Source organism: Citrus sinensis, chromosome 5, assembly GCF_022201045.2.
Source record: "Citrus sinensis cultivar Valencia sweet orange chromosome 5, DVS_A1.0, whole genome shotgun sequence".
NCBI lineage: Eukaryota > Viridiplantae > Streptophyta > Magnoliopsida > Sapindales > Rutaceae > Citrus > Citrus sinensis.
Window position 1 is genome coordinate 13,306,176 of NC_068560.1, and position 72,089 is coordinate 13,378,264.

Genomic DNA, 72,089 nt, shown 5'->3' on the forward strand with positions numbered 1-72,089 from the left:
ATTATTTATATTCTAAAAATTATTTTGCACACTTAAGTTTTAAAAAATTTCATATCACTAAAATGCTCGTGACTGAATTTATTATTAAGGGAACCCTTATTCAATTGAATAAAAATATACTAATCTTAGCACCCATTCACAACATTCAGACTATAAACATTAATTTTATTCTCTCAATTTTATCAATTTAAGTCTTGAATCTTTATTTCACCATTAATTTTCTTACATGGTGAGAGATTAGTCATCAAGAATTTGGAGTTAGTGCTGAGCTTTGTGTTGAATATTTTAAAATATTGTGATTAGTAATTATTGGATAAGAAATAATGAGTAATTAATTCATAACTGATATTATAAATACATTTGTCACAAAATATTATAAAAAAGTCAACTCAACATTGAATCTAAATTTATTTATCAAAACTTAAAAACTTTAAATTTTAGATACCTCTTCTTATTTCTTTCTCACCTTATTGATTTTATAAAAGTTAAATTTATTATATTTTCTTGAGTAATTAGTGAATATAAATTATAAAAATTATTTTATTGATATTTTTTCTCGCACGTTTGTCAAATTTCAGAGCCACTATGCTCATGATGACAGATTATAGAGGAAAATTTTAATTTTTTTTTCATTCAAATAACCCTCAACATTGACATGGAAATGTAATGATGACATGAGAAAAAACAAAAGCCTCAATCCTTTCATATGAATATATTAATTTAGTCATTTCTTGAAAACATTTATTCATTTCTTCATATAATAATTTAACAATCATTTGAACTAAGTTCTTGGATGTAAAAGCTACTTTCATCAACATAGGAAAAAAATAATGTATAATAAGATTTAATTTGAGGAGCTTTACCATTTGAATGAATTTATTCATATGAATTGTCTTGGGTAGAATTATGTTGTGGCTGCTGGGGAGCTTTACCTACATATAATATAAAAAAAAAAAAAACTAAATAAACATTCAAGGAAGATAAGGGTTTTAATTAAAATTTAATTCTTGTCTGGAGGATAGGACTCTTCATTTTATAGAATTTTGATTTTAACCATTCATAATTTGTGATTTTTTCAGTCAAAGCTCTGTTGAACCAAAATTTTAATTCCGCGGCAAAGACTGTTCCAATTGCTCCTCTTTCACGATTTAATTTCATTTCATTCATGTATAGGCGATATAGTTCTTGGACAGCCTCCATTTTTTACTTTGATCTATAATGTCTTCATTATATAATTAGTAATTCTTTTGATCATTAATTGAGAGTAGACTTAGCTTAGACTAGACTGTAATATTAATTGGGTGTTATGATTATCCAATTAAAAAGCAAGAATAACGTTTCTCTTTTAAAGGTTTGAATGGAAATAGAAAAATCTCATCCCATTATACATCAACTAAATTTTATCTCACATTTTTACTCGAATTCCAATTATCGGAGTGTATTCAAAACCAATCAAACTGTCGTACAAGGCGTTGAATTAATTATCGAATAAATAAGAAGATTTAACGCGCGTGCGTGCGCACACACACATACATATAGAATAAATATTTGTTTAGTTTTCATATTTTAAGTTAAGCATTCGTTTAGTCTCTATATTTAAAAAAACATCTCAAGACACCTACAATGTTAATTATGTTAGATTCTAAATCTTTTTTTTTTCCTTTTATAATAATATCCTTATAATAATAACCTTACAACAACATTCTTACACCCAATTATACACACACCACACAAAGACACTACAGCCATTTCATAAGTTAATTTGCCGTCCACACTCAATAAAGAAGTTAATATGGTGACCTTCGTCATCCATCTCCTAAGTACTTGTCATCATCTAATTATCTTAATTAAGAATCATGCATATAGAATCTTTATCTGATAAGGGTTGTTGCACTTTATTAAAGTGTAGAAAAATTACTATACCATATGGTGTAAATTGTAATTCTAATTAAATTATTACACTGTATTTGAATAAAGTATGTAAACTCTCATTAAAATTTTTTACATAAATATATATCACCATTTTCTTTTTATCTCTTAATTTTATTGATTCTGCCAATCAAATTGAATATATACATCCATCCATCCACACACACACACATATATAATCATCATCAGGTGCAGCCGTGGAGGCATTCTCATTTTTTTTTAATGCGCTATTTAATTGTGCGGTTTAATAAAGTCAGTTTTTAATGCACTATAACACTATACGGTTTAACAAAATATATGTTTTAACTCTAATAAACCATATGATTTAACAACGTGTTTACATAAAAAAAAAAAAATGAGGACACTCACATTAGAAACACCCACACATAAATGGTCAATATAATTATGCTGTTAGCTACCATCAGCAAGATGGGAGAAGATTCCACTTCCATTACACACACAAACACGGTCAATATAATTCTGCTGTTAGCTACCAACAGCAAGATGGGAGGAGATTCCATTTGCATTACAAACCCAGCCGATAAGCCCGACGTGTCGTGTTATGTGTTTCATAAAAAAGTCTTAATTTAATTATTAACTTAATTTATACATAGGCTCCATATGAATGGATACGTCAATCCCCTCCCGTATAATTAATTAATTATGAGGTGATTATATATTGACAGATTATATTCTTTATCTTCAGCTTCAGGTAACGAATGGAACCAATTTGATTGAGTCACCCACTATCCCACACAAAATAAAAATTATTTATACATAAACTCATCACATAAAATCAAACGCCTGTATTCATTTAATTCATACGTATGCTCCACGGACTTGTCAATCTCGTATAATTAATTATGATGTGATTGACAGATTATATGCTTAATTTGTTTCCAACTTTAATCAACGATTCGAAGTCTGGAAGGTAGGGACTAAACTTGAATTTGGTTTTATCCACCATTTACTTAAAAAAAAAGAAAATAAAAATAAAAACGGCACTCACCGACAATGTAAATTATGGGAGAAAACGCGTGGGGTTAAAGCTGTAGGACAATAGGAGATGGTGCAAAAAAAAATACTAAATACACACTTTTGGCCTCCCTGGTTAGTGGTAGAACTAGACTGGGGTTGGGGATGTTAAAGAGAAATAACAATCTGAAAGAGACCATAAATAACACAAAATATAAATTTGAGTAGGTCAAGATACAAAATTTTATATAGACATATAGTCACAGGGCGAATTTTTGATTTTGTTTAATTTAGTTTTCTCATAAAATCAAATCAAACCCGAAGTTCACATCCCTATCAGGCAGTTCCACCTCTTCTCGGCCCCAAGAGCATTACCTAATCTTTCTAGAAAGTTTAGGGTGAAAGCAAAAGGTTTGAATTAGATTACTAATTAATTTTTCACGTCCATGTCTCTATATAGCAATATCATAGTTATTGATATATATGAGGTATATACATGTGACTCTATAAATTATTGAATCGCTAATAACATATATTGTGAATGGGAAAAATATTCAATGGATTTTTTCCCCTTTTAGAAATGTATATTCTCTGATAATTTTCTTCCACTTTATTAATTACTAGCCACCAAACAACTTTCTGATTAGAAACTTGTTGAAGTAAAATTTAGTGCAGCTTCGGTGTGCAGCTGTAGAGTTTCCTTTATCAATTTTAAAAGAAATCATCGAAGTCTCTATCCTTGCAATTTGCAATGGTCCAAGGTTTAAGGACCAAGCAATACACCGCGAAAAGTTACAAGAGACCTAGCCGTAGCCAATAGCTAGAAAAGAGTGATGGAATTATGAAATGGTATTGTGAAAGTCGCAATAATTATTTTGAAATATTAATTAGCTAGAAACTCTAACCATGTGAAATAAAATCTAATATTACTGCTTGGTATATTTGTCTAAGTTGGGTTTTTAAGATTATTACGTGTTAATAACAAATGATTTGTAGCAATACTGCTGGATAAACGAAGCTTAAATGTCATAGATGAAAAGATAGTCTTGGATGCCATTAGTGTACAGTATTTATTCATTTGAATTCTTACCAGTTGTATATTTTCACTCTTATAAAATTAGACGAGAAACACATGTGACAAGTATCCAATACTCGTGGCAATAGATCAAAAAAATAGCATACTATAAAGTCGAACAGCTCAGCAGTTCATGTTTTTCTTTTTCTTTGAATATATGTCATATATATTGTCAATTTCACCATTTTCATTTGATAGTAAATTCGTAATATAATTTGTTTATGCAACCTTTTCCTCTATAATCACTGTGACGGTTTGAATGACTTAATTTGTGTTACATCTTTTTTAATTTCTATATATGTATAGCCTGTTAATTGGATTCAACCTAGGTTTTAATAACAATTTGATCATAAGTAACTTTCACATGATCGGGGATCAATCAATTTGATAGGCTGTCAAGTCGTTAACAAAGAGTAGTGCGTGCAACAAGCTATAATTTGAGGACGACAGCTTCTTCCTCAGATAAATCCGCCAGAAAAGATGCTTTCGTGTATATTTGTCACAACTAATAAATTAAAGCAGTGGAATTATTGGCTATATATGGGGCTACGTACATTGTCAAGCAAGCATGTGAATGTGCGATCAAATATCTAAAGACTTTTTTTTTTTCTAATTTTTTTTATACGTGATATTAGAATACTTCCAAATGACAAGAGGGCAGATGGTGTTACAAAGGACGATTAGGCATTTAGTTAAACAATTATGGGATCTTACTGTCTTGACAAAAGTACTCACAAGGAAAGAAACATATCTAGTCAATATATTGACTAGGGTTACAACAATTACATTTGGGAAGGATCGGTAAGAACCAAAACACTATTTGTCCAAAACCAAAATATACGCATGATGCTATCTTAGAGTAGAGCACACTTCAACGGGAAAAGAATAAATCTTAATCATATCCGTATATGGAAATCGACAAAAATGCACATGCCACCGATTTTTAAAAGCTAACAATTCAAATGACATATCTTTTTAATATAACCATGCATTCTTTGTTAGAACAAATTATATTTATTCTTTCATATTAATATAATCATATATATTAATTAGGTGCGACCACACTAGGATTAATGCACTGAATGACTGAATCCCGTCAATATCCCAATATTAAAATAGGTGACTTCATGAAGTCTTTGTATTGTACTTCTCTTTTTTTTTTATTATTATTTTTTATCATATGTATACATTAATATCAACAGACAAAATCATTTATCAATATGCTTTTTCAGAGACTTAATTTGTAAGCATGATAATCATCTTATCTTCACATTTCAGTGAGTTGGGGTGCCGATTTTCAAGTTAGTTAATCATGCATGCACCTTGAAAGCATCCTTAGCCTTTACGATAATGCGAAAAAGGTGTGAAGACAGATAGAACTTAATAATCTCTTGTCTCTGTCTCTATCTCTATCTCCCGCATTTTCCAATTATTTTGTTGCCCTTTTTTTTTCCTTTCGTGGGTTGGCTGCAAAGATTGTCCAATTGTTCTTTTTTTTTTTAGTGAAAATTATCCACTAAATAAATAAAATTTTATCTTTTTGCAGAGATTGCTTGGCGGGAAATTTGATTCGTATGGAGTTAAAATTGCAGGCCGAAATGGCTCTATATACATATGTATTAAATAAATTTATACTTTTCGATGCGAATAAATTATGTACCCATCAAATGAACTATTTTAGTTGCAACTTGCCTGCCAGATTGGTTTTATTTACTAAGGCCACGCGCAGTATCTTCACGCGCCGCAATTGTAATAATGCCTCACGTTCATGATTTACCAGTTGTTCTCTTACAGCTGGATCCATAGTATGAACTCCAGTGCATTCTTTCTTCCAATAAATGTGGGCCCATTCAAGATCCTTTTGCTCCATGGGATGTGGGACCCGTATTTGAAATTGGAGCTTTTTTATTGGATAGTGAAATCGGTCCCTACGTTAAAAGTTCTTGTGTTAGCCCGCTCACTGACCAATCACGGGACACTTTATCATGCACTGAATCACAAGTAATCAAAATATGATCTGTGGCTCGTTCTTTCGCTTGTCCCCAGATTCTTTTCGTGTATGCTCGGCTCTCCGGCATCATACGGTTGGCTCCCCAGTCCTCCCTTATTGTCAATTTGTCATAGGGATGGCAATTAGATAAGCAAAAATTTGAAAGATTTGGGTTGGGAAAAATGCATATCCACATAAAAAATAATACGGATTTAAATGCTAAAATTTAAAATTCATGCAGATGTAAATTCAGAGTCGAATGTAAATACATTAAAAAAATTAAATATTTAGATCCGCATTATTTTTCAATTAAATTATTTAATAAATTAAAATTAATGAAAAAATATGTAAGTTAAATGAAAAAAGCATAACAGGATTAATTAAAATATATAATTTAAATTAAAATAAAAAACATATCGAGATCAGAATTATTTTATATGAATTTTTGGTGTTTTTATATAATTTTATTTATGGATTTATAGTGGTATTAGACTTAAATTTATGTTATTCTTAATGTTTAATTTATGTTGTGGTACTTTTATTTGTCAATTTATAGTGTTGTATATTATTTTAGGTATTGAGTTATTGATTGTGAATAATGGTTGGATTTTATTTGATATTATTTGGTAAATTGTTGAATTTTAAATTATTAAATTTTAATTTATTTAGAACCAAATATCTAGAATATCAACCCATAATATGGGTGAATATTACGCGCATTTGGATCCGTATATATATATTTTTTTTGTGGACTCCAAATGCGGAAATATCAATGCGGATCTTATTTGGATTCGGATCCGAATGCACCTACATCCAAAGCCGATTTAAATTTTGCCATAGCTAGTTATTGACAATCGACTATGCCTTCTTAGTTCTAATTAATGTTTTTCTTTATACAATTACCTTTCACCCCCACGTTGTATAAATTAACTGCTTGATCTTGTGTTTTCATTATAAGAGGCTAAGTACACTATCTGTTATTATTTCTTTTTTCAAAAAAATAGTGATGGATCATATTAAAAAAAAAATAGCGATGGATCAAGTTCAAATAAATTTTTAGTCCTATATTTCTTTTAAAGAACTCTAATTAATACCTTAATAAATCCACTTGAAAACTATTTAGTCAAGTCTCTAAAGACTACCTATACTATCGTTTAGGCATTTATATGATACAATTATTGTTTTGTCCATAATTTTATAAAATGAGAATTGTTATCCGTGTTCTTAACTATGGTAATCAAAGGATAAAGTATAAGAGTCAAAGCGATAAAAGAGATCAAAAATTTTGAATAAAATATATTATTGTTCAAAAGTTGAGAACTGTTAATGCTTTACGTCCTTGTTATACTAGTTAGAAAAATCTAATGATGCATAGTGCCTAAGGTATCCTTGAATTCCTCCCAATTATGTTGTCTAATAGAACACAAGAAAAGAAAAGAATGCAAAATATGGAAGCTAAAATTCAGTTTTCAAAAAAAAAAAGAAAAGAATAAATCAAGTTTCTTAATAATATTATGAAAAACCTTCAATTTTATTCTAGGTCTCATAATAATAGAAATTGTAACCATAGCACGAACCTCACAGGTAAGTTATGAAATTTGATTCATACATCTCAATTCATCATTGATAACTTAAGTTATATCATTTCAAAGTTTGCCTGACACACCATATTTTAAACCAATCGGTCTCATTTATGGACAATTCTTACTCAAAAAGAGGCTCACGCATCTTGATGATACTCAAACATATCAACAATATTTAAAAATATTGGCGATACGCCAGTCATTTAACATCTATAAAACATAAGTATTACAACATTATCATTGATGTGTTACTACTAGTTCGTAGCAAGTAGCCGCCATCAAATTATCATTGAAAGTTGTTTTGATATATAATGGCAAAGTAATAATATAGCTAAAAAGTTAGTATTTTTCGTTAATTTCTTTTCGTGTTAGGGACGTAATGAGTATTATGAAAACTCAAAGGAGCAAATTTTAGTAAAAGAGCAAAAGGCAATTTCCACGAAACTGAACTTGAAAAAAGGATGGGGCAACTAAGACCTTGAGAGGTGAGACTTATTCTCCTCGGCTTGGCTAGGCTAATGGCTATGTAAGAGCCAAAATATCAGCTGCGTATCAGTCACGTGAGTTACTACTGAACTGAAATGAAAGACTCAAAAAAAAAAAAAAAAAAAAGTATAACAAAGCCAAAGTCTCGAGTTAAAAGAAACAAACCTTACTTACTCTGCTTGCCCACTCACCCTTTACTGTCTCTCACGGGCGCGCGCGCACACACTGACTATTACTCAGAACATGTACAAGTAAGTGAGCAACTCTGCCTCTCTACGTAGAAAAAACTCAAACTCGCGGTCACGGACTAATTTCAATTGAAACATTTTAGCCTCCTTCTTTACTTACTTTCCAATCATCCATCACGGGATGCTACAAAACAACATGTGCTTTGGAAGACTCTGCTCTCTTTATAAACAACACATATTAACCACTTCCACTTACAATATTACTACTTCACATTGACATGGCTCCAGCTCAAAACAGAAACAGAGCACCGAAGGTCTCTGTTTTGTTCTTGTTTCTGACTTATTGTTCTTTACAACATTCATCATCATCAGCTCAATCATCACCAGTTTTTGCCTGTGATGTCGTGAGCAATCCGTCTTTGGCGAGTCTGGGGTTCTGTAACACATCGTTAGGGATTGATTTGAGAGTTGGAGACTTGGTGAAGAGACTCACGTTGCAAGAGAAAATCACTTTCTTGGTGGATAGTGCAGGGAGTGTGAGTAGGCTTGGGATACCAAAATATGAGTGGTGGTCCGAGGCTTTACATGGTGTCTCTTACGTCGGTCCAGGTACTCATTTTTCCAATGTCGTTCCTGGAGCTACAAGCTTCCCTCAGGTTATTCTCACCGCCGCTTCCTTCAATGCTTCTCTCTTCCAAGCCATCGGAAAGGTAAATATACATATATTTATCTGTAATTGATGAATCTTAATCATACATTGTTATAAATACACACGTGGTCTTAGATATTTAAAATACCTGCACAGCTCATATTAGTACTGGATCCAAATTCACTGTTTCATCTGATGACCAAACGAACATCTATCTCCTGTCCTGTCTGCACTGCGAGGAGCTATTAGCAGCATGTAAATAAGTTAATTATGATATCATATATGTACATGTATTTGCAGGTGGTCTCAACCGAAGCAAGAGCAATGTACAATGTGGGATTAGCGGGACTGACATTTTGGTCACCAAATATCAACATATTTAGGGACCCCAGGTGGGGTCGAGGCCAAGAGACTCCAGGTGAGGACCCTTTGCTTGCCAGTAAATATGCAACTGGCTATGTTAAAGGTCTGCAACAAACTGATGGTGGTAGCCCAAATCGGCTTAAGGTTGCTGCTTGCTGCAAGCATTATACAGCCTACGATTTGGATAATTGGAAAGGGACCGATCGCTACCACTTCAATGCTATGGTAATATATACATACTATTTGATTAAATTTAAGTGAAATTAACAAGATTCATGTTTGTTTTCTTTTGGTTTCTAAAGTCTGGCTTTGGTTTTGATGAGTTAGGTGACAAAGCAAGATTTGGATGATACATTCCAACCACCATTCAAGAGTTGTGTTATTGATGGGAATGTGGCTAGTGTCATGTGCTCTTACAATCAGGTTAACGGTAAGCCAACATGTGCCGACCCAGATCTCTTGGCAGGAGTTATCCGAGGGCAATGGAAATTGAATGGGTATTTTTTATTTACCGTTATTATTATTGTATAAAATATATATGATCACTTTGTATAACAATCAATTAAATTACATTTTACAAATAATGTTATTGTTTTGCTGTAGGTACATAGTTTCAGACTGTGATTCAGTTGATGTGTTGTACAATTCCCAACATTATACCAAGACACCTGAGGAAGCTGCAGCCAAATCTATTTTAGCAGGTTTGGATCTCAATTGCGGATCTTTTCTAGGCAAACACACAGAAGCAGCAGTAAAAGCAGGGCTTGTGAATGAGTCAGCCATTGACAATGCCATTTCTAACAACTTTGCTACGTTGATGAGACTTGGTTTCTTCGATGGTCATCCAAGCAAGCAACCATATGGACAACTTGGTCCAAAAGATGTGTGCACTCAAGCAAACCAGGATCTGGCCCTTGACGCTGCAAGGCAAGGGATTGTTCTGCTGAAGAACACAGCAGGTTCATTGCCTCTGTCTCCGACTGCCATTAAAAACTTGGCAGTAATTGGTCCCAATGCCAATGTCACAAAGACAATGATTGGAAACTACGAAGGTAAAATAATTAAGTAGTACCATCTTTGTAGAGCTTGAGTTCATCATTTGACTGCCACAATAATCAGGAGTTCTTCTGTACAGGCACTCCGTGCAAATACACAACACCTCTGCAGGGCCTAGCAGCTGTGGTGGCAACAACTTATCAGGCTGGCTGTTCCAATGTGCAATGTGGCACTGCCCAAGTAGACGACGCCAAAAAGGCAGCTGCCTCAGCTGATGCTACTGTGCTTGTAATGGGTGCTGATCAATCTATTGAGGCAGAGGGTCGCGACAGGCTTGACCTTCTTCTTCCTGGGCAGCAGCAATTATTAATAACAGAAGTAGCAAAAGTAGCTAAAGGACCTGTAATTCTTATTATAATGTCCGGTGGAGGTTTTGATGTATCATTTGCTAAAAATGATCCCAAAATTAAAAGCATCCTATGGGTTGGTTACCCTGGCCAGGCCGGTGGAGCTGCCATAGCTGACGTTTGTTTTGGACGCTACAATCCAAGTAAGCACCTGGTTCAATATCCAATTTCAATACTATTTTTTGTTTTTACTGAAATTCACTCACTGATGAAGTAAGAATTTTTGCAAAAATTTTGGCAGGTGGAAGACTACCGATGACTTGGTATCCACAATCATATGTAGAAAAAGTCCCAATGACTAACATGAACATGAGGCCTGATGCTTCAAATGGGTACCCTGGAAGAACCTATAGGTTTTACACCGGGGAAACTGTTTATGCATTTGGAGATGGACTAAGCTATTCCACGATGAATCACGAATTAGTTCGAGCACCGAAGATAGTAGCCATTCCTTTGGAAGAAGGGCATGTTTGTTACTCATCAAATTGCAAGTCAGTTGATGCTGTTGAACAATCTTGTCAAAACTTAAATTTGGACATACATCTTAGAGTTAAAAACAATGCAAGTATAAGTGGAGGCCATACGATATTTTTGTTCTCAACCCCTCCATCTGTGCATAAGTCACCACAGAAGCACTTATTGGCTTTTGAGAAGGTCTTCTTGAAAGGGCAAGAAGAAGCACTTGTAAGTTTCAAGGTGGATGCCTGCAAGGATTTGAGTGTAGTTGATGAGCTTGGAAACAGAAAGCTTGCCTTGGGAGACCATTTGCTTCATGTGGGAAACCTCAAACATTCATTGACTATCAGGATTTGAATTTAGTGATGGCGATTATTTTTCTTTCTTCTCTTATTTCCCAAAAAGCAACTCTGAGTGGAGAAATAAGTTGAGAGAATTGTAACACCTCTCAATTTCATCATACAACCAAGTGTGCAAATCAAATTCTTGAATTTCCAAATGAAATTTCGCCTTGCACTTGCCTTCTTAATTTCAATCTTTTTTTTTCTAGATTATTTTTCATTCCCTTATTTCCCAAAAATATATCTAAGAGTGGAAAAATAAGAGATAGTTGTAACACCTATCTCAATTTCATCATACAACCAATTGTGCAAATCATCTTGAATTTCCAAACGAAATTTCTCGTTGCACTTGTCTTCTTAGTTTTAATTCATTTTTTTTAATTATATTTTATGGCCAACGCTACAATACCCGCATGTATCACATACATGTAGGTAATAAAAAAATTAAAAAAATATGGCCATTGTTTGGCTGCCACATAACAGAGACTGAATTTACGCACTAACGACAACAAAGAAGCTGGTCTTCGAAGTTGCATATATTCCATATACGTTTTTATTTGGCGTGCCTAATGTGGCACAGCATAGAAAATGAAGAAATAATCTGATCAGAAGAAACAAGGACCATATACAAAAAGTTGAGGTATTAAACAGAATTATACAGGAAAAAAAAAAATACTTTTCTAGACTGACACCAACCAATGATTAAGATTGACAAGTAGTGTAATCAACCAAAGAAAACAAAGAACAGCACGTACATAGGGCAATGAAAGCAATTCAGATTTTGATAACCTAAAATTGACAACATAATAATAGCTGGCCAGCTGCTTTCTCTGGCAGAAAATTGTCTCTCCAAATCAACTTTCTAATATTCTCAACCAAGAAGAAATTCCTTGTAGCTAGCCAACAGTGACATTAACTTATCTAAGGTGATACAGTACAATCTACAGGACATTGTCATTCACCCATGTCTGAATTTATCTTTGTTCCTACAATTTCTACCACAGCACGCCCAAAGCTTAGTGAAATAATTAAAGCAAATTATAACAGGAGTTTTGTTGAGCTGAAAAAATCTCCAAGTAGACCACCTTTTTTTCTGGAGCTTTTACCGCAAAAGCCTCGCCCATGGCAAGTTGATTCCTATAGCATCAAAGGAGAAGTATCAGTAAACTTGAAGAAAACAAATCTACTTTAAGACATTGTTGGGAGCTTGATGCAGGAAAAGAAATCAAAATAATAAACCATTATTAAGATTTTAAGAACTTAAGATTTTTATTTCAAGTCGAGACTTTGTTAGGTGTCTAAGCCATAATATAACTTTTCTTATATGGATAGGTTTTACATTACTTATCAGGTATAAATTTCTTACTCTAGTTGAAGACCCCCCCCCCTCTTAAATTAGGTCTTGGCCACCACAGGGCCTTATTTTCAGTTTTGAGTCAAACTCGGTGTCGTTGATGGAATATTTGGATAATCTTTTGGTTTCTCCCCCATATTTCTTCAATTATATCTCCCATCTCTTAGATTATTCTAGTTTGTAATAGAGAATGTTTCCTACATGTTTTTCCCCATATTACTTCACCCCTTTGTTCTCTTTTTTCTATTTATCTTTCTAGTAAGTAAGTTTTGCTTTTTTTTTTTCTTCACATTCATTCATCCCCCCAACCCACAAAAAAAGAAAACATAAACAACAGAAACACAAGTACTCAAAGGTATCAACTCAGCATACATACTACTTCAAAAGATTGTCAATGATGGTAAGTCAAATTCTCTCTAACAAGTCAGGATCTTCAACTTTGCACCCACTGTCTCTAGAATAACAAAATTCAATCTCACTGAGCTAAGAACTTGCAAACATAAAATAATTGATATTTTAACTCATAAACTGAGGCCACTGAAAGTATCATTCATGCCCTCGTAGGTGGATGGGACAAATGTCAATGTGTTATCAGCATATGGAAAAACTGAAAGTTGATTCTCCATAAAACAGAAACCAATTTTTGAGTTGTTGCTCTTGATATGAACCACCACCAAAAATCAAAACATAAAAGTTATTGACAGACATTTACGTAAATGCAACATGGCAGGTAACACAAGGATTTTTTATCAAGGGTCAGACAGTAGGCTAAAAACTTCTTTTCCTAGACCTTCTTTTCCACTTAGAAACAAAAAGAGGATGCAAAGTAAATAAATTGCAACAAATGTATGGTAGCCTGTAAAGAAATTATGCTCCAGTGCAAATCAAGAGCATATGCATTATCGAGTATAACACTTCTAATGTAAGCAGTCATCATTATGCTAGAAAATATAGGGTAGTGACAGGTTTACAAACATTAGTTGAACTGACTGTAAGAAAATGATGATCATCTCGAACGATATACAAGCATAGAAACTTGAAAAGGAATTCACAGCTCACTAACCAGATAAAAGATGATAAAATGTTCCACTTCTCTAGAAAGCCAGTCAAAGATTCTATTACTGCTTCATAATTACTTACAGTCGTGTTATACAAAATTTTGATTGTTTCACTGATCCTTCGGTGTTAACAGCTCCCTTAGTCACGTCCAACCCCAAGTCTTTCAGTGCATTCATCTGCTCAAGGATAGACAAAAGGAACAAAAGTTCTGATCTTCCTTGAGGATAAAAAATCTCAAGTGCTCCATTTTAAATTATGAAACCAGGTGAGCTCCAAAGTTTATGCATGGACATGCTTTAGCCAGCATCAGACCAATCATAGGAAACAGTATGTGTGAACAGTACAATTTGACACTTGAAGCTCTAGTGGTTTCCCACCAAAGGTCATGAACAAATTTGTTCTGTTTCTAATGATTATATACATGGCTGCATTTAAACAACCACGGCATCCCAATTTGTTGGATTCAAACAAAAGATGTGGGGTTAAGTTGTATAATGAGGGGGGAACCATGATGGGTGAAGGCTGGCCCTTTTTTGAACAACCCAGTGAATACACTATGATGAATGCAGATAACAATGATACAATTTTCAAGAACAAATAAATGGACTGAACCGCAAGCAGGCAGTCAATGTGTCAATCACAGCTCCAAGATGATCTTCAAAACAGAGTTGTTCAATTGTGCATCAGAATTTGAATCCTGGTCTACAGAACATGTGGCATCAGAATATAATCAGCATCTTGGTCTGACTTCTGCAATTAAAACAGTCATGTTCGTGTCATGACATCATGCCATCCATACCATAAAAGCTAGAAGAGAATGGGAAAAAGTGGCATCACAGAATTATCCTCCTTGTTGTCAATTACCAGTATTTAAGTGACTGGGGCGGTGAGAGAATTATATGATACAAATCAAATATATCATTTTCATGATAGTGACAATGGCTGCCTCCATACCTTGCATTAAGCTTATAGCACCACATATTTTAATTCTCAAGAAATTAGAGAAAAAAGAATGAAACATTGGAGTGGCAGGAACACGTGACTAACGAAGGGGGTTGAACTCACAGCATTCGTACCACTAGGGGAAGCAAAAACATGTCCCTGCTTAACAATTCAAGAAATACCAAGCGTCCAAAAAACAAAATCATATCACAATTCATGTAAAACAACAACGAACTAGCACTTAAGCACAATACAAATGAATATAGAACAAGTCTGCCAGTGAAAGGAACTCACAAAAGCCAGAAATAAAATATCAAATATAATATGCTAAAATGAGAAATGCTCATCGTTCAAGTTGAATTTTCTTTATATAACTCCATAATTAGCACTCACAACTCAAAGCATCAACAAGAGAATTATGTAACTGGATGCTTTATTAATATTAATATGCAATTCTTACATTATAAAAAGATGCCAAAAAATAAAGCACAGTAAATTATTTTTCTATAGAATATTCTTATAGATTCCAGAACAGCATCATCCTTAAAGTAATCCAGCTATCAGATAAAATCCTTGATAAGTGATGATCTCATGATCTGATTAACGCTAACTGACTCAAGTATTGCTTTTCATAAATAAAGATCTCAACCAATAATCTTATTAGTTTAAAAAAAGAAACACTTTTAAAAAGGAATCCACAAAGTGCTCCTCCAAAAAGTACTTATAAGGCAATCAAATTATGAAAAAATCAAGACAAATAAATTAAAAAAGGAATAAGAAGAAAAATATTTACTTACTTTTTTCTCGAAAGACAAATTCCTTGTACAGAAAATCTGCAGAAGTTAATAAGATGAAATGGATCGTGAGAAAACGGAGGGGCAAAATTGGAATCAAGGAATTTTAGATCGATGGAGAGAAGTAGACAATGCCGTAGAAGAGAATGAAGGAGAAGCTGTAAAAGCCACAAATTGAAGAAGAATGCTCGGCCATTCTGGTAGCTGGAGAGAGCAGCAGCAACCTAATTTGTTTAGAAGTTGATTAATCAAATGGACGAGTTGCTTAATACTATTATTGGGGAGCTTCAACATTTAGCTCCCCTCAAACTTCTGTATTTTATATAATAAGTTTATGCTGTTAAATTTACTTGTTAGTAACATCCGTAACTTTCTCCAAACTTGCATCTGTAAGCTTCCTGCAACCACTTCTGCCTTACAGCAAAACCATCAACAACCACCGTAGAGCTCAGGCGCATAACACCACTTACCCATTTTGATCTCAATTGGGGGTTCCTAATCAGCGCCTAAACAGCAAGTCTAGTCATGAAAACTCGATCTCACCATTTGTACTTAAAAAATGACAAAATGATAGTGACAATCTAGTGAAAAGAATTCAGCCTTTGATGACCTCCCTGTTGACACTTGTTTAATGTCAATATCTAATTACTTTCATTCCCTAATAAATCACAATTTCTGTACACAACACTGACCATGGCAAAGAAAGAACCATTTTTTCAAAAATAAAAATAAATAACCAACACAAGTAACCATTGCTTTTCCGAACCCACTTATTCAGCTAATATGAGAAGGCCAAATGAACTCAGGAAGCATTTTGAAGAAGCAAACGGCAACCTTTTTACATGAAAAGATAAATCCTTAAAATGTAGCAAGGCAAAATTTTAATACCAAAATCAGCAATACTATATCGCAAAGTGTATAACTTCAGCAGGGCAAATATAAGATTTCAATGCTAAGATTTCCTAGTTTAACATTGTTTGTGATTATAGTAAGATAAGCTGTAATAACTATTGAACCTTAAAGAATAAATACTAACATCTATGAAACTTAAAGATTAGAGAACCCTCTCCTAGGATATCTTGGGAAGGGAATAACATCCCTGATGTTGTCCATGCCTTTAGCAAAAAGAACCATTCGTTCAAAGCCTAATACAAATCCACTATGTTTCACAGTCCCAAAGCGCCGCAGGTCAAGGTACCACTCTTAAGGCTCAATAGGCAGTCCTGTTTCCTCAATTCTGTAATGCATCCACACAAAAGATATATTAGTTTAGTAAAAGAGTCACAGCACAAGATCTTTAATTTAGAGAGTACAAGGCCTTTAATTTTACAGATATAAGCATAAGCATTTTCTAGCATTATAATCAAACCAATCATGAACTTATCATTTATCATACCTGCTCTTAATTACACCGTAACGCTCCTCCCTTTGGCTCCCCCCAATTAACTCTCCCACCTATAACATAGGATAATCAGTTTTGTCAATCTTGAAGCAAAAAATTCTAGATCATCAGTTCTAGTAACATAATAAAACGGAGCACCACCAATCCAATGGTTGAAAGTTTTTGAAGAAACAAGTCACCTTAGGTACAACGACATCCATAGCCGCCACAGTTGTCAAGTCATCATTAAGCCTCATGTAAAATGCTTTGACTCCTTTTGGATAGTTGTACACAGTGACAGGCTTCTGAAATTTGAACTATGTTAAGTATCTGCAACAGTATACCAGCAAATCAAGAATCAATAACAATAGTCCCACACTTTAGCATGACACAATATGTGTATGTTTGAGTTAGCATACCCTTTCATGCTCAGACACCAAATCAATCCCCCATTCCACTTTATTCTCAAAATGTTTTCCCTCCTTCACGGCAACTTATAGTAGTTCCACTGCTTTGATGTACGTTATGCACTCAAAGGGAGTTAAAGCAACCATTCATAGACACTCAATGCAACTTGTATCATAATATTCAACCATAAACTCGATGTCCTCAAAGAATTTCTCAAGTAACCAATGGCACATCTATTTCGCATATGCCTCCACATAGTTCATATCATCCTAAAATTTTTAGAGAATCTGAAGAATCATAAATTGTAATTGTAATTCCAAAACAGATAAATGGATGCCCACCAAATTATAGCATTGATGATTGACAATTCAAGAAATCAATAAAACTAATTTCAATCACATATAATTCACAAAACAAGGTTACTTGTGTTCTTAAAATGCTATAATTTAATTAATTAGGATACTCTAAAATTATAGTACAGTCTCCTTAGGGGTATTTAACAATCATATTTGTTTACACATACAGTAACAAGAGTAGAAATTTACATTCTAGTAGAACACCTTACATTGTCCCAATCCTTTTCCTTGAGCAATCCTTTTCCTTGAGCATACTCAAAAAACTAAACAAACTAGCTACTGTAACCCAACACGAAATAAAAAACAAATGATTTTAGCCATACTAATAAATTAATTCTATTTATAAACACAAAAAGCCATCAACATGTACCTTGAGACTGTGGTGGCAATAATATTGAGAAGATCAACTTAGCACAGTTATCACAAATAAATGTCAAAGCATTTTAAAATAGCACTAATGCCAGATTGCCTCTGGACTAGGACTAACACTAGTCACAAAGAAATAAATCAAACGTCACAGTGAGCAATTGCTAAGCCTAACATACCCTAAGATCAGCAAAAGCTATTTTAGGTTCCACCATCCAGAATTCTGCCAAATGCCAGGAAGTGTGTGAATGTTCTGCTCAAAAAGTTGGCACAAATGTATAGACACGACTAACAGCACATGGCATGGGTTTCAACTTGGAGAATGGCCAGAAACAGTAAAAAATGCTTGACGAGCAAAGAAATCTTTTGCATAATCCATCTTTCCATCCTTTTGCAGGATTCCACGCTTAAGCTTTGATCTTTCCTCAAGCTTTGCAAGATTCTGTTTTGCTTTTTTCAGTTCAGCAAAACCTCCTTGCTTGCTTTTTTGGATTTTAGTTTTGCCACACCCTCTCCTTTCTCCTTGACAAAAAGCTTGGCTGCTTCTCTGTCAGCTTCTGATGGAGGAGGATTCTTCATCAGTTCCTTCTCCAACTTCTCAGCTTCACTTAGTAGAGTTGTGACTTGAAACATTTCACCACAACCACTGGTAGTGATAATTGGAGTTTGAATGTAGAGAAAGCCATGCAATTGAAAGAATTAATGAGTGGAATGAGCAAGAGCATTCCGGATTCATGCAACTGCAGCTACTGAAATTGTTCACAGTAACTCAAAAAATCAAAACATTTTTTTAAAAGGGATTCGATATCACTACAAGCCAAGAAAATCCACTATTGGCTACCAAACAAGAACAAGGAACTGGATTGTCATTTACACACTAATGGGTTAAGACAAGCATCTCTGCCGAATTTATGGTACACTATATACATATAACTTTTCTCCAAGATGATTCCTAGAAAACTCCAAAAATTCCCAATCAAAAGAATTAACAAAAGCTTAACAGTGAAGACTAAAAAAATTAACAACTCTATTTTGTTTTCTCATTTTACAATCCGATAGAATCACATTTAATCATAGACTAGCAATAAATTAAACTCATCAAAAGCCTAACAGTAAATTAAAGTCTATCAATTTTAAAGAACAGAAAAATCGAGGTAAAAATTCTCTATATGGATCCAGGGGTCCAAGAACAAAAAGACATGTATGTATCTCATAATTTTACACACCAGAAACAAATAAATAAATAAATAAATGAAGGGGTAAAAAAAAGGAGATTACCGTGTTTGTCCTTGGTCGTAAATAAATGTTATCCCTCAAATACTCAAGATTGTGCTTTTTCTTGACAGGGGATACTCCGCCGCAACCAAACCCACATCGATGACCTTCTTAACCCGAAGCTCAATCTTCTGCTTAATTCCCGCCCCCACAGGAGGGATTGCGAGTACGCCCTCAACATAAACACAAGTGCCAGTTTGCACGAGCTGTCTCGAATCCGCTACTTTCTTTCCACAAGTACTTGTAAATTATCAAAGCATGAACCGTCGTTCACCTCGAAAAATGCCAGCCAATCTTTATCTTGTTTACGACCAATTTTGACCCATCCTGCCAACTTGAATAAAGGGGGAATTGCGCGCGATACACCCCTCTTCTCCCCAAATAAAAAAGCACAAATTATACCTTAAATTATTGAAATTGGGAAAGTACAAAAATATCGTCCACTAAATCGAGTAACGAGTCGGTAAGGAGCCCAATATACTCGACTTCAATTTGAACCACAAGCAATTAAATTTTCTAAATAATTCTAGACTTCTTTCGTGTAAGTGGGTAACAAGTCCAGTACACTAGACTTGAATTGAACCACGATGATTAAGTCCCTTAAAAAAATTTTTCGACTTCTTTAATTAAGTCGGGTAACAAATTAAGTATCTCAATTAAACTACGAATAGTTAAGTCTTTTAAAAATTTTTTGACATTTTTAATGAAGTCGGTTACCGAGTTGAGTATACTATATTTCAATTTACGAGTTGAGTATACTATATTTCAGTTGAACCATGACCAATTAAGTACCCTGAAAAATTCTTGAATTCTTTCATGAAAGTCGGGTAACAAGTTGAGTACACTTGACCTCAATTAAACCATGACCAATTAAGTTGCCTAAAAAATTCTTGACTTTTTTAATGAAGTCTGGTAACGAGTTGAGTATACTTGACTTCAATTGAACTACGACCAATTAAGTCCCTTGAAAAAAATCTCGACTTCTTTCATGGAAGCCGGGTAATGAGTTGGATATAATTAACTTCAATTGAACCAAAACCAATTAAGTCTCTTGAAAAATTCGAAACTTTTACATGGTAGTCGGGTAATTCTCGACTTTACTATATCAATAAGTCATCATCTTCCAAGATATGCAATAAGAATTTAAAAAAATAATAGTAACTGTAACAATCATAAATTATCCAAACAAGCATTAAATACAATGTCATCTTATAACAACTAGTAAAGTCATCATTATACAATTTCAGTAGGGAAATACTTATACACGACTTAGGATAGTCTTTTAGTTGCTCCAAATACTCAAGCCATGACCCAAAACCTCAAAACACCACCTCTTAAAGACAACATACCATTTACGATCCTTTGTCAAACCATGTATAGACAAATAATTTTGAATTTAGTACATGTTTAAACAACATTAAAGAAATAAATAAGGCATAAATTAATGGCAATACAAAAATGAATACAAAGAATTGAGACACTTGCACATAAATTTGAAACAAGGCATCATCCTCAAAGACTTATTCGACTTTTATGTGACTTGTTCAAAAAATTACTTAGACTTATTCAAAGACTTATTGGACTTTTACACAACTTGCTCAAAAAATTACTTGTGTTGAAAAGAGTTAAAATTAATACTCGACTTATTCAATAGACTTTCTCAACTTAAACTCCATTTATTCATAAATTAATATTCGACTTATTCAAAGACTTGTACAACTAATTACTTGAATTATTCTATACTACTCGACTAATTACCTGAGTTATACTTTACTGTTAGGCTTACTATTACTCGACATATTTCTTGACTTCCTACCTGACTTACATCTCAACTTACTCGACTCATTTCAATTTTTACTAGACTATATACTCGACTTAATCAACTCTCTTATTCCTACTCGACTAAATAGTCAACTTAATCAACTCCCTTACTTCGCTCCTTGCTTGACTAAATACTCAACTTACCCAACTTCGTGCTCAACTTGTTCTTGGAATCATTTTTCAATCATCCAAAACTTCAATTGAATATTTTGGTCTTAAATCCCTACATTTCATGCAATAGTGTGTGTGTGTGCAAGAACTAAATGAACTTAAACTATTACAAACTCATAAGTCATTAATTAGCAAATAGAATTCTATGGAAATCAAATCAAACCCTAAGTATACAAAATATTTATATTTTAAACATATCTTATCCACCAATTGACAATTCACTTACTTTTAAGCTTGCCTTACTCATCGTTATCTACAACGTAAGGACTTTATGAGCTAATGCCAAGTAAGATAACACTTTGATCCATGTATAAATTATTATGCATATAGATGATCATATTAAGTTTTTAAAAGAAACTTAGAAAATACCAAACAACTTTATTAGGGCCCTAGGTATATTCCACTACAAGGCTAACACTTTTATTCTTTAAAACAACATGCCATCGGGACTAATTAGTTGATCTTTTGGGCGTTACGTATCGCCATCCCTAAAAGATTAACTTTTAGCTAGCTATCTTGGAGGGCTTTTCCTTTTTGGGAACTTTGCCACTTGGTAGTACAACCACCCATTTTTGAAATTTTCATTTTCTTTACAAAGTTATCCATGAAATGCATGCATTCAATGCAATTTATGCCATAACATGTGAAGTTCCTAGACGTACAACACTATCAACACAAAATGCTATTTAAGGACAACAATCTTTAATATAGGCGGCAATGCCGTCCAAACAGAGATGAAACAAAATGAGATTATAATATAAACGGTAGAGTCGATCATAGCATAATTAAGTAAAAGTATTATAAAATAGGCAGAATAGCCGACCATACAAGAAATAAATAAGAAAATATCACAATATAGGCGGCAAAGCCAACCATACAAGAAATAAATAAGAAAATATCACAATATAGGCGGCAAAGCCAACCATATAACTATAGATAATAAAATACTATAATATAGGCGGTATACCTGTCCATGTAAAAATTTAGATTATAACCAATCACATTATAGTAGCATCACAAGATAAATTATTAGTTAAAACTAAAGTTAAGTATAAAAGAATTTTGTCCCTACGTTGTAGTTGAAGTATTACTTACCTCTTAACCTTGACTTCTCTAGACCTTTCTAATTTGAGAATTTCTTTACTCTTGATGTTATGACTTAGAATAGAAGATGATTGAATTTCTAGGTTACATCAAAAAATGAAAGGGTTAGGGGGTATTTACAGGATTTTCTAAAGCTAATGGATGGTTAGGATTTTGCCACCGTAACTCTTGATTAATGATTGAGATTATTTTTCATAAATATCTTACTAAATTCTAAAATTCCTAACTATCTCTACAAACTTTTCTTACATCATTACTTATGTAATTGCTTATGTTATATTTACTTTAGAATTAAATATTTTATATTATCATTATTATTATTGTTCTTCTTCTTCTTATCATTATTATTATTATTATTGTTGTTGTTGTTGTTGTTGTTGTTGTTATTTTTTAATACTTAAGGGGCTTGTTAGCTTAAAATTAATTTTATTATATTCAAATGAGAAAATTATAGCTCATAAAATCAAACCTGAATTTTTATTCAGTTTTTGGTTTGAGTTAACCTTGAAATCCAAACGAATCAAACTTATGAAACCGATTGGTTTTACAATTCAGTTCAGATTAAATAAAAAGAGGCTTTCATTTAAAAAAAAAGGAACAATTGAACAACAACCAAACCTAATCCTAATTTCCCCAAAGCCACAAAATAAAAACCTTAACTCATCTTTTCTCCTCTCTCAAATCTGAAGACTAAAGCCGCCGGCTACCGCCACATCAGTCTACCTAAGCACAACAGCATAGCCGTACCACGACAGAGCCATTAACAGCCACAATAGCCCACAATAGTCCTCATTTGTCCTCTCTCAAATCAGCCGCACCATAGTCGCACAACAGCCGCATCACGATAGCCTCAGCCAACCACAGCAGTTCATGACAGTAGCTCATGAGAGGAGGAAGCAATTGACGAAATTGAAGGTCAAAGCTGAGAAGGCTACCGAGGAGAATGGTCAAATCTATGAAGGTTGTCACGTACATGTTGAAATTAATTATTTTGGTTATCAATTTGCTTTATTTAATAAAAAATGTGAGATTACATATTGTCATCTTTGCTTCTTTGTGATCTACATTTTTGTCCACTTTTGGAATAGTGAGGGTAACAGTGGATTCAACAATTTCTTTGGTAAAATTTTAGGAGAGTAGAATTGAAAGTGAGGGTGGAATTGTTAAAATTACAATGGACAGGTACATGTGAAGTTTGGCTGCAGATGTAATTTGAAGAGCTTGTTTTGGAAGCAATTATTCCAAGGCCAAGGATTATTTTCAAAGTTTAAATGTCTTGTGGTAGCCATATCTAAGGGAGTTGTCGGAGTTTATGGCTCAAGGTACAACAAACAATCATATAAAAGTTTTATTATCTTTTTTATATGGATGGAAATTGATCACTTGTACAATATATATGATCATGGTAATTAAAGGTACTTGCCCACCAAAACAACAGACAGATACGGAAATTAGACAAAGAAATCAATTCAATGATATTACAAGACTTGTAGTACAAGTAATGAAAGAACTATGTCTATCCTCTTCTTATGAGAGGGATCCTTTACAAATGATTATGTACATTTTCCTTCACTTTTGGCTCCTTAATGAATCAGTGTATGTCAAAATTTGTCTAAATTATATTGCTTAGATATGAGGTACACATGTTTGGACTTCATTTTAAAGTTCTTTTAAAAAAACAGTTTTATTTGCTTGTTTTTGAAGTTCTCATAAATGATTGTTTGTGTTTACATGTAAATCTCAACTTAAATTAGTAATCCAACTTGATTTGTAACCTAAAATTAAATTGAATTATAAAACCAAACCGAATCGAACCGAATTTGAAACCAAATCGAACCAAATCGAAATAATTTTTCAACCCATTTAGGTTGAATTCTTGAAGCGAATGAGTTGCAAACCGAACCACAAATCAAAAAATCAAACTGAAAGCTGAAAAGCCCACCTCTTGGTAAAGTTATTGCTAAACAAATATGTACTGCATGTAGCATTTGTACAAAAGCATATTATATTGCTATATAGCACAGTCTTGACGTCAATGAAAGCCGTAAGTGCAAATCTCCGTTTCTTAATCAGTTGACGCGTAATCCTTTTGATCAATGCCGATTAATTAAATATTGGACCTTGTTAAAAATTTTGTTTTAATTTCCTCATGCAATCCTTACAATAACTATGAGTTTTTTTCTCAAAAAATACAGCCATTTAGTTAAGCTTGAAAGTTTTCAATTAAATTTATTAAACAAAATGCTATTTGATTCTTTTTCTTCCTGAATGAAATATAAATAAAGGAAAAACAAGATCACCATCACATTAGACTTGCCAAATTTTTGTAATTGGTAGCATAGGTTGGATTTCCAGCAATCTTCCATTAAATAAGCCGTCAAAACAAATAATAATTTATAACTAGTAAAAATCTCCTAGGATATTATAAAACAATAATAGGTTTCAGTTTGAACTATATTATTTGAAGGGAATTGCACGGGATATGACCTTAAAAATAGATTCAAATAAAAGGTAAAAATTAAAAATGTCAACGTAATGACAATTGAAAAATATGCAAATACCCTTTTGTGTTATTTAAGATAGTAGAAGATTTCATAGTGGCTCATGTCTAACCGGAGCCGTATTATGTTAAATCATTTTTACCCAAACACATCCATCAATTTATTGGACCAAATTTATAGCATTGACCTTACTAAAACGATATGTTTATAAATTTAAAGACTACAGCTTGTAAAATCATGAATTTCGGATACAATTGAATAGATATACGTATGTACAAAGTTCTCTATAAAGCTTCATAATTTTTTGAGAGCTTTGAAGTCTTCAAGTTAGATCCTAGAAATGTGGTTCAGTAGAACTGAGCTTGCTGTGTTTAGAAATTTACAACTTGATTTTACTATGTTAGCAATAAAATTATGATATTTTAAAGAGGCATAATAGACATCTACAACTTTAATATTGCAAATGTTTTGTGAATTTTGAAGTTAGATTTGGCTTCTACATTTTTTAAAAGTTGATTCAGATATTGGAAGTCTACAATTTGAGGTTTTAGTGTCAAGTTAGTACTAAATTATAGCACTTAGATATTAGTTGGCTCACATTTGGAGCCAATATTGTGGATATATTTGAAAGTTTTGAGGTCTTTAAGCATATGATATGTATTTTTTATTTTCATTGTTGTACATAATTTTAGCAACCTTTTGCAAGGATTTCAGTAAGTTCACTGTTCGTAGCAAAATTTTGATCTTTAACAACTAGACAATGTTCTGACTCACTGGGCAATGTGATGAGACCATTAATTAAAGATCCACTAGAGGCCATTTCTTGTTTTTCTTTTTTAAAGGTAAGGAGTCTAATCCGCTCAATCCGATTAATCTGTAAAGATCCGATTTATAAAAATCTAATCTGTGGATTAGTAGATTGAATTGAATTGAAAATTTAAAAATCTGCGGTCGATGGATTTGATATAGATTACTTCTATAAATCCGCAGAATTCGTGAATTCACAAAAAAAATTAAAATTATTTATTCAATTAAAAAATAAAACTTGTAAATATGACAATAGTGCTTACTAATAAATAAATAAACAAATATAATTTCCTAAATAATTAATTTTCATGATCTGATCTAATCAAATGTGATTTTTTGTTTTTAATGTGTTATATTTTGAAACTTTAAATGTATTTTTTAGCTTTATTTAAACAATTAATTTATTTATATCTTATTTAATTTTGAATTCTGTTGGTAGTAAAATTATTTTTATATTAATTTTTTTATTTAGTTAGTTCGTGGATTTGACAGAATTAATAACTTTCAGTCCGTAAACCAATCCACAAAATGATGGATTGGATCAAATGCCTATCCGATCCGTAGATGTATCGATTAGATTTAAACTAAATTTCATTAATCCGTAGATTGGATTAGATTGAAAATTTATAATCCACAAAATCGTGGATCGAATAAGGATTGATGTCTAATCCACAAAATCCAATCCGCAAAGTAAGGAGTGGGTAAAGTCCAAAGTAATTTTTTTAATCTCTTACTTTTTTTAGGATTTGAATCGGATAACCAGCCAAAGAAAATTATTTAAAAACCACTCAATCAAGTACATTGGGCATGACCTTTGTTTTTCTTTTCATATTTTCCTAAGTTTTCATTTTCTATTCGCATGAACCTCCAATTTCTTGGGCCATATTAATTTGGGTTCTCTCTTTGTTGTTTTGATTATGAATTGTGATCAAAGAAATTATTCCATGAGCAGTGGAATATGAAAATCACCCTGCTCCCTTTCGCATTTGATTCCATACCTGTTTTAAAATATTCATTTGATCATATTTTCTCCTCCTTTTTGTTGGGTTAGTTCATTGTAAGAAGCGAAGTATCTAGCTGAACACTATAAGCAAGTTATATATTCTTTGCTTGGCAATGTCAATCTTTCATTGAGAAAATGTCATATTCAATTCCCACTCTACAGAATTGTGGCAACGTGCGATGAATGCGTATAAACTCCAAGCAATCATTGGCCTAAATGCTCATGTTATAGAAATTAATATACCTACAGGCGCAAGTTGTGAAGACATTGAGCTCATTTATAAATTCAGAATTTTATTTATTCCTTTTATTGGCAATGCCAATTATGTCGTAATATTTCTTTTCCTCTTGGGAATGTGATAATCAGGTAGAATAAATAGTATTTGATCAATAGAATGTAATTTAAGTTCCTTGCACTTGTATATCTAATTCTATTGAATATGATATTTTCATATAGAATCATCCAAAGTCTAATCGTCTCTGTCACAACGCTCATTTCTAACTTTGATCCTTGGCCTATGCAGATTGAGTAGGGGTTTGGTTATTTTGTTGTGCTTTTGTTTTTGCATGCCTTTTCTTTAGTTAATATTACTGCAGCAATATTAAGATCCATTCGTGTGGTCCTTCATCAATCATCATTGTCAAGGATGAACATATCAGCTGTTGACATGGCATGATCAAGCAAATGATTGATGACATGGATAATGACGCAGCTGTTGATTAAGAATATTCTAGTGGTGCGATTACTAAAGAGAATAGGAAAGAGTTGGAATTGGAATGGGTTGAAATGCGAATGGGGAATAACAATAAAAATAAGTTGTTTACTTGAGCTATAAGAATTAGAATAGGAATGGACTAGATTGCCATTAATATGTTTACTTTGTCTTAGAATACGAATTTGAATAAGTTAAATTATTACAAATTATTAAAAAGTCCTTAGTTAACTATTGTCATAATAATTATTTCGTATTTTAATTATTGTGATCATTATTATTAAAAAATTATTATCATTAATAAATATCATTGTAAACATCATCCAACAACATCATAATCGTTGGTAGCATCAGCAAACCAGATTTGGCTTCATCATCATCGTCAACATCAAATCAGAACATGACTACTACTAATGACTATTGCTACCTATGACATGACGACCTACGAGCAACTGCTACTTCATAGGCAACAACCGACAACAACGAGGGAGCTTGTCAACATGATTGCATTTTAATTTTTTTTTTTAACTGAGGACAAAATTAGAATTATTGATTTTATTGTGGACAAAATCGCCATCCCTAGGAATGGGAGTCTGATTCCCACCCCCTTAGGTATTAGTCTCCCATTCCCAATTTCCAAATTAGTGTGGGCCCTATAATTCTAGTCCTGATTTTCACCTCTATGTTGTGAAGTACACGTAGTCAATTACTTCGATTTCGATTTTGAATTATAATTCTGCAATCCGGTAAGAAAACACACCATAGATTGCATTGACGAAAAGTTCAAAGATGAAGTATAGACAAATGAAGCTATTCTTTGTGAAAGGCAAGATATAGCTGCTATTGGAGGATTTTTTTTTCCAACTATTTATACTTGCTTATCTTGGTTAGCAAAAAACTTAAAATATTGTCAAAAACAAAATGAATACTTGATGAATAGCTTGTAACTTAGTCGTGAAGCCAATATGAATATTTAATACTATAAACTAGCAAAAACATTACAAAAAATAAGATTATGATCTTTGAGATACACCACCAGTAACATATAATCAATCAAATTGCATATGCTCACTTATTCTGCAGTTGTTTGAATCGATCGATTCATATTGATCAATTCCTCAGAATTAGAATTGAATTAAACTTGAAAATATATATGTATCCCTGACTATATTAAAGTCATCGACAAACTAAAAAATAAAAAAAATAAAGATTTTTGTGCACTGTATTTTGTCCTATATAATGTATTGAAATCTATATATTTTTTTCTTTTAATTGATCCCTGATTTTAAAAAAGTTAGAGACCCTTGATTGGAAACCTACTATATAGGATGTCAGTAAAATACCAAAAAAAAAATTACAATACATTGGAAACTGCATTTTTTTTGGTCTATTAGTTATTCAAATCTATACTTTTTTGTATTTTATTGGCATTCTCATTTAAATAAAGGGAAGATGTCCTCACTATATATATATATATATATATATGCTGACAAGTTATTAAACCATATAGTTTAATAGCATATTCACATGAAAAAAAATGAGAGCGCATGTATGAGAGAATGACTTTATCATTCTTAAAAAAAAAAAAAAAACCAAAGGTGTCCACATAAAAAAAGTTGGTCACAAAGATATATCTAGGTAAGTCTTCACTTTTTTGGGGAAAAAGTTATTATTTTTTATGTTAAGATTGTTATCAAACCTTAAAAAGTATATGAATTGAATAATATAATTGATCTAGATAAGTTAATTGATGATGAATGTGGGGTTGATGGATTGATTTTGCCCTAATTATATTTAGAAATATTTTAATTTAAAAGTATATGAATTGAATAATATGATTGTTTGGAAAATGGGTTAAATTTGGTGCAAAATCAAAGTTGCAGCTATCTAGTAGTGTTCACAATTATATTTGACCTAAGATGTTCGGTCAATAGGCATTTTAGTGTAGAAACTGTAAACTTATAGGTAATCCTTTAATTGTCTTTCTCTAAGCTTCCAATGGTTGATTGGTGGACAAATATTCTTTTATGGGTGCAGTATTGAGCTAAAAAGTGACTATAACATCACTTAGTTTAATGCAATGGGAGATATTCCTTGTAAAGAGTAAAAGATTTCTATTCAAAGTGACATGCAATTTTTTACTTTTGAAAGATGTATTTATTCCGTACCCGAGTAGTTGAAAAGCTGAAGATTACAAAGATGTGGTGAATGGAGTTCTTCCTCTGTCCCCAAGTTTAAAACAACTTTATGAATTACTAAGAGACTGAGCATAGGTAAGGTCTTTGGGGGAATATCAAGCATATATTTTAGAGGAAGCTTGGACAGGAGTACATGAATCTTGTTGATCCTCTGTTTTATTTAGGGTTGATTGTAAGTCCACTTATGAAATCAATAGGGATTCTAGACTTCTGGCCAGACATAGTTTCTCTAATATTTTGTCATATTGACTTCTGAAAATACAATACCTTTGTAAGTCTGTAACACTGTATTATGTTGAAGCAAAAGCAATGAGAATTAGGATTAAATTTGCTAAACAAGCTGATTTTAGTTCCATTAATCATCGAATTAGACAATTCAAATGTTGTTAATCTTGTTAGGAAAAATGAGAATAGTAGGAAATAAATATTTTAGGTAGCTTTAGATATTCAATTGTTGATCCAAGGTGCAGAGAATTTCAAGGTCATTGTGTATCTAGAACTCATAATTGAGAAGATAGTAAGTTAGCTAAATTTTCTATCAGAACTTGTAATTGAAAGGATAGTAATGTTTGTATGGAAGAAATTTCAGCAGATGGAAGTGCTTTGCTCTATCAATTAATTTTCTTTAAGAAAAAAGGGAAAATAATCACTGTGATCAGTAGGACTTGTTTTGTTTGTAAGAACAAAAATATTTTGTTTTCCCTGTCAAACAAAACAGAATGAGATAATGACATGACTTTAGGCAAATATGAAACTTATTGAGGTATAAAAATGTCTCTTTTAAACTGAGCTAGATGGTTCATAAATTTCTTTAAATTTGACTTCAAGGCTCTATTAGTCAACTTGTAAGAATAGTGTGTGTACCCTTGCTTTTAGAGCCATGCAATATAGCTGTATAACCAAAAGATTTTTGAAGGATCTTTCGTGTCTAATGCACATTAGGATTACACGAATCTATTTATTTGACATGCATTTTGTTGCTCTAAGACCCTATTTGGTAATGAGATATTATAACTTTTAAGCTACGACGTAGGAAAAAAATTCTAACTATGAAACAAAAGTCAATAGGAAGTAATAAATACAATTTTCTAAATAATAATTTTAACAAAATTACTAAAGAACATCGTATAAGTGTAAAATCAAATCAACTTAGCTTTTAAGGTACACCAACTAGTGTTTACCAAACACTTTGGTGCAACAGTTTTTAAACTCCAGTTGTCTAATGTCAATCCCAAATAAGACCCAAATCAGACAACGATCTTATTAATTTAATGTGACACCATCTGATGGGGTGAAGTATCCTCTTTCTATTACTTTTTTTTTTCTTATATCTTTGCAATCCCTTCAAGTTTTTTAATCTACATGTTTCGAAATATCACTTTACACGGGAAAGTACAAAACTTTCAATTTGTAGTTACACCTCTTACAGGAAAATATGTATCATTTTTGCCTTCAATGTCTGCTAAAAGGAAATGTGAAATTTTTTGTTACAGATGCACCGCTTGCCTTGTGGAAGAAAACTTTAAAGATCATATACCAAAAATAATAATTTTTATTTCAATACTATTTTTCATTTAACAATTGTTCCTTTTCATGTCAAAATAATATTATACCTAGCAAAGACTATTACATTTGAATCCTCAATTGGTCAACATCTAGCTCATAAATTCATTGAATTAAATAAATATAAAATTGTAAAATTCAATTGAAAGTGATAGGTAGGTTGACATTTTTTCACTCGAGCCAACAGTAAACAAGAAATCACTAATCTCCCATATTCTTAAATGCATGGGATCATTTTGAATCACATCCATGTAGGATGATAAAATCTAGATCCAGATGTGCATTGAAGTTTTGATATCTGGATTTGCATTTGGATTCGCAAAAATATGCGGATTCGGATGCAGATAATATTTGCATAGATTGCAGGCAGATTTTCCAAATATCAGGATCTGCATAATAATAAATTTAAATATAATTTTAAATTCAATAATTTACCTAGTAATATTAAATAAAATCTAATTATAATTCAACAATAAAAAATTCAACATCAATTGAACATAAATAACATACAATAACACCATAAATCTACAAAGAAAAATTTCACAACATAAATCCAACATAAAAAAAATAAAAAAAATCTACGGTAAACCGATTCATTACAATATTCTCTTATTATTATTATTATTATTAGTTTCTTAGCATATTTTTCAAAGTTAAGGAAGATTATAGAGTTAATTATACTTACACATAAATAAATAGTTTGATTTATAAAATTTTCAATTGAAATTTAATTAAATAAATAATTTATTTAAAAAATTACAAATTTGAATATTCGATTTTTCAAATGCATTTACATCCGGTGCAGGATTTGGATCCAAATTTTTTGAATCTTTACGTATGTGAACTAGAACAATATTTTTTTTTCACCCCTACATCCTAGGCTCCACGGCGTATTTGGAGTTGCAAACTCTTAAAGCCGTATAATATTTTTAGACGTGTTTATGAATTCGGATAATTGTTAACTTTAATAGAAAATCATTCTCTGCAAAAGTCTGTTAAAATGCTGATTCTAAAAAATAATGGTGAATCATTTACTGAAAACGGTTAACCGATAATTTTCATAAAGGAATTACTTTATAACCATGAACCGTTTAGCAAGAACGACAAGCCAAATTTGTTTTGTAGGTTTTTGGAAATAAACGACTAACCGATAACTTCAAACAGGTGATCGACTATTTGAAATACCAACTCAACGGTCATGTGGATTAATCAAAACGGTAAACCGACGGCAGCTAACAGTGATATGATTTTTTTCAGAAAAGTCAACAACAACTAGTTTTAAGCTCCAACTATAAAATTGATCAATCAAATTCAAACAAAAAGAGATCCAATATTTATAATTGAGCTTGCTACTGAGTATACAACCATTATTGAGGTTTAAACTTGTTTTTGTTTCATTGATTCACACTTTGAGCTTTCATTTGTAACCATATACATTGTGTGAGAGAAAACTCATTTATAATCTTTATTAATTGAGTGATTGCAAGTGTTAGGATACACTTGGGTTAAGAGATTAAAAATAATCTCTTGTTGTAAAGGTCTATTAACACCTTGGAAGTCAATTGTAAGAGTTGTCGAAGTCTTGGAGGCTCGCTTAATGAAATCCTCAAGTCTAGTGAGCTTGGAGGAGTGGACATAGGCACGATTGGCCGAACCACGTAAAAATTGTGTGTTTGCTCTCTCTTACTCTATCTCTTTATTTTTCATTGCACATTAATTTGTTTATTTCGAATTTGGTTGTTTTGTTTAAATTGCATTTAATTTTAGTTGCTTAAATTTTTTAGAAACCCAATTCACCTCTCCTCTTGGGTTGCCTTATTAATATTTCATTTGGTATTAGAATAAGGTATTCTTGTTTAAACTTAACCGTCTTGAGTTAAAGATCAATGGCAACTCAAAATGATTTCACATTTAAGGAAGGATAGTCCACCACTAAACCACCATATTTTGATGGAAAATGGATGAGAATTTACTTACAAGGTTTAGATTATGAGATTTGGAAAATAGTTAATGATGATCCTTTTATGCCAACTACTAAAAATGAAGAATGGGAAGAAATTTCAAAACCTTCTAGTCAATGGAATGAGTTGGAAAAGAGAAAATCTTCTTTAAATTCCAAAGTTATGAATGCCTTGTTTTGTGACTTGGATAAGAAATAGTTTCATAGAGTTTCTAATTGTGAAAATGCTCTTGAAATTTGGAATAAACTTGAAGTTGTCTATGAGGATACAAACCAAGTGAAAGAGTCTAAAATCAGTAGTTATCATTGAGTTTGCTACTGAGTATACAACCATTATTGAGTTATAAACTTGTTTTTGTTTCATTAATTCACACTTTGAGTTTTCATTTGTAACCATATACATTGTGTGAGAGAAAACTCGTTTGTAATCTTTATTGATTGAGTGATTGTAAGTGTTAAGATACACTTGGATTAAGAGGTTGGGAATAATCTCTTATTGCAAAGGTCTATTGACACTTTGAAAGTCAATTGTAAGAGTCGTTGAAACCTTGGAGGCTCACTTAGTGAAATCCTCATGCCTGGTGAGCTTGGAGGCGTGAACGTAGGCACGATTGACCGAACCACGTAAAAATTATGTGTTTGCTTTCTCTTACCCTATCTCCTTATTTTTCATTGCACATTAATTTGTTCATTTCGAATTTGGTTGCTTTGTTTAAATTGCATTTAGTTTTAGTTGCTTAAATTTTTTAGAAACCCAATTCATCCCCTTCTTGAGTTGCCTTGTTAATATTTCATCTCCGACATGTGTCCTTGATTTGATTTTGGCTCCTATTTTCTTGACTGCAGTGATTTACACTATGTGAAGAGCTATTCAGTGCAAACGAGCACACAATAACGAAGATTTCCACTAATCAAATGAAGAAAAAAAATTAGCAAAAAAAGGAGAAAAAAGAAGAGTACATCGTAACTCAATGCAATTGCCACAAGCAACATATATCTAATTATTACTCAAAAGGAAAACAATTAGGTCTTATATATATATATATATATATATAAACCGTAGGTCAACGTACAAACGCTCGTGAAAAGCCGCAAAGCGACAGAATCAACCCAAGCGCGGATCTAAAAGGGACTTTTACGAGCAGTTGGTATATAAAGCCCTTTGGATTCTAGGAGTGAAAAATTATTGCTATTTTGACCATTACGATGATGCCATGAATAAGCTTTGAAGATTCCATGAATGATACTTTAGTTAGATGCAACAAATAGGCAGTGAAGAAGCTGCTTTCGTGAGAGACAATCGAGCCTGATAGTAGGTCACACCTGGTTTGTGTTGGGCTGTAGCCAATTCATTAACTTGGCCATACTTTTGAGCTAATATTACCTCTTTTACACGTAATTTTGAATTTTCATTTTCCACACATCTCCACTGGATTAAAATAAGTTCAATAAAATTTTTGCTAAAAATTATTATATTAATTCTTTACTAGATTATAAAATCTTATTAAACATTATTTCTTAATTATCTAATTTTTGAAACTATATTAAATAAAGAGAAATTATCAGCCAAGAAATTATCCGTTGTATCCTAAGTTAACGTCATTATTAAAAATAGTATAAAATTTTGAATTTGTTCAATTTTACACCTAATGTTTGTAATTGTATTAACCATTCACCTAAAAGATGTAATTATCCTTACAAAATAATAAAACAAAGGTAAAAAAATTATAATATTAGTTATTTTGTAAAGGTAATTTATCTTTTTAATATATAATTGATACACATTCTAACCAATAGGTGGAAAATCAAATAAATTTAAACTTTTGTAGTATTTTAATAATATGTAATTTTTGGGTAGATGACTAATAATTTCTCTTAAATAAATTATGAGTATTTTATAATATCATTAAAAAATAAAAAGCCCTCGTCTCAAATAGATTTTTCGATTAGTAACTATTGTTGATGATGACGGCAATTGGCAATAAATTGGTCATTATTGGATCTATTTTTCGTATTTTGCTCAATGATGTCATTATCGGTATCAAAAGAGCTGGAAGACATTACAATTACCACAAAAACTATTTTTCCATTGGAACGCCACAATCATCATTCAGTATATGATGTAATGGTGTGTCATATGAAGTTGGCCATAATGCAAAATTGCAAATATAATGCATGGCTAAAACCTAAAAAAATAAAAAATAGAAAATAGAAAAACAATTTTATTAAAGCTTTTTTCATTGAGCCAACAATATGCTTCAGACATGTCTTTAAACAATCACATTAAAGTACATCGAGTTATTGGAGACACTTGAATTTCTAATTAATATATATATGAGGTGAAAAATATCTATTGATTAGGGTAATATTTGGGGTCACAACATAGTTATTTCACACAAAATAAGTAAGTTATAGTTTGAAAACTTGAAACAATTAATTATTTGTTTGGATTCATATAACCCCTTTAATAATAATGTTGAATTTAAGTTTGAGTCCTCGAATTCATCAATTCCTTTATGACATGGCTATTACTATATAAGGCCATCATAAAGAACCTTTTAAACTGAGATTTTACTACTCATTTGAAGAGTTATATCAGTAATAAAAGTTCTTAGAAACTCTTTAAATGAAATTGTCTTTTTCTTTCTTCAATATTAGATAGTGAGAAGCACCATCACATTTAAAAAATCTTATTTAGAGAATTTTTTATAGCCTTTAATTTAGTATTATATTATTTTTTATATCATTATTATTGAAAAGAGATAAGTGCTGTAATTTCTATTATTTTGGTGGAGGAAAAAATTTAATTAAAATAATATAAACTTATTTTTGTTTGAAGAGTCTTTAGGAGAGAGCTTATTTTTTTGTTACTCTTCTATTTGTCATATAAGTGAATAAATAAGCATTTGAAGAGTAAAACTAAAAGAATCGTTTAGTGATGCATATAGAAAAGCACTAACCAATTACTCCTTTTACTAGTATAAGCCATTAATTTGGTTTAGTATCTGGAGGCTGGAACTTCAACGTAAAATAATTTAAAAAAATGCAATTCCAGGTCACTAATTTAAGTTATGACACAATTGTAGTAAAATTTCCCAATTACTACTATTTTTTATGATGTTATGTTGGTATGTCAACATTTAATATTCAAAATAGTAAGAATATATTTAACGTATGATCATTTGCAAAAGAATGGAAGAATAAATTTCATAATTACAATGCTTCAATTCTAATTAAATTATATTGATATGAATTAATTCAATAAGCCTATACACTCAAATAAGCTAAATACTAGGAGCTTTACTATTCTTAAGTAATACATTGTAGATTATTATAACAATTGTAGATTATTATCACTTTGTTAATTAACATAACATTCTCAAACAACTAATTAAAAATCTTTTGCCAATTAAAATTGGTAGAAAAAATTAAATCCCAAATCCCTTACCATACGGTATATGATTTAAGAAATGATTAAAAATATATAAGAATTTGAGATTAAATTTATTTTTATTAAGACTCGGGACTTGTTAGGACTTTAATCAAGATCCCGATGGAATCCTAATTATACCAAATTGTACTCCTACAGCCTAATCATTAATAGCTTATGGTTTATATTTTTTGATTCATTAGGTTATTTTAATTAAAATAACAATTAAGCAAATAATAATAATAATAATAATAATAATAATAATAATAATAATAATAAAAAGAAGAAGAACACAATTCCTAAAAGCCACCAAGAAATTTGTGACCTAATTCTCAAGTTGAAACTCAAAAGTAGCCTTTCGCACGATGGCCATTCCACCATCTCACGCCACTGCACAGTCCGCACCAATAATGCCACCACACAACGCATCAAATAACAAATGATTTTTTTTTAATTGATACACAAAATTGATGATGCCTTGAGAAAGTGATGGTTTCATGTCCATTAAGTTAAAACCTGGAGTTGAAGACCTCACATTTGAATGGTTTTGTTTATTGTCAATGTATGCTTTATACTATTGGATGTTTGGTTTGGTTTGCCCTTGAAACTTTTGGATGTTTTTGTTTTTGTTGGTGTTAGAACATGTAATGTTTCAATGTTCTTGTTAGCTTGATTTGTAAATTAAATATTTCATAAAAGTTACAACATTAATTTTTTTTTATTAATTGTATTTGAGCTAATTTATATTTGGAATAATCATAGATTTGAGACAATTGGGACGATATTGGTATTTTGACTAATAGGAATTCTGTACTTTTGTTGTCCCGATGAAATAATCAATATAGGATTTAGTACAATTTTATGCTCCACTTAAACAATCGGTAAGGAATGGTGTTGGTCAATCCTGATCGGTACGTCCCAATTGCTAATTTTATTAACCACTATCCACAAACAAAAATAACTTAGCAAATAATCTTTTTTTAACAAATTAAATGGTCAATTAAGAAAAAAATTCAATCAATTTTGAAAAGGAACTAGGATATTGTAGTATCAATGGCTTTGTAAACTACACTTTATATACCTTCACCAAGAACATCACATTTTAAGCACTTACCAATGATTTTCTTTGATAAATTTACTTATGCCATTGTCAATTCATATATATATTTTAAATTATATGTTTTCATTTTAGGTGATATGTCATTTCACCAAAATGAGTTTGAGATTAAGATTAGGGTTCTTCAATTTTTGCAATAAAATGATGTCAAGTTGGCTGTTGTTGATTTTAATTTGTTGATTAATGATTTGAAAATAGAAACAAATTGGGCCACCTATGGAGTAGAGGGAAAGACTGAGAGAAGAAAATAAAATTATAGTTAAAAATAAATCGAAATAAAAAGGAAAGTAAGGTCAAATAAAATTTAACACACAAAAAGACAAAAGTTGTTATATCTTGCAACTATTGCAAGGTAGCTGGATCTAATTTTACATTTGGAATAACATAAAATATTCAAATTTTTTTTTTACAAATATTATGTTTTACTTATATATAATTCATTATAAGATTACCTTTTTGTTGGGGGAAAAGGTCACCGACACCCAAAAGATTTGTTTAAATAATCACACACACCCCTTAGTTGCATCAATGGTCATATAAACCCATTTTTTACTATAATACCCTTGATTACAAAAACTCTATAATAAATATAAATTAAAATTAAAATAACATACTATATAAAATAAGATAAAATTTATAAAATATTTTGAATATTGAAAAAATTATTTTAATATTATTAATTTGATGAGTGCTAGAGAGTGTATATTTATTAAGGGTAAAATCATTATTTTACACTCTAGATATCACTAACATCTTTACTTTTATATATTTTAAATTTCTAAAACTTTGATTATGAGTGTCTTGTTATAATTTGAATATTTTATGTATTTCAAAGACATTTTGGTTATTTCACAATTATCAACAAATCAAACAGAAAAATAGACAGTATTTCTAAACTTAGAATAGCTAAAAATTTTAGGAAGGGTATAAAGGGTAAAATCATAATTTTTAATTTTACTCATGTTCAAGGTCTTAGATAGTGGCATCAATATTATAAATAGATTCAGAAGTTCTGAAAACCTAAGGAATGACAGAAACTAGGTTTAAAATGAACTCAGACTGCATGAAAGAAAATTTACAGAGGTCGAATATAATGTGATAGGATGTATACTTATTTTGTGGAGTGTAGTTAACTTTGAATTGACTGATGATGGAGGAATATCCTATTTGACCACTCAATGCACTTACTCTAGACTACACTCACCGAAACAGTGCCCGTTGACTTTGTGTTAACTGATGCGTGGCGACGTATTGTTGGACCGAAAATCACATGCACAATACATTCATATAAACTGACGTAAAAATTGTTGACCCTACATTTGACTGGTGATGTGGTAGCATATTGGGGAATTGAAACAATGTGTATCATACATGCACATGCACAGAATGACAGCCGATGACTTGTTCCATCCAATTTGAGCACGCCACCTGGCCGCAATCCTATGCTTATGAATTATTTCATTTAATAGCCATGATTTACCTACTGTATTTATAAATAAGGGACACTCTTTCTCCCACCTAATTTGGGTGTGCTAAGCCTGATTTTCACCTTTATTTTATGTAATGTTTACTCTATCTTGTATTTCTAAGTATTTTTAGTATAAAATTATTATTTTTTTCCCTTTCTTCACTTCTGTCTCTCCAAATTCTTCTCCTCATCTCTCCTAAATACTCTTTTTAATATTTTGTAAAATAATTTTCATAATAAATTTAGTTTTATTTTCAATTTTAGTTATTTTATTTTCAATTATGTGTAATTTAATTTTAATAATTATTTTTATTTCAATTATGCTTAATAAATAATAATAGTTAGGGTAATGTGAAACTCTTTGTATAAAAATATGGTTTAATCAAATTCTATTTTTAATTATATAAATTAAATTATTTTCTATTTAATTTTATTCATATTTTATATTTTGAAATCTTGATTTTTTGTAGACAAAAAAGGGAGTTTGGCACAATAAGTTCTTGATATTAATATAAGGTATGGTAAAATAGTAATTTGACTTACTATAGACAAATTAAATTTTGGCATACTAAGTATGTAATCCATAATAAAATTAATTGGAAAATAATGATAATTTATCCAATTAATCTTTCCGGCAAATAAAAAATGATAAAAGAATTTACTATACTATATTTACTACTAAGAATGGATTCATAACACTAACTAATTTATTTTTTTAGTTTCACTTAAAAAAAATAGTGTGTATTTAATTCATATTTAGTTTTTAGATAACTAAAGGAAATTAAGAAATTAAATCTTTTCTTTGTGGATTAATCTCGAACTCACTGAACTATATTCATAACAAGACACTCTTATACTTGAGAGATATAAATCACTTTTGACTTGTGTCATTAATCTGCCATATTCTTTTAATAATAATAAAATCTATTTGACATATTAGTAATATTAAATAATTATATCTAACATTCACAGTAATTTATAAAATTTATATTATTTTATTTACAATATCTTTTTAAATTATGTCTACATTAGTACAAATCTTAAAGTCAATTTTTAGATTAATAGATTTTAGTATTAATAAAATCAGTCTGGATTGACTAATAATAACTTAATATTGTAAAATTTTTTTCATGTATACATTATTTTATTAACTATACTTATGTAAAATTTTATTTGTATCATATGATATTTATTTATTATTTTTATCTTAATTACTATAGTTATATTTATTTGAGTTGTTATAATGAGACTAAGGGTTTGTATGACCATTTATGAAATTAAGAGGGTTTGTGTAATCATTTAAGCAAAGGGAGTGTAGATGACTTTTTCCTTTTTGGTTAGTTATATGAGTTCAAATTTGATTTATAAATTTTATATTACATCTATAACTTTTTGTTTTATTTGTGAATTTAAAACAAAAATGATCATTGTTATATATAATTTATGTGTTTACCTAATGCTTACATTTCTTAATTCTTTTAGGGATATTATCAAATATATACTAAAAGTTTTCTAACACATCAATTCATTACATGTTTTATTTAAGAGTAATGATACAACCATAAATTTTTGTACAAATTGATGTGGTATTAATTCATTGGTTGAATGAAAATATAAAATAATAAAAATAAATCATGTGAGCCAAAAGATATTTAATTCAATCAATGAATTAATATTATATCAGTTTGTACAAAATAAATTTGTACAAAAATTTATGGCTATATCATTACTCTTTATTTATAGTTTATAATTATGTCCAATTCTTTAATATTAATATCGTTTTTAATCAAGTCATTCTCGAATTTTCCTAATATTTAAAAGAGTTTCCTGTAGAATAAATCTGTTTACGACATGAGATTTTGTGAAAAAACTCGTTTATCAAGATTTATTTCTACACCTCTAACAAAAAAAAAAAGTATTTAAAAGAGCAAACACTTTGATTTTCTGATGAATGTTCCATAACTTATACAAAACAAAACAAAAGAAGCCGTCAGCAATTGGTGCGGCTCGTCCTCTGCCAGCTCAGCAGATCCTGAACTAATGGTTTTTGGGCACGTTACGACAACTCCACCTCGGTTCTGCACTCACTTCAATGACCGAAACACACCGCTTCTTTCAGTTCAATACCACAAATTGATGGAGGGTAATATTGACTTTTCAATCAATTGTCCTTTTCACCATAAAGTTGAAGTACCCGCTGTCCCAATCAGGTATGTGTCTGATAGTAAGCCCATTTTGGGTATTTTGTTTTCTTTCATTAAATTCCCCCTCCCAAAAAAAAAAAAAAGATAGAAAAAAACCACAACCGTCCAAATCGATTTTCCCGTAATATTTTTTATTTCATTAATTAGATAGAAGACTTTACCAAGTTGGTTAATATCGAGGTCAATTCGCTTTCTTCTTTAACCGAGTGTTAATTAAAAATGTCTGTAGCCGCTTCTAAAATCCATGGGCCTCAAGATTTCTTCTAAAATCGTCATCTCGGTATATATGTCCTAATTTTTGTTAATTTTTTTCTTGCTCAGAAATAAAACTATACATTTACCTGCATATTTCTGGTATTTATGATGTTATTTTTTTATTTTTATATATGTTGAGTAGATAATTCATATGTAGTTCTTGAAGCCAATTCCCAGAGTTATTTGTTTGTGATAAATTATTTTTTTGGATCTACACTTTAAAGATAAAATACACTTGATTTATTCTTTGCCCTCAATATTGGAGCTTTGAAATAAGTTTTAATCACTTCACGCTTACTCTCTGTTGCTCCCATCCCTAAAGTTTGAATTAAGTTTTCTTTCTGATTTCTAGCTTTTTCCATGATTGGGCTAGAAGCTTTTGATGTAGAGCATGTGTTTATTTTGATTAAAAAAAACTTGATGACAATCAACTAGTTAATTCTGGAAACATCAACTTTTTTCTTTATTTAATGGGATTCTTATTTTACTTTGAAAGAATTTTCGCTCATTGACTTTTGCTGCATGTATTGTTGCATGACAAGATCTTGAAGTAGTTATAAAATTTTAACACTCTGTTTGATTATTGCTGCTTCTGGATGTCTAAAATTGTGAAGTTGCTGTTCCTTGTGGTTGGTTGAATTGTGAATTTTCTTTGTGCTTAATTTGGAGGATTTCTTGGAATTAGTTGCGGTTTTCAGATACAAAATTTATGTTTAATGAATGTTATCGAATATCTTCTTTCTAAAAAAATCAGACTGCTTTTTTGAATATATGTGGGGAATTTGCATGCTAATATTTGTTCGCAAATAATGCCACCACTATTTATTAACACTCTAGGAAAATAATCTATTTGTTGAAATATTATGGTGTTATACCTATCTTCACATTGCTTAGGTTTGCTAGAAGTCCCATGGCTAGAGTATACAGTACTTATTCTAAATATTGGGCTACAGAATTCTTAGCATGGTCAAAAGTTTAACCCCAATAAAACCAAATTCAATTTGATTCATTGATAATATGGAGATTGGACTATTATTTTCTTTGTTTTAATTCTTTGTTTGATTTCATTAGGGGATTTTATCCTTAAAATGTGTCAATTCTACAACCTAAGTGATAATTAGAGCTTTTGCTGTTGCTGGTGCAGTTGATAGTCGATAAGACTGATAGTTAGGACACTTCAGGCTTTGTGAGTTGGAGGTCACTTCCTCGAGCATCTTCTGATTTTTTTTTATTTGGTTCTCATGTGTATGCCTTCTGGTAGCATGCGCTGAAGAGTGAAGACTGTGCTTGGAGTACCTCGTTTCATAATGCTTTGACCATTTTGACCAAGCCTTATAAATTGAAAGACTAAACCCGGTCACTGTTTGCGATTCCAACCAGCTCACCAGCAACAGAAGATACTGATCAGATCCTTAGCCAACGCCGGTGAATTTTCACTCCATCAACGTCGTCGGAAAACGGCCTAAGGCCGCCGTACAAAGTGCGAGAAGCCGCGGATAACGCTGCCTCTAATCAGCGCGTTGTCAACGAGTTAGGCCGCACTGTCGCCTTGGTTTTGTCCCTCACGGCACACTCTTCAAAATCCCACTGGCAATGGTCACTAAAAGCAGCCCATTTGCCGCCGATCGACCGTTGAAGTGTTCACGGCTGTCGAGGCCGATCCACTGCTGACTCCGTGCGACGAAGTTCACTGCCGCCACCGTTGACTCAGCGCGGCCTGAAGTATCTATCCCGACCATTCCGACCACCATCGCTTGATTTCCGGTCACTGTTGACCGATGAGTGCATTTTGATAATTTTGACTTTGAAGGTATTTTTGTAACTTCTGACTTTGTGGTATTTTGATAATTTCTGAATTTAAGGATAATCTGGTAATTTATGATTTTGAGGGTAATTTGGTAATTTAAAATTTCGTAAACTAGGAAGTATTTTGGTAATTTATGATTAGCACCTAGTTATATCTTAAGAGAGTTCTCTTATTGATTTTAGGTCGCTGATATGAGTACGCATTTGTTACATATGGATGTCAAGTCGTAAGTGAACTAAACTTCTAAATAAATTACTATAAACATGTATATGTTTGACATATTTGAAAAGCCTATTTTGATACAGATATGGATTTATATGATTTGGCCTATGTGTTTATGTGATGTGTTGTTATGTGTTAAGCATGATTATGTACATGGGCATAAATATATGTGAAAGTTCTTTGGCATAAGCATGGCTATGCATTATGTTTTCTATGAAATGAGAAAGTGGATTTTTAGCAAACTGATTTTGAAGGAAGTAAGTAAGTTTTTTGTTTTGCTTAGTTCTTTTAATTCGTCGCTTGGTGAACATTCTATATGTTATGTTAAGAGATAAGTTGGTGAAGCACATTTATATGAAGCCTAAAAAAAGTATGAATATTAAATGAGAGTCTTACTAAGTGGTAATTGAATGAAGGTAATTTAAGTAATTGATTTGAAAGGAAGTGTGAAGTTTGAAATAACAAATGAGGTTTTAATGAATTTGTTTTACATGTTTTCAAAAGACCATGACATGTCGTCCATTTGCATTATATATTAGTATGTATGTGATTTTGGTATATGAAAAATTAGTTTGCTTATTGAGTTTATATTCATTATAGTTTATTGTGATTCCCAGAAATCAGGATTGATTTATGAGTGAGGAGGACTTGAATTGAGAATGGTAGATGGTTTGGCAAAATTCTAAATTCTACCCCTATTTAATAATTGTGTTTGAGGAATGAATTTTTGTTGATTGTAGAGAGATATTCAAGCATATATGTGAGTTGTACTTAAGGACCACACTTGAATTCTGTGTTGGAGTTCGGGGCGGGTCGTTATAGTGCTGCAAGCTCAATCTTCTCTTCTTATCTGCAATCATCCACACAGCATTTTGAAAATGGATCTTGACAAGAATGGTGTACAGTTTTTTCGAACTAATGAACTAACAAGAAATGAGAACTTTGGAGATACAACTCTACGTTTGAATTGTCTTGGTTATGGAGTAAGTAACCCAATTGGATTCAGAAATAAAAGCAATCTTCAGGTTGATTTTTCCAGTGCTCTTGATGATGGTTGTAGGTTGGTCCTTGGTTTGGGTCCTACAGCAAGTACATACTGCGAAGATTTTTACAATACTAGCTGTAACAAGATTAAAGGGCTGGCTAATGAAGTGCCACAGGGCTTGGCATCTGAGGGTGATTCAATCTTAAAACTAGGTCCGTCTGGAGGGACAAGAGCAGAGTCGAGTGAGCTTGACTGTTCACTATCAACAGAGACTGATATTAACACTCCCTTTCTTAGCCAATTTTCAGCTGATGAGAATAGACTTTTGATTCCAGTTGTTGATGAGGGTTCTACATCGGCTAAGAAATCTGGTGGCTATATGCCATCACTCCTTTTGGCTCCAAGGATGAATGGGGGCAAAGTTTCGGAGCAGACTCAATTTAGGACCAAATCCTATTGTCATCAGTCGCAACTCAGCCATGAACCATCTTCTCACATGGACACTTCTGGCTCTATTTCTGAGCAAACTATTACTATGACATCTTCAGAATACAGAGCCGGTAATACCAAAAGGTGTGAGTTTCCTGGTTGTACAAAGGGAGCTCGAGGGGCATCTGGTCTATGTATCGGTCATGGAGGCGGACAGAGATGTCAAAAACCAGGATGTAACAAGGGTGCTGAAAGCCGAACTGCCTTTTGCAAGGCCCATGGTGGTGGGAGGAGGTGCCAGCAATTAGGTTGCACTAAAAGTGCCGAAGGCAAGACAGATTTATGCATAGCTCATGGTGGTGGAAGACGATGCCAATTTCCAGAAGGTTGCGCCAAGGCTGCTCGAGGCAAGTCAGGGCTTTGCATTAAACACGGTGGGGGAAAAAGGTGTAAGATGGAAGGCTGCACCCGAAGTGCTGAAGGACAAGTTGGCTTGTGCATTTCTCATGGGGGTGGCCGCCGTTGCCGGTACGGAGGATGTAATAAGGGCGCCCAAGGTAGCACCATGTTCTGCAAGGCACATGGTGGTGGAAAGCGATGCATATTTGCAGGGTGCACCAAAGGTGCTGAAGGGAGTACGCCATTGTGTAAAGGGCACGGTGGGGGGAAGCGCTGTCTCTTTGACGGTGGTGGGATATGCCCAAAGAGTGTACATGGAGGCACAAACTTTTGTGTTGCCCATGGTGGTGGTAAGAGATGTGTTGTGCCGGGCTGCACAAAGAGTGCGCGTGGTCGAACTGATTGTTGTGTAAGACATGGTGGTGGAAAGCGGTGCAAGTTTGAAAACTGTGCGAAAAGTGCCCAGGGTAGTACGGATTTCTGCAAAGCTCATGGTGGGGGAAAGCGATGCTCTTGGGGAGATGGAAAGTGTGAGAAATTTGCTAGGGGTAAGAGTGGGCTATGTGCTGCCCATAGCAGCTTGGTACAAGAGCAGCAAACGAGCAAGGGAGGTCTTATTGGTCCAGGACTATTCCATGGGCTTGTATCTACTGTTTCGACAGCAGCTAGCTGTAGTTTTGACAATACTTATTCTACCTCAGGAGTTAGTGCAGTGTCTGATTGCATTGAGTCTCTGGAAATGCCAGTAAAACAGCAACAGCTCCTACCTCCACTGTTATTGGTTCCTCTATCTATGAAATCCTCAACTTCGTATTCAAGCTTCGTAATTTCTGAGAAGCAAAAGGAACAAAGAAAAGTTTTTAGTGGCCAGAATTTGGACTTGGTGGTTCCTGAAGGAAGGGTCCATGGCGGAGGTTTCATGTCATTCTTGAGTGGGAGTCTGAAGAGTCCCATTGACGATAACTGAAGTGAACTACTGTATATATATTGTGGAAATATTATTATTTTGGGTAAAAAAATTGTCTATTAAGGTTTTGGATGTGATTGTGGTATATAATTTATGTTTGATTGACAGTTGTGGTTATGGTGTACAACTTTTTAGTATTTGATTGTACTGGGAGGCTATTAGTTTTGCAATATGTGATGGACATTGAACATATTGGTGTATTCATTTTGACTATATTGTTGTTGGATTGCCTGTATACAATTGGTTTGATTTGTAAAACCATAAATTAGAAAATCTCTTTTATTTTTTCTTTGAAAAGAAAATTAGTCGCTTAAATTCTTTTTAATGAATTAAAAACTAAAGTTATATAAACGATTATGGGTGGAGCTTTTTAAACCTATCAAGCTATTTTTTATAAAGTTCAAATTAATTTTCAATCAAAAAAATTCAAACTAGTTTTAAGATTCTTTTTTTGAATAAATTTTTTTCCAGGTTTCAAACTTAAATGGTCGCCGGAAAACGATTATGGCCAAACCTATGAAAGAAGTTTATATGGCAACTATATCTTACCAAAACTACATTATCTCAATTCATATTATTCTTATTATTTTTTAAAAGGAGCATTTAAATGTTAAATTTTATCCAATAGCACATTGAACCATGGACATTATAAATCAAACAATTGTAATCTAACAAATTGTACATATCGAAAAAAATAAATGATCAAATGCTAACTAGGATAAAAGGTCGTTCAAAAGGTGAAACCTTGTTGAGATACTTTTTTAATTGTTTGTACAGAATCATGTCTCCAACTATTTCTACTTGGTACATATATTTCTATTCTCTTAAATCAAAATTTTAAGAGACATAACCAGTGACTAGTAATATTGAGAGTAATATTAATATCAAGCCTCATCCCCAGTGCATCAGAGCCAGCTTCTTACTATTCTGGCAATAACCACAGAATTCCTATTCTTCTGAGAAGTGGAGACCCGATTCGAGCTTGGGTTGATTATAGCAGCCAGGAGATGTTGATTAAGGTTTCCAAATCTCCTCTAGGCGTACCAAAGCCTCGTCGTCCTTTAATATCATTTCCTATTGATCTCTCATTGGTGCTAGATGAGTACATGTACAGAGGCTTCTCTGCTTCAACTGGCTTAATAACAGCATCACATAACGTGCATGGCTGGAGCATTAGCATTGGAGGTGGCAAGGCACAAGATTTAAATCCAACGAAGGTCCCAACTCTGGAAAAAAAAAAAAAAGATCTCATGAGGAGGTACACAAAAGGGGATTTTCTGTAGGTATCACTCTAGCTGGTATAGATTTTGTCATCCTGATAATTGCAGGAGCTATTCATGTCTTACATAGAATTAAATATGCCGGTGAGTGTTAGACAACCAAGGAGGTCAGCTAGAGTTTCAAAGCCTAGCAGCAAGCTTGTGGACTTTGTTTGACCATGCAAACCATGCCCATGCAAACCATGCAATCATTCTCCCACGTAACTCTTTCATGCGAGTTAGTTGGAACAAGAGCACGGGAGGAATTGATATTGGAGTAAAAGTCTACGTCCAAGTTGTTGCGGAAAAGTTAGTTTATTTTTCTGTTTTGTTTTTATCTAGTTGTTAATAAGGATTTGATGTGGCTGGAGCCAAGATTTTGGGCTACAAGTTAGTAGTATCCTTTATGTTTTTCTGTATAAATAAGTAGCAACCAAGACGAATAAAAGGGAAGAAAATTAGTTAAACAAATACTGGTTGTTCATACCATAAACTGAACAAATATCAGGCATTGCTTTTCTGTATTTGATCGGGACCTATCATTGGTATCAGAGACAGGAGTTTTGCAATGTCTACCAACAAAGAGAGAATTGAACGTGTCGAAAACGAACTTGGCGGAATGCAGAATGAGATACAACGATTAGGTCAGGGAATGAATGACAAATTTCACCACCTGGAGGCCATGATCAGCAAACTAGCTGAGACATTTAGCCAATCCCAAAGAACCCCAAGCCGGCACGATCAAACAGGCACGTTACGAACGAGTCAAGGAGAGAGTGCAGGGGAACGACAACCGATTCCCCCACGAGTTGCCAAACTTGATTTTCCTAAATATTCAGGAGATGACCCTACGGAGTGGGTCAACCGTGTCACACAATTTTTTGATTATCAAGAAACTAGTGAGGACCAACGAGTTGTGCTAGCATCTTACCACCTTGAAGGAGAAGCCAACCAGTGGTGGCAATGGTTGCGCCGCGCCTACCAAGAAGATGGACAAACAGTAACATGGAACACATTTGTCGAGGAGATGTGGGCGCGTTTCGGACCGACGGAATGTGAAGATTTTGACGAGGCCTTATCTCGTGTGCAACAAACTGGAACATTGCGAGATTATCAAAAGGAGTTTGAGAGGCTGGGCAACAAGGTTCACGGATGGACTCAGCGGGCGTTAGTAGGCACCTTCATGGGAGGACTCAAACCCGAGATTTCGGAGGAGATTCGCTTGTTTCGACCAAAAACTCTTAAGGAGGCCATCAGCCTAGCACGGATGAAAGATGAACAGATCGCGCGGCAGCGAAAATTAATCCGGCCAACATTTTCCAATCGGACAACAACAACATCACCAATTGTCAATAAGAACTCACCGGCAACACCATTCAAGAAGCTTACTTGGGAGGAGATGCAACGTCGCCGAGCACAGGGTTTGTGCTTCAACTGCAATGAGAAATTCACGGCAGGTCATCGGTGTACTAAAGCTCAACTTCTAATCTTAGAAGCCGAGGAAGAATATGAGGAAACTCTCGACGCGGCGCCAATTGAGGAAGCATCCTACGATCCCAAGATCACCTTCTATGCCTTAACCGGCTGGACGGCACCACAAACGATGCGCGTTAAGGCGAAAATCGGGCCATATGAAATTATTGTGTTGATTGACAGTGGATCAACACATAATTTTATTAGCACCCGCCTAGCAAACTTGCTGAAACTCCCTATTATACCAACGGCTGCGTTTCCTGTCAAAGTTGCAAATGGTGAAAAATTGGCGTGTCAAGGGAAGTTTGAGAATATACAAATTCGAATCCAAGATATTCCATTTTTTCTAACGGTCTACGCACTGCCCATATCAGGATTAGATTTGGTATTGGGAATACAGTGGCTCGAAGAATTGGGAACAGTAGAATGCAACTGGAAATCTCTCACTATGAATTTCAATTGGAACAATAGGCCACGACATCTACAAGGGCTCAATCCTCAATCTCTACAAACGGCGACAATAGCGGAGATTAATAAGGAGATTAAACAGGGACACGAGGCATTTGCAATTTGCTTCCAATTACAATTGGAAGAGGTCACGGCACAAGCGGCAATGCAGGGGCTTTTACGAAATTACAGGGAGCTATTTCAGGAACCAACTCAACTTCCTCCTAAGCGCGAAATTGACCATTGTATCACACTTAAAGAGGGAACAGAGCCTATCAACGTCAGGCCCTATCGTTATGCACACTTCCAAAAAGAAGAAATAGAAAAACAGGTGCAGGAGATGCTTAATTCTGGATTAATAAGGCCCAGCACCAGTCCTTTCTCGTCGCCGGTATTACTTGTCAAAAAAAAAGATGGAAGCTGGAGGTTTTGCACAGATTACCGCGCCCTCAACGACGCCACCATCAAGGACCGGTTTCCAATTCCAACAGTCGACGATATGATCGACGAGCTCTACGGAGCCGCCTATTTTACGAAGCTCGACCTCCGTGCCGGTTACCACCAAGTTCGAGTCAATCCATCGGATATTCACAAGACCGCATTCCGTACCCACAATGGCCACTACGAATATCTAGTCATGCCATTCGGATTATGCAATGCGCCGTCAACCTTTCAGGCGATCATGAACTCCATTTTTCGGCCACATCTCAGGAAGTTTATTTTGGTTTTTTTTGATGACATACTGATTTACAGTCCGACTTGGGACAGTCATCTTGATCATGTGAAACAGGCAATGGAGATTCTCAAGCAACATAAGTTTTTTCTCAAATCCAGCAAATGCACATTCGGACAGCAGGAACTCGAGTACTTAGGGCATATTGTCACGTGTCACGGCGTCAAAGTAGACAACAAAAAAATTGCTGCCATGCTCTCTTGGCCCGCGCCACAAACCATAACAGAGCTGCGAGGATTTCTCGGATTAACCGGATATTACCGAAAGTTTGTGCAAGGATATGGCGTCATTGCTCGGCCCTTAACCAACTTACTAAAAAAAAATCAATTTGGCTGGAGTGATGAGGCAGAAGAAGCCTTTCGGAGACTCAAACAAGCAATGTCCAGCACCCCCACATTGGCTATGCCAAACTTCCAAGACACTTTTATTATCGAAGCAGATGCATCAGGAGACGGAATTGGGGCTGTTCTGCAACAACAGGGCAGGCCAATTGCATTTATGAGCCGTGCATTAGGGGTCTCAAAAAAATCTTGGTCTATTTACGCCAAGGAAATGCTGGCCATACTTGAAGCAATACGAATGTGGAGACCGTATATTTTGGGGCAGAAATTTATAATCCAAACTGACCAGCAGAGTCTTAAGTACCTATTGGAACAAAAAGCGGCAACCCCTGAGCAACAAAAGTGGTTGGCAAAGCTCATGGGCTATGAATATGAAATCCTATATCGGCCGGGGCGGGACAACACTGCCGCTGACGCCCTCTCGCGACGACCGGACAGCCCAATGATGAATTACTTATTTGTGCCGCAGGTAACTGTTTGGGAAGAAATTAAGACAGCTGCAACAGGTGACGATTACATTCAACAAGTTACTACACTTGCTGAAACTCAACCAACGGGACCGTACACAACAAAGAATGGATTAGTTTTCTATAATGGGCGGGTTGTGGTCCCTCACCAGATACGTGACAAATTGATGTTTGAAGCCCACAACACTAGAATCGGAGGCCATTCTGGAGTCTTGCGTACTTATAAGAGGTTGGCACAACAGTTCTATTGGCCGGCCATGTTTCGTACGGTACAGCAATACGTTAATAATTGTGAGACTTGCCAACGCACAAAAGCCACCACTCTCAGACCAGCCGGGCTACTTCAGCCACTGCCCATACCGTGCCAAGTTTGGGATGACATTACGTTGGATTTTATTGAAGGGTTACCGATGTCACAAGGCAAGAACACCATCTTCGTTGTCGTCGATAGACTCAGCAAGTCAGCACACTTCATGTCTTTGTCTCACCCCTTCTCAGCAAAGATAGTGGCCGAACGGTTCATAGAAGGCATATTCAAGTTGCATGGCATGCCAAAATCTATTGTGAGTGATCGAGATCCAATCTTCATCAGCAAATTTTGGCAGGAGTTTTTCAAAATGTCAGGTACAAAACTCAGCATGAGTTCGGCTTATCACCCACAATCCGACGGCCAGACCGAGGTAATTAACCGATGTCTCGAGCAGTACCTACGGAGTTTTGTTCATCAGTGGCCGCGTAAGTGGCATGAATATCTACCTTGGGCTGAATATTGGTATAACACGACATATCACATATCCACGGGCATGACACCTTTCAAGGCACTGTATGGCCGGGACCCTCCCACAGTTCCGCAATATCATGTGGGCACCTCACCGGTCAACGAGGTTGATAAAGCACTGTTGACCAGAGATGAGTTACTAGCCCAGCTCAAGCGTAATTTGGCGATTGCCACCAATCGCATGAAACAAACAGCAGATAAACACCGTAGAGATGTGCAGTTTCACAAAGATGATTTGGTGTTTTTAAAACTTCACCCGTATCGACAAACCTCTGTGTTTAAGCGGGCGCATCAAAAGTTAGCAAGCAAGTTTTTTGGGCCCTATCGTGTTTTGGAAAAAATCGGGACCGTCGCCTACAAACTACAGTTGCCTGCCGGTGCCCGTGTTCATCCCGTGTTCCATGTGTCCTTGCTCAAAAAAGCCATGGGAGACTTATCCGAGAATAGCAGCGACATTCCTCCAATTGATGATGAGGGTGTGCTAATGCTTGAACCTGCTGAAATTTTAGACACACGATGGTTAAAACGTGGCGGGAAATTCATTGAACAGAGTCTAGTACGTTGGAACAAATTGCCGACAGAGGAGGCTACGTGGGAAGATTTAACCGTGATCCAGCAGCAGTTTCCATCTATGACCCTTGAGGACAAGGGTTCTCTTCCTGGCGGGGGCATTGTTAGACAACCAAGGAGGTCAGCTAGAGTTTCAAAGCCTAGCAGCAAGCTTGTGGACTTTGTTTGACCATGCAAACCATGCCCATGCAAACCATGCAATCATTCTCCCACGTAACTCTTTCATGCGAGTTAGTTGGAACAAGAGCACGGGAGGAATTGATATTGGAGTAAAAGTCTACGTCCAAGTTGTTGCGGAAAAGTTAGTTTATTTTTCTGTTTTGTTTTTATCTAGTTGTTAATAAGGATTTGATGTGGCTGGAGCCAAGATTTTGGGCTACAAGTTAGTAGTATCCTTTATGTTTTTCTGTATAAATAAGTAGCAACCAAGACGAATAAAAGGGAAGAAAATTAGTTAAACAAATACTGGTTGTTCATACCATAAACTGAACAAATATCAGGCATTGCTTTTCTGTATTTGATCGGGACCTATCAGTGAGATGTTAGAAGATTGGGAAATTCAATGCGGTGCTCGTAGATTTAAATATGCTGAGCTAGCCCCTGCCACCAAGGGTTCTCGAGAGAAAACCTTGTAGGGTCGGGAGGATTTGGAAGAGTTTACAGGGGTTAATGTCTAGCCTAGGGCTAGAAGTTGCTATAAAGTGAATTGGTCATAATTCGCAACAGGGGATGAAAGAATTTGTAGCAGAAATAACAAGCATGGGAAGACTAGGTCTTCTGAAACAGCAGCCATTTTCCTCGCTTTTTTCAATTTGTCGCAGAAATAACAAGCATGTGGTTCATCTTGAGTATCAAATAACTAGGCATGTGAGGTGACGTGCTTTTTTCGATTTTCTTAAAACTTCCATAAATAACTACCTGTTCAAATGCATTTACATTTCATTTAACTGAACATGAAGATTATATATTGTTTTGATTTCCCAAATGAGAAAATAAACAGGGAATGATTTAAATAATTCCACAAATGAAAAAATAAATAGGGAATGACTTTTTAAAATATTTTACCAACATCTTTATACTCACTTGTTGTTTTCACTAGTACCATCAGGCTCAGAGTGATCCTTATATCTCTACTGCAGTTTTCTAATCCTAGACGTGTTCTTGTCATCACTTTTATAAAGTGCCGGTAAATGCCATCTTCCACATGCCCTATTTCTTAAACAGCAGCCATGCTTGATGCTTCATTCTTGTAATTATCTAAATTGTAATTCTAGTTGCTTGACTACTAGAAATCTTCTTCTAAATGCTTGTGAAACTATTACTCAGAGATGACATCAGTTTGAGTCGTTAGAAAGTCTTCTAAATTAGAAAGTCTCCTCCCCCTACAACAAAATTGATTTAGAGAGGGGAAAAAGAAAGAAAAAAGGTAGAAAAGAATAATAGTATCTGTCAGTCCTATTAGAAAAGATTGTTTAAGTTGTTATTTTTTCCTATTTTGAGTTCTTTTTTTTTTCTTCTAAGGCATGCTTTCTTTATAATTCTCTACAGGTTAACCTAACTATTCTAACAAAGATCAGGAGAAAATAAATAACGAAAACGTGAAGTACTTTTTGTTCCCTTCCCCTCGTGAAGCAAAATAATTCTATGAGATTTAGTGCATGTTTTGTAAGAGCAAGGGTTGACGCTGGATTAAAATTGATAGTACTATAATTTGGATAGAATTAAGAGCTGTTTGGAAAATTTAATAATATCATAAATAGAGAACTCAAGGAACAGAAAAATTATAGAAGGATTGAATGGATTTAAGAGCAGTCGAAGAGGAAGAAATAAGGATAAAGATAGAGCAGTAACCGTAAATGAAATAAAAACAAAACATAAATCTGCATGTTCAGTTAAATGAAATTTAAATGCATTCAAATAGATAGTTATTTATGGAAGTTTCAAGAAAATTGGAAAAAGCGAGGAATGTCACCTTGCATGCCTAACTATTTGATACTTGAACCACAAATTATGCAGATGGCGCCAGTGACAAACTTGACATAACGTGATCCAAACCAAACTGCTCATGTATCAGTTTAAACTTCTCTTTGAGTCTCTTAATCTGCAAAACCATCATTGAGTTGGTCAAACTAACCACAAAGAAAGAATGGTAATATTAAAAATAATAAAAATATTATGTGGGAGAGAAAATTGAATAGGACTAGAATACTCTTTTCATTTCAATCTCCGTGTCTCTCTTATATTTGGCTCAATGAGTGTCACAAGATGGTGATGTCAAAAACATTATCCAAGTCATCTTCAAATGCAGTCTCTAGGTCCTCCCAGAGGGATGCAGGCAACTTGTCTACAACCGGCATGTAACACTTCAGTCTTCAGGCGAATCTCACATCGGCAAAGTACGGGTGAAATGTTGGGTTTATAAGAGGTGATCCACATCTTAATTATTAAGACACGTTTTGGAGTGTATGGGCGTCCCAAAAACAAAATCGTACGAACCTTGTTAAGGTTCAAAGTAGACAATATCTTACCAGGTCTAGGTTGGGTCATGACAGATGATATCAGAGGCTCTGTGTGTCCTCTTGAGACTATTTGTCAATCAAATATTGCACCAAGAACCTTTATTTGATTGGAGTTTCACAGCCTTAATTTGAGGTGTTTTTCTTGCTTCATGTGTAGCTTTTTTCTTCAGCTATCATATTTTGGCAACTTCAAAAGCTAATCAACACACTTATTGTGTTGGGCATTATGAGGTTGAAAATATTGGTTCATAGCCAATTGTCCACTCATATTATTTGGTGATGTCTATGTTTGTTTAATGACAAGATATTCAGTTTTGCTACCAAGATCACAAACTTTTTCAGCCATATCACTTTCTCTAGAATCACCTACTTGCTTCCACTTTTTCTTGGCCTCAATATTCAAAAGGTTTCTATTTTAGAATATTCACAAGATATACAACCCTTCAATTCAAAAGAGTAACAACCTCCTCCTTATTAAAAAAAAAAAATCAAAGATTGGCATATTACCCAAATATGATAAGACAACTCCCCTAGAAGATTGTTTAATTGCCTAAGTGGTGGACTAGCGCTATCAAATTAATCCCCTTCCACAAACTGTGTTGGGTTAGACATATCTACCTAAATATTAGTGGGAGTAAATATATCTCTGAGGTGTGGGTATATTTCACCACTAAAGAGCATAGATTTTTGCTGAGTTTAATAATAATAAAAAAAGGTACCTCATGATCAATGTTTGGATTTTCAATGTTACTACACTCAATGGTGGAACTTTTTTTTTTCATTCCTCCCACCAAATATAGCATAAATAATGACCATAACAAAAATTAAGCACATTGTATGAATAAGGATTGATTAGAGGATTATGAGACTATTATTGATATTTACAATTAAACTATTATTGAGATTAGTTTACATTAAATCTTATGAAGTATAGTCTAGATTTTTATCCTTACTAATACTCGAGGTACGTATACTCCACTTACGAAATTTATAATTAGACTATTATTGTGACTAGTTTACATTAAATCATATGAAGGACTACCTAGACTATTACACTTACTATTATTTGAAGTACATCTACTTTACTCACATTTCTTAAGGGAGAAGACTGCTTTCATTTAATTATTACATAATTGAAGAAGGAATGAAGCCTCCATATTGCTCTATGCGGGTTCAAATTGCTACTCTCATAATTTCTAAGAGATCAGCTCTAACCACTCAATCCGAGTGGTTGTTGAATTGTTTATATACAATTTGATTTGATTTGTGGAAACATGATCTACAAAATCTCTTTTATCATGATCTATAAAATATCTTTTATCTTTTTCTTTGAAAGGAAAATAAGCGATTGGTTTCATAAATTATTTTTAATGAATTAAAAATCAAAGGTTGTGGGTCTTATAACAAACAAATAATTATATGAATAATAATATGTAAAGCTTTTTAAACATATCAAGCTATTCTTAAAAAGTTTAAATTAATTTTTTTAGTTATCAATCCCTTTGAAGATTTTTTTTAAATAAATTTTTTCTAAGATTCAAACTTAAATGGTTGTCTAAAAATCATTATGGCCAAAACTATGTTGTCTCAATCATATTGTTCTTATCAAATAACCTAATTTTTTTTAAAGGACTAAATACTTAAAAAAATGTATATATGCATTAACCAAAATGTATTTTTTTTTTCCAATCGTACATTGGACATTATAAATCAAATAATTAGAATCTATTAGGTTACGTATTACTAAGTGGACGAATTACAATATCGTGAGGATTTCCAGCGATGTGACCAACGAACATCATGAAACATGCCTCAAAGGTTGCACAAAATATATGACTTAAAGAAAATTATAAATATTGGCAAAGTTCTAACTTTAATTTAGTAGTCAACCTCATCTCACATTGGATTCTTCTAATGTGTGTGCGAATTAATTCAATCAAAACTCATTCTCAAAATCCTCAATATCAATAGTCCTTATATTAAATAATAAACAGAATAGGTTGAACTAATCTCATCATCTTCATCTTTTTTTTTAATATCCACTAGTGTAAATTTGCATTTTCTTTTGATTTTTCTTGAAGCTCATGTATTTTTTTCTTTTCTTTTTCTTCTCCATCTTTTTTTTTTTTTAAATATCTATAATCAGGAGCTTTCACTTTATCCTTTAAGGTAGTTTTCTTCTCATAGTAGTAGTTATAAGGTAGTAGTTAAATATCTAATGGTACATAAGGGTGGGCAAAAAAAGCTGATTAATCAAAAATCGAACCGAACCATTCGGTTCGTTTCGGTTTTTATGTAGTTTTTTTACATTCAAAAAACCGAAATAGTAATTTAACATAAGTAGTAAAATCAGTCGGTTCAATTTTCGGTTTAAAAAAAAAACCGAAAAACCGAACCGACCACAGGAAAAAACCGAACGCCAAAAAAATAAACAATCCCTAATTTAACACATTCTTCTGATCTTCACTCTTCAGCCGAAAACCGAAGCCGCAGCCCCTTCACCTCTAGAATCTCGTCCCCGCTGCTGTTGCTGCTCATCCTTCACGAATCTGATTTGCCACTATTGCTCATCGCCGACTCTCGTCCCCGCTGCCACTGTCACCTACCGCTGTCACCTACTATCATTTCTCTAGTTTGTTATGTTTTTGCAGAGAACTTGAGCTGCTGTTGGCGTGAAAAGGTAATCAAACAAGAATTCATACTAGGTTTGACTTGGTGGGAGCAAGTGTTGGAAAACGAATGTGGTTTTGAATTCGTACTGGGTTTGATTTGGTGGGAGGAAGTTCTATTTTTGAAATCATTTGCTAAATGTGGTTTTGAATTCATACTGGGTTTGACTTGGTGGTTTACTCTCTTTTGCTCTTTTTCTCATTTAATGGTTCTTCATAGGGCCGCTAAACACACCACAAAAACGAAAGCAACACCCTACCACACACACTTCACATTTTATTTTTAAAAAAGCAAAAAAAAAAATTAAACGTAGAGCATTAGGGTTTTCATTGATGCAGACATTTATGAAATATATCTAAGAAACTTTTAAGCTCCATTCGTAATCAATCGGTCAAAACAAGATTAATGGGTGAATTATGCTTTTATTTATCAATAGAAATTAATTGAGTGCCTCCAATATCTTTTGTCAACTATTGACTCTATGTTGAATTTGTTACATTTTTTTTCCTCCAAACGTGGTCGTGTAATTGGGGTTTCTCGATAACTTCTCTTGAGCTAAAAAAAATTACATATTATTTCTTCATTCTTTTAATGTACTTCATTCATCTTTTAATCCTAGTGCTTGGGCTCGACTGACTTTTAGTTTTAATATATGAGCGTTTCTAGAACCTATTAAGTGCTTGACTGACTTTTTGTTTTAATATATAGGAGTTTCCAGAATCTACTAGTATACGTTTTTGCTGCATCATATTTAAAGTTTTAACTTTCCAGCGGCACACAGATAAATTAAAACTTTTATCTAGACTAATGAAGTAAACGGGTGTCAATATAAACGATCAAAAATTTGAGTTGTGCCACAATGTCATAATATTTTTTATTTTGTAAATTGTAATCCCCAAGATTTTTTATTCGTTGCTGCTGTTGTGTTGATTTGTTGCTGTTGTGGTGTTGATCTTTTTTTGTTCTAATATGTCTATGTTAATGTTATTTGAACATGTTATGTGTTATTGAACTTACTTTGATACATATTTTGATTTTTTGTTTGTTAACTTTTTATGTTTGTGGTAGATTTATTAATTTAAGGTTTTAAATTTAAAAAAGCCCAAAATAGGCCCAATAGGCCCATAATCGAAATAATCGAACCGAATCGAATCGAATTATTTCAATTAATCGAGTATTTGATTCTTTTGGTAATTTGATTAATCGCGATTATAATTTTAAAATAATCTTAATTGAACGATTATGAAAAATTTAGTAAAAAACCGAACCGAACTACGCCCACCCCTAATGGTACATAGGTCAAAATTACTTAAGGATAACTTCACTCTTAAAAGGTTATAATTAGTTATTTCTGACTATGGTGCTTGTGTAAACTTAAGTTATGTAGAATCAAGGTAAATAGTCATTTACTCAATTTATAATTCTCAATTCAGGTTGTATCAATTTCAAATCTCAAGTTAAAGTTCTAAAGAATCGATATAAGTGCTCAAGATATTCAAAAAATCCAAAATGAAACTAACACAAGAATTAAGTATAAACTAAGACAATTTTATCCATTTCTGAAAACAATATACATTTTCAAACATATACTCATCGTAAAAAAAAAAATATATTTTTTAATTTTTAAATAAAATGAAGCAAATATTACTACCCCCAAACTTGAAATCAAAATTGTCCTCAATGTAAACAAAAGAGAAAAAAAAAAAGCTTCTAGGATTTTGCTCTTGAAGATAGGAACTTGTAGTTGAGTCGTTGAAAGGTATGTGAAAAGTTGATTTCATCTAGCCCCAAACTTGTGCAAGAACCTATATCATGCAAAATAAAACAAATAAAAGAAAATACTAACAAAAGAAAGTATAAGAAAAGACAAAACCAAAAAATAAAAATAGCAATAATTCAAGAGATTGTTCAAGGAGACTCATAAATGGATGAGATGATCTATATGGACATAACCTAAGTTTATTAAAATTTGGTCTCTCCTTATGAAAATAAGGTGATGAAGCTTCATTGTGTATTGTCAAATTAACATTAGAAAGGTTAGATGGAGGCTTATCCTTAAATGCTTTTGCCACTTTTCTATCAATCATGTTGTCTTGAAAATAATTTTTATGTTTAGATGGATACTTGGTAAGTGTGAACACATTGAAAGTGACTTGCTCATTTTGAATTCTTAAAACTAATGTTCCTTCCCGAACATCAATTAAAGCTCTCCTCGTAACTAAGAATGGTCGACTTAGAATGAGAGGTAACTCTATATCTTCAAGCATATCTAACACAATAAAATCTACATGGAATAAAAACTTGTCAACATTCACAAGTACGTCCTCAATTATGCTTCTTTGGTACTTTATAGATCTATCTTTCAATTGGAGGAGAATTGTGTTGCTTTGGGTTATCCTAAACCTAATTTCTTGAAGACACAAAAGGGCATCAAATTGATGCTTGCACTTAAATCACACAAAAGCTTTATCAAAATAAGATTTCTAAATAGTGTAAGGTATTCTCAAAATTCCTAGATCTTTTAGCTTTGGTGGTAACTTATTTTGCAAAATGGCGGAATATGGGTTATTTTGTTTATTCTGGAAGTTTGATACATAATGAGCTTATTTAGTAGATAATGCTACAAAAATCACTTCTGACTTGGCAATTGATACAAGTATGATTCCCTCCATAGAGCTAACACACTTAAGGCTGAGTTTGAATATTTAGATTGTCTAGTTTGTTATTAATAGCAGTTATGTATGCATATATATTAGTGACAACATTAACATTGTTAACCTAAATAATTCTTCATTGATTTTGATGATAACAAACATGATTAAGTTTTGGTTAATCTTTTAAGAGTTCAACATAATTTTCTCTATCTTTAACAAGCCTCATAAACAATATCTATAAAGATTTGGAGTCAAAACAGTCATCTTGCAAAATGGTTCAATGGAGCAGTTTTTGTGGAAAACGGCGATTCGACATGTGTAATAAACGGCTCGCCGATTTCAAGAGGAAATGAAGATTAGTCTCTAGACCAAAACGGCGAACCAACATGTGTACGAAACGGCTCGCCGATATCAACCAGTAGCCTCTGGACTTAAACGGTGAACCGACATGTGTATGAAACGGCTCGCCGATATCAACCAGTAGCCTCTGGACTTAAACGGTGAACCGACATGTGTATGAAACTGCTCGCCGATATCAACCAGTAGCCTCTGAACCTAAACGGTGATCCGAAAAATTTGATAAACGGCTCGCCGATATCAACCAGAACTAAAGTATAGCCTCTGGACATAAACGGCGATCCGACATATAGAAAACGACAATCCGACAATTTGAAAAATCAGCTCAACGGTCATATTGACCAGTCAAACGGCGATCCGATATCTAGCTAACGGCGATCCGACAATGTGTAAACAGTCTATAACGGTTAGTTTTCAGCTGCAACTATAAATAAGCTCATTCAAATCCAAACAAAGATTGATCACAACACTACCACTGAGCATATATCCGAGAATACAATCTTCATAGAGCTTTAAACACATTCTCTTTTCATCTATTCACACATTGGGCATTGATTTGTAATTTTAGGTATTGTGTGAGAGAAAAATAATTTGTAATCTTTTATTTTGAGTGATTGTAAGTGTTGGGATATACTTGGGTTAAGAGATTGGGGATAATCTCTTGTTGTAAAGGTCCATTGACACCTTAGAAGTCAATTGTAAGCATTTGAAGCCTTGGGTGGCTAGCTTAGTGAAATCCTCAAGCCCGGTGAGCTTGGAGGCGTGGACGTAGGCGGAGATTGTCGAACCACGTAAAAATCATTGTGTTTGCTCTCTCTTCCCTTATCTTTTTATATTGTGATTGATTTATCTGTTATTGCTTTAAATTTTTGCTGGATTTGCATTGAGTTTTGCTTTAGAATTAAATATTTTTAATATCCCAATTCACCCCCCTCTTGGGTTTGCCTAGTTAGTATTTCAATTGGTATCAGAGCCTTGTTCTCTTGTTAGGACTTAATCGTCTAAGAGTAAAAGATTCATGGCAACCCTAAATGACTCAACCTTTAGAGAAGGGCAATCTACAACTAGACCACCATTTTTTGATGGTAATGACTATGCTTATTGGAAAACTAGAATGAGAATCTATTTGCAAGCCTTAGACTATTAAATTTGGGAAGTTGTTTGTGATGGTCCGTTCATGCGTCCATTTAAAGATGAAGTAGGAGATGATATTCCTAAACCGTCGAGTCAATGGAGTGAGTTAAAAAAGAGAAAGATGTCTCTAAACTCCAAGGCTATGAATGCTTTGTTTTGTGCCCTTGATAAGAAAGAATTTCATAGAGTATCTAGTTGTGAAAGTGCACAAGAAATATGGAATAAACTTGAAGTTGTCTATGAAGGGACAAATCAAGTTAAAGAGTCTAAAATCAATAGATACACTCGTCAATATGAGCTGTTCCAAATGGAACAAAATGAAAATATATATTCTATGTATACTAGATTCACGGACATAGTGAACACTCTAGGTGACTTGGGGAAGACCTTCTCAAATAGTGAGAAAGTTAAGAAAATCATTAGGTCACTTCCAAAAGAATGGAGACCTAAAAGAACTGCCATTGAAGAGGCCAAAGATTTAAATACTTTACCTCTTGATGATTTAATTGGTTCTCTCATTTCATATTAAGAGGATTTAGCTGCAGAAAAAGGACACGAAGAGAAGAAGAAAAGCATTGCTCTCAAAGCTTCAAAACATGAGAGTGATGGGGAGAGTGAACCGGATAATGAAGAGCTAGCCATGCTAGCAAGGAGGTTCAGAAAATTCTTCAAGAAAACCGGAGAGCGAAAAAATTTCAGAAACTTCAAGAACCATAGGGAGAAGAAGGAGGCAATCACATGCTATGAATGTAAGAAGCCTGGACATATAAGATCGGAGTGCCCACTTATCAACAAACTCAAGAAGAAAGCAATGGTTGCAACTTGGGATGATAGTGAGGAAGAATCAAGTGATGAAGAAGGATCGCAAGAAGTATCAAACCTAGCACTCATGGCAATATGAGGGGATGATGATCTCAATGAGGTAAGTGATCCCACCTATGATGAATTGTATGATGCTTTTAAAGATTTGCATAATGAGTTGATGAAGATTGGTAAAAAGAATGTATGTCTTCAAAAGGAAATGACAAAGCTTAAAAATGAAAATGAATCTCTAAATGCAAGAATTGTATGCCTAGAAATAGGAAACAAAACATTGCATGATGAAATTACATTATCAAATGAGAAACCTAGCATCTTACATGAGCATCTAGAATTGCATATAGATGAGTTGAAAAATGAGAATGAAATGCTCAAGAAAAAGAGTAATGAATTGAATGAAATTGTTTTGAAATTTACAAATGGGCAAAAGATGTTGGATAATATGCTTAACTCACAAAAATGTGTTTTTGATAAAGGAGGACTTGGATATAAGCCTAACTTGAAGCAAAAGTATTATAAGAATTATTTTGTTAAAGCTACCTCCACAAATGATCATAAGATTGTTTGTCATTATTGTAATCAAAATGGTCACATGAAATATAGATGTCCCGTGAAAAGGAATGCATATTATGGTGTCAAATGCATTTGGGTTCCAAAAGGAACCATTACTAACTCTCAAGGACCCAAAAGGTTTTGGGTACCTAAAACCTGAGATTTTTCTTTGTAGGGCTTAACGAAGAAGAAAAATAAATGGTACTTAGACAGCGGTTGCTCAAGGCACATGACTGGAAACTATGCATGGTTCTCAAGCTTCACCAAAATTGAAAATGGTGGAGACGTATCTTTTGGAGACAACTCAAAAGGAAAAATTCTTGGAACTGGAAATGTTGGTAAAGTCTCCTCCACTCTAATTGAGAATGTATGTTTGGTTGAGAACTTGAAACACAACTTAATTAGCATTAGTCAATTATGTGACAAAGGTTATAAAGTTATCTTTTACAAATTTAGTTGTGTTATTGAGAACTCATGTGATGGCAAAATCTTGTTTGTTGGTAATAGATGTGGTAATGTTTATATCATTAACATAGAATGTACATCTACTCTTAATAAATGTTTTTCCGCATGACATGATGATAGTTGGCTATGGCATAGAAGATTATGACATGCAAGTATGGATTTGATTTCGAAAATTTCGAAAAATGATTTAGTTAAAGGTCTTCCGAAAATTGGTTTTCAAAAGGATAAGATTTGTGAAGCTTGTCAATTTGGAAAACAAATCAAAACCTCTTTCAAAAATAAAAACCATATCTCTTCTTCAAAACCACTTGAACTTCTTCACTTAGATCTTTTTGGGCCATCTAGATATGCTAGTCTAAATGGCAAGTATTATGCATTTGTGATAGTGGATGATTTTTCTAGATATACATGGGTATTATTCTTAGCCAATAAGGATGATGCACTTGATGCCTTTAAAGTACTTCATAAGAAATTACAAAATGAAAAAGGGCATGATATTATATGCATTAGGAGTGATCATGGAGGAGAATTTGAAAATCATGCATTTGAGAACTTTTGCAATAACCTTGGCATTGAGCATCAATTTCCATCACCTAGGACTCCACAACAAAATGGAGTTATTGAGAGAAAGAATATGTCTATTCAATAAATGGCTAGGACCATGTTAAATGAAAATGCTTTACCTAAATATTTTTGGGCCAAAGCCGTCAACACTGCTTGCTATGTTTTAAATCGGGTGTTGATTAGACCTCATCTCAACAAAACTCCCTATGAGCTTTAGAAAGATAGAAAACCCAACATTGGTTATTTCAAAGTTTTTGGATGCAAATGCTTTATTTTAAACACAAAAGATAATCTTGGTAAATTTGATTCAAAATCTGATGTTGGCATCTTTCTTGGGTATTCAAACTCAAGCAAAGCTTATAGAGTTTATAATAAAAGAACTTTAGTTGTGGAAAAATCCATGCATGTTACGTTTGATGAGTCTAACCCCTCCTCTGCGGAGAAAGGAGTTGCTAATGATGATGCAGATGGAGATTTACAAGAAGAATCATCAAAAGAGATTCAAGAGAATACATCACAAGAAAATCAAGAGGATAGACAAGAAGAGCAAACAAATATGGAGCTGGAGCAACAAGAAGGTATTTCTCAAACACTCTCCAAGGAGTGGAGGTATGTCTCTTCACATTTTATAGATATAATTTTAGGAGATCCCTCACGAGGTGTTACAACTAGATCATCTCTTAAGAATATTTGTGAGCATAATGCATTTGTCTCTCAAATTGAACCCAAATCCTTTGCGGATGCGGAAAATGATGAATCTTGGATTATGGCAATGCAAGAGGAGTTAAATCAATTTGAAAGAAACAATGTGTGGGAATTAGTTCCTAAACCTGAACATCAATCTATAATAGGTACTAAATGGGTGTTTAGAAATAAGATGGATGAATCCGGTGTGGTTGTAAGAAATAAAGCTAGATTAGTGGCTCAAGGTTACAACCAAGAAGAAGGAATTGATTTTGATGAAACCTTTGCACCTGTAGCAAGGTTAGAATCCATTAGGATGTTGTTAGCATATGCATGTCATAAAGATTTTATTTTATTTCAAATGGATGTGAAAAATGCTTTCTTAAATGGGTATATTATGGAAGAAGTGTATGTAAAACAACCCTCTGGTTTTGAAAATGAAAAATTTCCAAATCACATTTATAAGTTGCTTAAAGCCTTGTATGGATTAAAACAAGCACTTAGAGCATGGTATGATAGACTTAAGAATTTTCTGTTGGAAAATGACTTTTCAATGGGTAAAGCGGATACTACTCTATTTGTTAAGCATAAAAACCAAGACATACTTATTGTTCAAATTTATGTTGATTCAAATTTATGTTGATGATATTATTTTTGGTTCTACTAATGAGTTGTTATGTAAAGAATTTTCATCATGTATGAGCAAAGAATTTGAGATGAGTATGATGGGAGAGTTGAAGTACTTTATTGGACTTCAAATCAAACAAAACGAGGAAGGAATCTTCATAAATCAAGCCAAGTATGTAAAAGATCTACTCAAACGATTCGACATTGATGACTCGAAGACCAAAAATACACCAATGAGCACAACAACCAAGCTGGACAAAGATGAAAAAGGCAAAGAAGTGGATATCAAAATGTATTGAGGTATGATCGGATCCCTACTTTATTTGACTGCAAGTAGACCCGATATCATGTTTAGTGTATGTTTGTGTGCAAGATTTCAGTCATGTCCCAAGGATTCCCATTTGCTTGCTGTTAAAAGAATTTTCTATTATTTGAGTGGAACCATAGATATTGGCCTTTGGTATCCTAAGGGAACTCATATAGATTTAACATGTTATTCGGATGCGGACTTTGTCGGCTATAAAGTGGATAGGAAGAGCACTAGTGGTACTTGCTATATTCTAGGATACTCTTTTGTTTCATGGTTTAGCAAGAAACAAAATTCTGTCGCACTTTCAACTACCGAGGCTGAATATATAGCTGCTGGAAGTTGTTGTGCACAAGCACTTTGGATGAAACAAACACTTAGAGATTATGACATTAATCTTGAACAAATTCCTATTAAGTGTGATAATACTAGCGCCATAAATCTTTCAAAGAATCCCATTCAACACTCTCGAACCAAGCATATAGAAATAAGACATCATTTCTTGAGAGATCATGTTCAAAAGAGAGACATTGCATTAGAGTTTATTTCTACGGAAAAACAGCTTGCCAATATTTTTACAAAACCACTTTGCGAAGAACAATTTTTCAAAATTCGGCATGAATTTGGGATGATGAAATTTTCACATTAACATCTTCATTCATGCTATTGAGTCTATTAACATTGATTGATCTATGACTTGATGCTTTAATTTCTATGGGATGCTCAATCGTAATATACATGTGATGTGTATGTATATTTGAAAATGTATGAATTAATTATTGCAATACATATATATATGTTCATGAATTATGCATTGAACTGGCACTCAAATCATTTTGGATCAATAAAATGATCTTGAAATGTATTAATAAGTAGCCAAATATCAAAATACATGTGCGAAATCATAAGTTGTAGAAAACAGATTGCCGTTATTTCAATAAACGGCTAATCGTTTTGGGCAGAAACAATGGAACGTTTTTTGGAAGCTATCGGTTCGCCGATAACTATCTATCGGCTCGCCGTCCTAATACAAAATTTTGAGGGGACTCCCTGGACCCTATCGGCTCGCCGTTATTTCTATAAACGGCTCGCCGTTTTAATGAATTTGTTTGGAGGCCTCTCTGGACTCTGTCGGCTCGCCGTTTTATTTATAACGGCTCGCCGTTATCACGCGTAAATTGAACAGTCCTTCGTCTTCCTCCTCTTTTCGACTTCTTTCTTTCTCTCTCTCTCTCTTCAGCCCGCGACTGCACCAGTTCTCTACTCTCAAATCCATCATTTTTCTTGTCATTTTTCATCAAATTGATGCATTACAAACCATTTTTATCTTCTCTAGAACCTTTTAACTGACTCAAATCCTTCTCTTTCATCTAAAATTGAAAAATCCTCTTTTTGAAACCCTAGAACCAGCCGAGCCTTCCTTGCTCAAATTAACCCAAATCTCTTCCTTTTTCCAATCACATTTCCACCCACAATCACTATCTCATCTCTCAAACTTCATTTCCACAAATTTTTCTCCGAACACATCCATGGCGGAATGACCACAAAGGCGTACTCGAACCAAGCACACTGCTCCATGTCGTTCTAGTCCACCCAGGTCTCCTCCTCAAGACTTCGAGAGTCTTCATTTTTTCGATGCTACTTCTGCTCAGTGATTTCGTGAGAAGTTCATGGGTAAACCCGTAACTCCCTCTTTTTCTCTTAACATTTCGGAGTTCTCGGATATTACTGTTTGTGGTCACTCCATTACTCAAATGCTTAGTCATTGGAAGCAAGCTTTAAGTATTGAAGAACCTATTTATGAAAATCTAGTTCGAGTATTTTATTCTAACATAGAATTCTCCTCTACTAGTCGTGACGAGCTTCATACATTTGTAGGAGGAATTCGCATTGAACTTGATGAACCCGAATTATGTAGTATTCTAGGAATCGCTTATGGAGGGTTAGATCTGTACACCGCTAGGAAAGAACTAGCTTTTAGTGATTTTCGTCATGTGGATGGTGTACGGAACATTTGTCGTCGTCGGGATCTTTTCGATGACATTTGCTCTTTGTCCTTTAGGTCTCAACTCCTCCCTTTTCAGATTCGAATACTTTATATTATTCTCCAACACATGGTCACTCCTAGACAGGGTCACACTGATGAGGTCACTAGGCTTGATATTGGTCTATTAGATTCTCTTATTCGTCGACGCCATGTGAGCCTATCCTACACTATTATGTGCCATATGCTGTCCACCCCTAAAGTCTCCAACTGATCCCTTCCTTATGGCAACATCATTACTAGGATCCTGAACCACTTTCATGTTCCTATCGTCGAGCCTGTTTTTCTCGAGACTCGTAAGCTCGGACGAGAAATTATTTCTGCCATCAGATTCTTTAAGAAGCGTGGGAAATGGGAAAAGACCACATCCTCTAAAAACGAAGTCACACTGATTGCACCCGAGGATGATCGCATGCTAAATGATGTCTACTCCGAGGATGAGCTACCTGATTTCCGTCTTGGGGCTAGACCGCGTGTTCCTCGTTGAATAGCAACACCAGCAGCCCATGCTTCACCAGCAGCACCAGCAGCAGCTGAATCTCAGGATGACGAGCCTACCGAGACTGTTGTCCCTCCTGCGGCATCAGCTGTTCCTGAGGATCGCTTCCAGCAGCTTCTCGACCGAGTGGATGCTTTGTCCCAGCAGCAGCAGCAGCAGCTTCGATCTGATTTTGCAACCTTTCGGGAGCAAATTTTAGATCAGCAGATGGAGTTAATTGCGGGACAGCGTCGCATTCTCGGCTACTTTGGATATGACCCCAGCAGCTCGTTTTCACAGCCCCCATCTTAGATTTCTCTGCCCCTCTGACATTCGCATAGACATCTTTCATTTCTTTTGCCATATGTGTATGATATTATTTGTGTTCTGTGTGTTATGTGTTTTGTGATTATGCTTTTGATAATTCTTGTTGGACATATGCACTTAATTTTTGTTTGGGTTGTTTTTGGTATTATATTGATTATATTGCTCATTCTGGAAGTGTGAATTTGTTGGTATGGAGGTTGGTTGATATGGTGGCATACTTATATGGAAGTGCTTTTTGTTTTGACTCTATGTACTCTTGAGGATATACTCACATTTCAGGGGAGATTCTGCTAAAAATTTTCCAAACATAAGTCCTTCATCGCGCCTCTTTCTTTTTGATGATGAAGGGGGAGAGAAATTGGTATGAGTTTATTGGTAATTGGCTTAATTGATTTTGGCAAAATAGTATTGGCATAATTTTTTTTTTAAATCAATCTGTCGTGTTTAAAGTTTTGAGATTAACAGTTAAGTGATTTTTTAAAACAAAAAAAAAGGAGTTAACAAGTCTTTCAAAATTTCACTTAGGGGGAGCACATATTTAGGGGGAGCAAAATTACACTAGTATTCTTTTTGAAAAGTTTGTCATCATAAAAAAGGGGGAGATTGTTAACCTAAATAATTCTTCATTGATTTTGATGATAACAAACATGATTAAGTTTTGGTTAATCTTTTAAGAGTTCAACATAATTTTCTCTATCTTTAACAAGCCTCATAAAAAATAACTATAAAGATTTGGAGTCAAAACAGTCATCTTGCAAAATGGTTCAATGGAGCAGTTTTTGTGGAAAATGGCGATTCGACATGTGTAATAAACGGCTCGCCGATTTCAAGAGGAAATGAAGATTAGTCTCTGGACCAAAACGGCGAACCAACATGTGTACGAAACGGCTCGCCGATATCAACCAGTAGCCTCTGGACTTAAATGGTGAACCGACATGTGTATGAAACGGCTCGCCGATATCAACCAGTAGCCTCTGGACTTAAACGGTGAACCGACATGTGTATGAAACGGCTCGCCGATATCAACCAGTAGCCTCTGGGCCTAAACGGTGATCCGACAAATTTGATAAACGGCTCGCCGATATCAACTAGAACTAAAGTATAGCCTCTGGACATAAACGACGATCCGACATATAGAAAACGACGATCCGACAATTTGAAAAATCAGCTCAACGGTCATATTGACCAGTCAAACGGTGATCCGATATCTAGCTAACCGCGATCCGACAGTGTGCAGACAGTCTATAACGGCTAATTTTCAACTGCAACTATAAATAAGCTCATTCAAATCCAAACAAAGATTGATCACAACACTACCACGTAAAAATCATTGTGTTTGCTCTTTCTTCCCTTATCATTTTATATTGTGATTGATTTATCTGTTATTGCTTTAAATTTGTGCTGGATTTGCATTGAGTTTTGCTTTAGAATTAAATATTTTTAATATCCCAATTCACCCCCCCTCTTGGGTTTGCCTAGTTAGTATTTCAAACATTATGGGCTCTTGCAACTCTCCTTGGTAGACTACTAGTAATTATTAAAAGCAATCTCCTTTAATAATTCATAAGTTGCTTCCAGTGTTTTTCCTATCAAAATTCCTCCTGCTGCAGCATCAATCATTGTGTTGATAGTAGATCATAAAACCATTGTAAAATGTTTGCACTTGTAACCAAATTGGTAGACTATAACTTGGGGCATTTTCTTAGTAGGTTTTTAAACCTCTTCCATGCATTGTATAATAACTCCATCTTAAACGGAGCAAAGGTAGTATTATCATTCCTTAACTTGGTTGTTTTTTCTGGGGGAAAGAACTTTGCTAAAAAATTATGTGGTAAAACATCCCATGTAGTGATTGTCCTACCGAGATGTGGTTCAACCACTCTTTTGCTTTATCTCTCATTGAGAACGAGAAAAGTTCTAGTTTTAACCATTGATTGAGACACCATCTTGCTTAAATGTGTCACAAATTTCTAAAAAATTGGCAATATGAGCAATCGAATTATCGTTTGGCATCCTAGCAAATTGTATCGATGTTTGATTCATCTAGATTATAGCTAGCTTGATTGCAAAAGTATTAGCTTGAATGCAAGTCGCGCGATGCTTGAGCGGGTACCATTAACTATAAGAGTGACATAATCTCCTAAAGGTCTTGCACCCTATTTCCTTGTATTGTTTAGTCAATTATGGTTAGTTGTTTATCCTATAAAGCTTTTCTCCTTTCCTTGTTGAGCCTTCTACATGTAAGTTCAATCCTTGGATCAAAAGGCAATAAATCAAAACTTCTTGAATATCTCATAAATATTAACAAGCAAAAGAAAAAGAAAATGAGAAAAATAAAATTCAAACTAGACTAGAGCTAGTTGGTATTGATACTAATCCAAAATGATCCCCGACAACAATATTAAAAACTTATTACGTAAATTAGCAAGTGTACTAACCGACACAAGTAATATAATGTATAGTAGAGTATCATTGCATAGAGATTATAAATACCATTAGCTATCAAAAATATCTAGCCTAAATTTATTTGAACAATTGAATTAACAAATTTAGATTAAAAATTAAAATAAAATAAAGCAACTAAAAATTAAATAAAGGTGCAAGTCAGTAATAGAAATTACTAAGAGATTAGGTCGAATCAGTAACAGAAATTACTAAGAGATTAGGACATTCGACTTTATCATAACCAATTCAATTTAATCCTCCATCTGCACTACTAAAAATTATTACCTATGTTGACAATGAATTTCCTTAATATATTCAATATCCTTTCTCAAGTAATATAAAAAACACCCTTACATATTTACCAACTATATCTCCATGTGAATTTAAATATGTAAAGATTCATTATGTTTTATGAAAATTCTTAGATAAATCTGTACAAATTATGTTGGGATATCTTTATCTTTCAATCAATTCATGACATCTATTACGCAAAACAAAAACACATAATTCTTCTCTTGGTCTTATTATATATCCTCAAATCATTTAAATATTCGCCAAATATTTAAAAATATTAAGTGTAAGAATGAACACTCTATCACGAAATAATAAATAAAAAGATAACACAATTTATATAATTAAATTTTTATAATAATCCCTAAAAAATAAATTAATTCATAACAACAAATAAAAAAATTAATAAATTTAATTAAGAACATTCAAACAAGGCAATGGAAAAAGAAAAGAAAAAATTCGTTCTGTCTTCAGTCAGCTTTCCTTCCTCTCCAATTTAGAGATGGCAAAATCCGGGGCCGAGTCCGGGTATTGCAATGACCGGACCCTACCCGGATGCAACCGGTCCGGGTCTGAGTCCGGGCCGGG

At 33.6% G+C, this 72,089-nt stretch overlaps 2 protein-coding genes and 1 pseudogene across 7 annotated transcripts; 2 read left to right on the top strand and 1 right to left on the bottom strand.

The window, feature by feature from the left end:
- The first annotated feature begins 8,215 nt into the window (after positions 1-8,215).
- LOC102619285 (beta-D-xylosidase 4) lies at positions 8,216-11,632 on the top strand. Its single transcript, XM_006493225.4, has 6 exons — positions 8,216-8,936; positions 9,176-9,463; positions 9,566-9,735; positions 9,842-10,290; positions 10,374-10,784; positions 10,883-11,632. The coding sequence occupies exons 1-6, from the start codon at positions 8,505-8,507 to the stop codon at positions 11,452-11,454; spliced, it is 2,322 nt and encodes a 773-aa protein (XP_006493288.2). The 5' UTR covers positions 8,216-8,504; the 3' UTR covers positions 11,455-11,632.
- Positions 11,633-12,124: 492 nt separating this feature from the next.
- On the bottom strand, positions 12,125-18,830 carry LOC102623231 (asparagine--tRNA ligase, cytoplasmic 1-like; annotated as a pseudogene).
- A 22,720-nt stretch (positions 18,831-41,550) lies between these two features.
- LOC102617837 (uncharacterized) lies at positions 41,551-46,686 on the top strand. Of its 6 annotated transcripts, none has more exons than XM_025093443.2 (4): positions 41,551-41,712; positions 42,832-43,497; positions 43,677-43,720; positions 44,334-46,686. In XM_025093443.2, the coding sequence occupies exon 4, from the start codon at positions 44,595-44,597 to the stop codon at positions 46,494-46,496; it is 1,902 nt and encodes a 633-aa protein (XP_024949211.2). In that variant the 5' UTR covers positions 41,551-41,712; positions 42,832-43,497; positions 43,677-43,720; positions 44,334-44,594; the 3' UTR covers positions 46,497-46,686. The 6 variants fall into 6 exon arrangements, with proteins under 6 accessions (XP_024949211.2, XP_015381061.2, XP_024949213.2 ...); XM_015525575.3 differs by having other exon boundaries at positions 44,457-46,686; XM_006493223.4 differs by having other exon boundaries at positions 41,563-41,712; positions 42,949-43,497.
- The last annotated feature ends 25,403 nt before the right edge of the window (positions 46,687-72,089 follow it).

Coding starts and splice junctions, on each gene's coding strand:
- LOC102617837 (XM_025093443.2), top strand. CDS start 44,595: ATGGATCTTGACAAGAATGGTGTACAGTTTTTTCGAACTAATGAACTA.
- LOC102619285 (XM_006493225.4), top strand. CDS start 8,505: ATGGCTCCAGCTCAAAACAGAAACAGAGCACCGAAGGTCTCTGTTTTG. Junction 9,464..9,565: donor GCTACCACTTCAATGCTATG/GTAATATATACA, acceptor TTGATGAGTTAG/GTGACAAAGCAAGATTTGGA. Junction 9,736..9,841: donor GGGCAATGGAAATTGAATGG/GTATTTTTTATT, acceptor GTTTTGCTGTAG/GTACATAGTTTCAGACTGTG.